The 71,179-nt window shown below is 45.1% G+C and overlaps 1 protein-coding gene across 2 annotated transcripts; it reads left to right on the top strand.

Annotated features, from left to right (window-relative positions):
• The first annotated feature begins 310 nt into the window (after window positions 1–310).
• EDEM1 (ER degradation enhancing alpha-mannosidase like protein 1) lies at window positions 311–30,036 on the top strand. 2 transcript variants are annotated; one of them, XM_042930025.1, is made up of 12 exons: window positions 311–931; window positions 7,424–7,496; window positions 10,437–10,540; window positions 11,779–11,950; window positions 13,169–13,352; window positions 15,914–16,088; window positions 17,691–17,811; window positions 18,308–18,478; window positions 20,325–20,398; window positions 21,242–21,338; window positions 23,473–23,705; window positions 27,885–30,036. In XM_042930025.1, the coding sequence occupies exons 1-12, from the start codon at window positions 435–437 to the stop codon at window positions 27,979–27,981; spliced, it is 1,998 nt and encodes a 665-aa protein (XP_042785959.1). In that variant the 5' UTR covers window positions 311–434; the 3' UTR covers window positions 27,982–30,036. The 2 variants fall into 2 exon arrangements, with proteins under 2 accessions (XP_042785959.1, XP_042785961.1); XM_042930027.1 differs by lacking the exon at window positions 27,885–30,036 and adding an exon at window positions 26,192–26,739 and having other exon boundaries at window positions 312–931; window positions 23,473–23,676.
• Window positions 30,037–71,179: the final 41,143 nt, after the last annotated feature.

Raw genomic sequence — 71,179 nt, forward strand, 5'->3', positions numbered from 1 at the left:
CCCATTGGCTGGAAGTTTCCTCGCCAGTAGCCCGAGCGGCCCCTACTCGCCACGCCAGCCCTTCTGGGCTCCGACCGCCCAGGGGGCGGGGCGGAGGCAGGGGCGGGGCCCAGAGGGCGGGGCAGGAAGATGGGGCGGGGCCTCACGGCGCTGCGGAAGTCTGGGCCGGCCTATGGCGCGGGAGGGAGTCCCCGGCCGCGCCCCACGAGGCCGGGCCGGGCCGGGCCAATCCCGGGCGACTGGGCGGGCGAACGCGGGGCCCGGCCGGCCGGCCCGAGGGACTGGGGGTGGGGGACAATGGGCCGGTTCCTGGTGCGTCACGGGGGAGTTCCTTAAAGGGGAAGTGAGCGGGGCTACGGGCGGGTGCGGGGTGCGGTGGTCCGCGGGGGAGGCCCCCCGCGCTTTAAAATAATGCCCGCGGCGCCCGCGCGACCATGCAATGGCGAGCGCTCGTCCTGGGGCTGGTGCTCCTCCGGCTTGGCCTCCATGGAGTGCTGTGGCTCGTTTTCGGGCTGGGGCCCAGCATGGGCTTCTACCAGCGTTTTCCGCTCAGCTTCGGCTTCCAGCGCCTGAGGGCCCCCGACGGCCCCGTCTCTCCTGCCTTAGGGTCCGCGGGCCCGTCGGGGCCGTCGTGGCTGCAGCCGCCGGTCCCCGGGGCGGCGGCGGGGCGGCGGCGGGCTCCGCGGCGGCCCGGGCCAGGCATGTGCGGCCCGGCCCACTGGGGCTACGTGCTGGGTGGCCGGGGCCGCGGCCCGGACGAGTACGAGAAGCGCTACAGCGGCGCCTTCCCGCCCCAGCTGCGCGCCCAGATGCGCGACCTGGCGCGGGGCATGTTCGTCTTCGGCTACGACAACTACATGGCGCACGCCTTTCCCCAGGACGAGCTCAACCCCATCCACTGCCGCGGCCGAGGGCCGGACCGCGGGGACCCGTGAGTAGCCGGCGCTGGCCCGACGCCCGGGGCCGCGCGCACCACGCGCTTCCTTGCGTCCTCCGGGTTCCCCAAGGGATGCCATAGCGTTTAGGGTCCAGCGGGCCACACCCGCCCACCTGGGGCCTTGGCCCGACCCCCCTGGAGGTCCCCCTGGGCTTGGTGGGGGTGTGGATGGGTCCGTGGCTGTCTTCTTCCTCGATTCTCCCGGAATGTCAGTTACAGCACAGCTGTCCAGCTCAGTCTCTTTTACAGATGGGGAAATTGAGGCTCAGAGACCGGAAGGGACAGTGGCAGTACCAAGGGGTAGCTTCGGGGGCTTTTGACTCTCATCTCCAACTCCTTCTCCAGATGAATATATAATCAAAATGAAATCCCTTGTAAAAACGCAGTTTCGAAACAAGCCCTTATTTCCCCGCACCTGCTCGCATCCCTGGCTTTTCTGTATAAAAATTCGAGAGTTGATTCTGGGAAAGGACTTGTCTAAAGCCAGGTAATGAGTGCGAGGCAGAGCGGGGTTACAACCTTTCTCCTTCATGTACAGGGGCTGCTTCTTAGGCTGAGGATACTTACATGAAAGGGAGAGGGAGGGAGGCAGAGAGGCTATCTAGCTGAGATTTGGGGTCCTGATACGCAGGCTGTGATTCCCTGGCCGCAGAATTGACTGCCACCTTTATCTGTCCCATAAATTCCTCCCCTCTGGTGGCAAGGTTGTCACGGAAGTTCAGCCAGTGTTCCTTTCCACCAGCCTTGTCTGTGGAGGCCAAGCTTCCAGGGTCACTGCTGTTGACATCAGAGTCCAAGAGGACAGCACACTCAGCTGAGGACCTTCCACCTGGAGGGAATGGGTGTGCTTTGTCACTGACCCTGTTAGACCACATTGGTGACTACCTTCCTCTGTGTGGTGAGGGTGGACCAGAGGAGCTGCTCAGTGTCCTGGCCCCACATCCTGGGGGTGGCTTTGTACTTCTGGGGGATGTACTTTCCTTCACCTGGGGAAAACGAGTCCGATCCTTAAGTTCTGAAAAGGAAGCCCGTATACTAAAGGGATTTGAAGGGTTTTAAAAAATGGTTTGTTGTCTCCAAAGTCATATTTTAAATGACAGTTTGAGGAGCATGAGTTTCAGTGATGTAAGGGCACATTCCAGGCTACTTTCAAGGGACTGTGCCTTTCTAAAATTGCAGGAAACTGATGAGTTATTTTTCTTGCTTCACTAGATCAGGCTTTATGCATATAAATATCTTCTATCTTAATTTTTTTTTGGGGAAAAATTTTTCTTAAGTTTTGAAAAAAAATTGCTGAGCCTTTCCAGATGTTTGGAAAGTAATGAGTCGTTTGTTGGTATTTAACTGTACCAGGCTTTATGCCTGTGTATTTTCTGTTAATTTCATTTTTTATTGTTGGAGGAAAAAAAACATTAAAATTTGAAAAAATGAAAAAGCCTAAAACCCCACCAGACATTTAATTTATTTTTCCTTGCCAGCTCCTGCTCATATGCCTACACATTTTTTACATAGTTGAAATCAAAGTGTGTGTACATATTTTGGATCTTGATTGTATTTTCTCGCTAATGCTCATGGTATTACAGGAAGGGAGAGAATGCTTTCAGTAAGTGCCCTTATTCTCTCTCGAAGACTTTTTCCTCAGATTTTCTTTTATGGCAAGGACCTAAGGAAACGGTTTAATGAGTGCTTGTGATCACACTTTCAGTTGGGAATATGGTGGTCTGGAGAGTTAGCTGATGACATTTGGATGCTTTTCTTAACCTTAGGAACCCTTTGGGGAGTTGGAGCCCCTCTCCAACAACGTGACGTGTCGGTTGATTACCCTACTGGGCCCTGTGGTAGTTCCGGGTGGCGTAGGCCTTTGTTTCAGACTAAGTCTGCTGATGAGTGTCTTGGTTTGATTGTGTAGTGGCAGTGTGGGTAAACTGAGGTCAGATTGCTTTGAGACAGATATACTGCTGTTGGAAAGATGGAGTTTGAAATGTCGAGGGGGTGGCATTTGGGAAGGGTCATGCCCAGAGGTTAGTAAACCTTTTGGTTGATAAACCTTTGATGTCTTTGAGGAGATGAAAGAATTCTGGTGTTATGGTGATCTTGAGTAGAACCTCACATTGGCTGCTTCCAAGGAGTGGAAAGGTTAATTTTTTTACTCCCCTTTCTTTAACTTAACTCCTTTCAGACTAGTATTTTCTTTTCTTCTTTTTTAAATCATATATTTTTTTAAAAAAGATTTTATTCTATGCTTTTTATAGCTTATTTATTTATTTTTGAGAGAGAGGGAGAGCGTGAGCAGGGGAGGGGCAAGGAGGGAGGGAGTGAGGGAATCCCAAGTAGGCTCCATGCTGTCAGTGCAGAGCCCAATATGGGGCTCAAACCCATGAACCCTGATATCATGAACTGAGCCGAAATCAAGAGTTGGACGCTCAACCAACTGAGCCACCCAGGCACTCCGAGATTTTTTTTTTTTTTTTTTTTTTTTAAGTAACCTCTGCACCCATCATGGGTTGCAGACTCACAACCTTGAGATCAAGGGTCACATGCTGTACCTACTGAGCCAGCCAGGCACCCCCAGACTAGTATTTTCGAAGAAAGTTTAGAACCAGAGTTTTGGCATTCTGGCTCTGAAACAATAGGATAGTTTATATCCCCCAAGTAAATAACCTGCAATAAAAATTTTTCAGATTTAAAAAAATCAAATGTATTCTAATAATTGTTTTCAAGCGTATTCTAATGATACATTTAAAATATGGAGTGACAAAGCCATTAGAATGTTATGCAAAAAGTACGGAAACAAAATATGGGTGCTCAATGTGTGTATCTTTTCTTTCTAGTCACATTTACCTGAGGCATATCTTGCCCGTCATGTTTAACTATAAATAGGGTGAGGGTTTAACATGAAGTAAATGAAACCCGAACGCTTTAAAATAGAAAATCTTTCTGTTCAGCTACAGATGACTATGCAAAGTCAGTCACTCTCATATCCCCAATTTGGGTTGGAGGATCCAAATTCAGAAGTTTCCTCAAGTGAATTTGAATGTTCTATTTTTTGTAACCTTGTGAATAATAACGATAGTTCTGGCCTTGGGCACGTGACCCTTCTTTGTGTCCTCCCCAGCCAAGTTGCCGTTCAAGTAAAAAAGCAAATCGCCTTTGAATCACCCCAACCAGTATTGGCCCCCAAACCAACCCATTCCTCAGCAGCCAAGCTTAAGATGGCCTCCTCTGCATTCTTCTTTTCTTTCTAGAATCCTGTCCCACTACACAACTCGGACCTAAGACTTTTTCTAGTGACGCCATTGAACTTTGAAGACAATTTTCTTTGATTTACTCGGTTCTCCTTTCAGTTCCTTTTCTTTAAGCTGCTGTTCCACATTTTAACATCACTTGAGAATTATGTATTCACCTTCCTTTCCCTTTGTCTTGTCTTCCCAGATTATCAATCCCTTGACACAGAGACTGTTTCTTGTATTACCTCTGTGTCTACCCAGCACCAGGTATATTTCTGAACAGCTGGTACAGGTTAAGTGTATGTGGGAATTTTTTTTTTTTTTAAACATGTTTGATTTTGTTAGTTACGTCATGAGAAATTTTCTGTCAGAGGTGTAGTTTTCTCCTCTATCTCTGTTTTGGGGTGATAAGAACCTTAAGAATTCACAGTAGGGTGGGATCGCCTGGGTGGCTCAGTCAGTTAAGCGTCTGACTTTGGCTCAGGTCATGCTCTCATGGTTCATGGATTCAAGCCCTGTATCGGGCTCTGTGCTGACAGCTCAGAGCCTGGAGCCTGCATCAGATTCTGTCTCAGTCTCCTTGCTACTCTCCCACTCACACTCTGTCTCTCTCTGTCTCTCTAAAATAAATAAATATTAAAAAAAGTTCACAGTGGGGCAAACGTCATGAACAGTCACACATGGTAAATTAAGTGGAGAGTTTAATTCTGGGTCATCATGGTTCAGCCAGCTGGTTATGTGGAAAGATGTGTACATGTGAGCCTAGTCTTGTACTAGAAGATTGAGTTCTTGGCTTGAGACACTTAGCAGATATGAAGTCAGGCTGGCCATTGGTCAAGAATACCTACAAAGAGCAAGATCACAGTCTTACATACTGGGCTGGCATAAGTGGAATCACAGTAATATGGTGCTGCTAGGCCAAGAGCGTTCTATGGAGTCTACATTTCCCTTCTCACTCCTCTTCCTTTTCTATTTTGGCATATTTTAAAGACTGTATAGCGATTACTCGGTAGAAAATAATTAAAAGTGTTTTAATGAACACCTTAGATTTTTCAGTCAAATCCTTTAGGGGGATTTGTCTGAGTGGAGAGAAGGAACCAACTCCGTTATTCCAAATATTTATTTTCTTTTACTGTGGCATTTCTTATAACTGTTAATTGTTAGTGATTGCTTGGGCACTGTATTGAGAAGTAGGTTGAAATTGGGTCCATTTTAGTTATTAGCCTAAAAGGAAAAGTGCTACAAAACACATGAAGGAGTGCAGTGATCGAAGTTAGTAACACCTTCCACTGACCTGTGTAGGTGGAAAGAGTGGTGTTGGCCCCAGATGAGGGTATAGCTCAGGAGAGGGTGTGTTTCACACACGTAGTTTGGATGCTAAGTGGTGAAGGAACTATTTTCTAATGAGGTGGGTGTTGGAACCCACTCTTTGTTTCTGAGCAGTAGAGCAATGCAGTTAAATATTTAAACCCAACAGGATGTTCTTGAATTGGCAGAATTAAGCACAAGGATCTTCCTGTCTACTTTGACCTTCTCCTCCAACTTTCGACATTTCCTGTATGTTTTCTTGCTGGCACTGCCCTTGAAGTGCTTATTTTTACCCCACGGCTCTCGTCTTTAGAGGACCTTTTGGAATTATATGAACATATTTAGAAAGAATCTACAAATAGAAGAAGCAGGTGCAGTTTTTCAGCCATGTGGTGTGCTGGCCTCGTGGCTTGTAAGGGGCAAGATAACCCTGGTTCCTAGATAGCCCGTTCTGTATGGCTTGTTTTCAAAAGTGTATCTAAAAGTTAGCTCTAAATTCTTTGTCCTAGATTTAGTGGGGTAACAGCATATAACAAAGCAAGTGGAAGGCTCACGTGAGATCAGATGTGAAGTGTGGAAGCTGTGTGTGCCTGCTTCATGTAAGGCCACTGACCCCGACCAGGGCACACTGGAGGGTACATTTTCAGAGAGCGTAGCAAGCTATCCAGGACAGGGGAAGTGAGACCAGGTCCCGTAGGTGTGACTGAGGGAGTAGCTACGGTGGCCTGGGACGTGCTGTAAGATGTCTGAGTTTCGGTGAATCTATTGTCGAAGATGAAACTCGGGCTTTTCACTTTGGTCTTTAATAAATGTAACCTTTTTAAAATTTTTATTAAAAAAATTTTTTAATGTTCATTTTTTGAGAGAGTGCTAGAGTGAGTGAATGCGGGCGAGAGGCAGAGAGCAAGGGAGACACAGAATCTGAAGTAGGCTTCAGGTTTCGAGCTGTCAGCATAGAGCCTGATGTGGGGCTTGAACCCACAAACCATGAGATGACGACCTGAGCTGAAGTGGGATGCTTAACTGACTGAGCCACACAGGTGCCCCAATAAAAGTAACCTTTAAACAGCTGTCCCATTTCTCCTTACTCCAGCCTTTTCAGGCTTCTGCAGTTACTCTCGGGGCTGGTGGGAAGGAGAGAGAAGAATGACTGAAGTCCCTGGAATTTGTCAAGCTGCACTATTTCTCCGTCCTTGCCCTTCCCAGATGTTTTCGTTGTCCTTGTCATCGTTTTCAGTGTTACAAGGAGCAGTCTGAGTGACTGGGGAGCTTTACTTTCCTTGCAGGCCTGAAGGCAGTGTCTTAAGATTGCTCCAGGAAGGGAAATCAGTGTTGACTATGGGGTCAGGAGGAGTGTGGCATACAAGTCCCACCGAGGCTCATCTCCTCAGAATGGGTGGAGGTGATGGGGATTCATTGGTTGAATGAATGATAATGAGAAAATGAGATCAAGAGGTTAATTTATTCCCCCAACCAAAGCACCGTGGTGATAATGGGAATATAACTGAAGGTATTTACTTCTCTTTGTGTGTAACCTGCTGGAGTGTCTGATTTCTATATTTAAGGTCACATGACAGGGTCTTCCTAGTTTCGTTAACAATGATTTTGAAATCAGAGCTTTTTGAAGCTGGTCAGAGAGATGATTTGTGGTGATAAAACTGTGTCTCAGGGCACACGATTCTGGTTCACCGTCTCCTGACTTCCTGTTGCATGTTTCCTCAGTAGCATTAAGGGTGCATCTATTCTGTGAGTTGAGTCTACTTACAGACACCATAGAAAGGGTCACTTGTGAGATGGAAAGACTGTTGCCATACTGATCCACCTGTAATTGGCCCTGAATAAATGAGAGTTTCTAGCAGTTTTAGTTTCTAATGGATGTTTAGTTTTATTGCCCCTTTTCTCTTTTAAAATAAAGTACCTTTGTTTAATTTTAATTTTGTTTCTTTTTCAGTTCAAATCTGAACATCAATGATGTCCTAGGGAATTATTCATTGACTCTTGTTGATGCATTGGATACGCTTGCAGTAAGTGTGTAGGCTTGTTATTATTTTTGTAATTAATTAAGGCATTTTGGAGTTGCATACTCCTAGTTTCCACCATCGAGGGAATTCCAGGAAACCTGATATTCAAAATGTATTCATAGCTTTGATAGCCATTGTTGATTTTAATGACCTTAATGCTGAGAGCAAGAAAAGCATTCAGGGTTAAAGGGACGGAAATGTGATTCCCCTAAAAAAAATGGAGAAGAAAGTATGATTATTTTGAGGGAACATGTTTTTCTCCCAGTTTCCCACTGTTTTATTCCATAAAGGAGCAATGGAGCGTTCCATTAAAGTTGACAGTTACTGTAGTTAAGATTTCAGAAGTAAAAGATAAGCTCAGGGTGGGTAGGGCCCCTGAGATAGCATTCAGCTACTTGGTCCCCTTGTGTGTGTCCTGGGCCCTGGTCCCAGCCCCTGTGTGAGACCCCTAGAAATGCTCTTCTCCTATGTGGGACTCCGTAGTTTGTAGACACTCCCTACTCCACATTTGGGCTGCCAACTTGGGTGCCGCCTTCACCCCCTCATCCCCTGTTTCCTTCGCGGAGTCTAGGGAACTGGAGCTTTTTGAGTGGATCTGCAGAAGCACACTGAAAGCAGGATGGCACTGTGGCATGGTACTTAACCATTGGGCTGTGTCGTGTGCCTGGTCTGCTTCTTGGTTCTTTGCTTCCAAGAGGCTGTCTTCCAGAACAGTATGTTAAAACCTCCTTGATCAAGGTGATTTCACAACCTCTTTGCTCCTCGTCATTGTCCTGCACGGCTTTACCACTAGAGAATTATTACCATAGTCGAGCCCAAATACTGCATTTAACAACGTACTCTTGTCTGTTTGGACGTCCCTGAGAAGAATTTAAAGCCGTCAGGGGTTAGAAGTGGGTCATGCTAGCTAAGTTTGCGTTACAGCTGCCCAGTGTCTTGCTGGCAGAAGAATCACCAGAACATGGGAAGAGCTTGAGTGATTGCTCTGCATCCTCACAGGCCCGGGGTCTGCGGGGACTGTGGGCTTTCATTCTGCCAGGCTGTGATTGCATAGCACTTTTGGTTTCCCAGTCTCTCTGGGGTTCTTGCTGCTGCGCTTCAGTCATCCGTCATCCATGATCACAATGTGCCCAGACAAGTATGCTCAGCCTAATTGGAATTAACTTGCCGCATATACCAGAGGCTGACTCAGACCATAGGCGTTGGTTAAAACAGAGTCCCAAAACTCAGGTATGTTATGAAAGGCATAACATCTCTTCTCCCTGACCCCTCTTTTTTGGCCTGTTGTGTCTTTTTATCCTCCTGCTGTGCTCATTAAGTACAGAGACCTCATCTCTATTACTCATTGTCCTCTCCACACCTCATGTGTCTGATACATAGTAGGAGTGCAAATATGTGTTCAAAGAATGAATTCCTACAAATCCAGCATTTCCCAACACCATTTTCAAGGGTGTTTTCCCTGAAGGAAGAGTTGCTTTCTCAAACGAACTTGAGAAATTCTTCATGCCTGTCCTACTATTGGAGAACCACAACATACACCAGCCTTTCAGAGGCTCTGAGAAGTTCTTCAGTGAAGAAACTGATTTAACTCTTTCTTTCCAACCCACATTTTCTTAAGCCCGAGTGAATGATTTCATAGCCTGCTTACTCTGTTCTGTAGCTGCCTAAAAGGGTAAATTAGAGTATGTAATTGAAAGTCACTGGCTTTCTTCACCATGCTCCACTTGATCTGAGATCGTATCAGCCTCTGCAGGTGCTAACAGATATTGTTGCTGGCGAACATCTGTAAGGAAACAAAGCCACTTCTGTGGTTTTCATTGTAGAATATCCGGTGTTGAGCGTGCTAGCACTTTAGGCTTATTTTTCAGGTGTTACTTCAGTTGAGGGTTTCTTGATCTCTTGCTAACATTTTAAATAGGCTCTAACAGATGTGCTGTGGAAACATTCAGATGATAGCAATCCCCTGACCACTGACTGCAACTTGTGGCATTATTGCATAATCTTTTAAAAAGAAAGAACTAAAAGTCAGGAAAGAAACGCCTCTACTCGATCTGCCTGTTTACAGTGAAATAACAATGAAGAAGGGGCAAAAAGATGAGCTGGACCAATAAATACTGTGAAGTAAGGAACATTTGGAAGAAGTAGTGTCTGGATGAAATTTTTTGTTTTCCCTTTGTGTGTGTGTGTCCTGATGATGTCCTTGTAGTACCAGGATTGTCCTGAATTTTTGAACAGGATGAAACCATTTTGGTTTAGTTAATCTGTAACATTTTATGCCCAATTTGCACTTCCTATAGGAGAGAGCAGCTTAGCATGAGATCATATTCATGCACCCAAAATAGAAATCGTAATTTTAGATCACTCTTTAAAAAGGACATGGAGCTGATTATTTGTTTGTTTGTGTGTTTTGGATGCCACTGGTTTTATGCTGTGCTCCAAAAGATAATGCTTCATGTTCTCAAAGCGTTTAGACATCTGGACAGCAGGCAACAAGTCCATTTTCCCAATGTTTTGGTCTCCCGGGAGCCAAGCCCCAAGCTGCCGATTCATTTGAGGAGCACCGGGAGAGTTATATTTTTGTTTCATCAGTTTTGGAATTTATTTTTACTCATGTTAAGAGTTTTAGGAACTCTGGTGCCTTGCTTGCTAAATCGGATCAGACCGAAGTTTGAGGGAGAGTGGAGTGGGAAAGCGAGGGCTACTCATGGTTCATGAGGAATTACTTCACAGTTTTACCATTCGGAGATAGGATTCTTGAGTTGCCATCTGTCATGGAATATGTTCTAGGAGACAACTGTGCTTTTTCTGCCTTTTGTGTTTCCGCTCCTCCCATGGGTGGTGAAACCCCGTGCAGGCTTTTAGGTGAAGTGGTCCAGCTCCTGCCCTCTCGGAGCCTCGTTCCATTACAAGCTATGGTAATGGTTTGTGTTCCTCTTTTTAAAGATAATGGGAAATTCATCCGAGTTCCAGAAAGCAGTCAAGTTGGTGATCAACACAGTTTCATTTGACAAAGATTCCACCGTGCAAGTCTTTGAGGCCACAATAAGGTAAAATAGTATATAAGATGGATTGAAGACTTCTTTTGTAAGTGCGGAAGGAGAGAAATTCCTGCGAGGATTTCCCTGTGAGATCCAGGTAGAGAGTCGTTGGAGACCTTATGAGCCCTGTGTCCATCTTTCCTCTTCCTTTTGGGCTTTATCAACAGTGGGACCCTTGACATTTCAAAGTAATTACGTTTGGGGCTGAAAAGAAAGACTCACCTAAGCTTTAATGAAGGTGGGAGTTAGGTGTGCTTTTAATGTAGATTTTCACTGTTGCACTTCGTGTCTGTTTTCGTTTCCTTCCTTCGCCGTGTCCTAGGAAAACCCCTACATATTTCTGACGGAAATGAAAGTTTCCCATTTTACCTACCACCCACAGAGGACCGCTGGTTACCATTCGAGTGTATTTCCCCCTTTTCCCTCTTAATGCAACTCCCTCTTCTCTCTCCCTCCCCCGCTCCGTGTTCCACACTCCGATTTGTTTCTTGTCTCTTTTAGGTTGATATGTTGTGACTATTTTACTATTTCATTTAAACTTTTGGAAAATTATATTACTGCACACCATTCTAGATGTATCATTTATTTCAAGTTAAAGTTATAAAAACGTTTGTGCCGAAACACGTCACGATGTACTTGAGATCATCGGAGTGGTATATGAATTCCTGGCTCTTAGGGACGTAGATCTCAGCTGGTGGCTGTCTCCCTCTGAGCAGGTCATTTTCTCCTCCTCACCTTCTTCTCTTCCTCACCTCACATCCTCACCAGAAGTTGGGTGATTTCTGAGCTGTTTGGCAGCCCAAACAGGGAAAGTGACTTAGTATTTGTTGTTTTGCCCTTTTCTGTTTCTTAGATGGTTAATTGTGTTCCCCATGTGAGAGAAATCAAGAGTAATTTATTCATATTGAAAGGTAATGTTTATTCTGAGGACAGCTAATATACTCTCTTCTGATGAGATGGTTGAGACTGCCAGCCATTAGTTTTTACTTTATGTGAGATTATTCTTGGAAGCCCCAGATGAACGGTTCTCTTTCTCCCGGGCAGTAATGTGGTTAACTAAGAATCGGTTATTTATTATTAGGGCTGAAAAGAACTTCAAGAAACCATTAAATTCAGTCTCTCTGATTCTTGGCCGCTCTGAATTCACGAGGGATTTGAGGCTGCTTCTGTCCCTTGGAACTGGATTGTGTGCATTGACGAGCAACATGATTTTATTATTTTTGTGTTCCTGTCATCTTGTCTTCTAGGGTCCTAGGAAGCCTCCTTTCTGCCCACAGAATAATAACTGACTCCAAGCAGCCCTTTGGTGACATGACGATTAAGGATTATGATAATGAATTGTTGCACATGGCTCATGACCTGGCTGTGCGGCTCCTCCCTGCTTTTGAAAACACCAAGACAGGAATCCCCTATCCTCGGGTAGGTAGACTAGTTTGATGTTTCAGCATCTTCCTGAATTGAAACTCTTTTTTAAAAAAAAAAAAAATTTTACGTTTATTTATTTTTGAGAGAAAGGGAGAGACAGAGCATGAGCAGGGGAGGGGCCGAGGGAGAGGAAGACACAGAATCTGAAACAGGCTTCCGGCTCCGAGCTGTCAGCACAGAGGCCGATGCGGCACTCGAACTCATAGGCCGCGAGATCATGACCTGAGCCGAAGTCGGACGCTCAGCCGACTGAGCCACCCAGGCGCCCCTAAAACTCTCTTTTGATTATTTTATTTGGAGAAAGGAGGGAGGTGATGCGGAAGAGGAAAGCTGTGTCCTAGAGAGAATTTGGCCCTAAATGCGATGTAAATGTTTTCTAGTTTGTTCAGCATTTACTGAGCACCTACCGTGTGCCAGGCACACAGTGACATACCTGATCTTTCTCTTAAAGAACTTAATGTTCCTGTGCTCAGTGTTCTTAAATTCTTCTGCATGTGAGGTTTATATCCCCTGCTACAGAATAGCATGGGGAATTTGTCTTTCTTTCTGACTTGAGTACATGTCCCCAAAGACTCTGATGTGTATATTGTAAGGATCCTGGTGAATGTTCTTTGGAGTGCTTCACATGGATCTTTCAAATAAAAGCCTGCACAGCCCAACAAGTTAGCTGCTGATTTACATGCAAGATCTGGAATGAGATTATATGCTTGTGGCACCCGATTTGCTGAGCCCAGAACTCCCTTGGGAATTGAGTCAGCCTTTGACGTAACCAGCAGAGAATTGCCAGACCACAGAGCCTCAGGGATGAAACAGGCTGTCACATTCTCCCTGTGTCTCCTTTCTCTTCCAGTCTGCAATTTGTTTATGTTTGCTGAGCAGGGGTGAGTTCCTAGTAGGTCACTTAAACTTGGTAAGGGGTTCCACAGCAGAGCTTTGTTTCTAATGCCAAAGCCTGGTGCCCTGTAACCATGAAGAGAACCCACTGGAAAGAGACGGGTTAGTGAATAGCATTGTGACGATGCCCCTAAGACTTACTAAAACAAGGTAGTGGTGTTCTTATGGTCTTGTAGGTGTGACATGGAAAGTGGTGAGCTGAGTCACACTGCAACAAGTTTGGGTCATTGGTGGAGTCTGGTGGCTGGGACCTGGCCTTCTGGCCCTTGAGGGTTCCTCAAGTTTTGCCACAAATCCTTTGTCTCTTCCTGTCCCCAGGTGAACCTGAAGACTGGCGTTCCTCCTGACAGCAATAATGAGACCTGCACCGCAGGAGCCGGTTCCCTCCTGGTGGAATTTGGGATTCTGAGCCGACTCCTGGGGGATTCTACATTTGAGTGGGTGGCCAGACGTGCTGTGAAAGCCCTTTGGAACCTGCGGAGCAATGATACAGGATTATTAGGTGTGGTGGCACCTTCTCAGGCCATTGGGACTGTGTACCTACGACCCCCTTTCCTTCCCTCTTCTCTGGGGCTCTCTCCCCTCTCCACTCCTTCTGTCTTGCACCACGAATCTGACAAATGACTCCTCAGAAAGACCGGCCCTCTGTGTCTGCTGTATCGGTTTCTCTGTGGCACTTTCTGCTTAGAGGGAGGCTGTAACATTCAATGGGAAAGAATCATGCTTTTGCTGTTTGAGGGTTCCCTTCTGATTTGAATCCTTTGGCAATTCCACTTGAAGATAATTGTTAATGGAAATGCTGTAAGAACTGCCTCTAAGGCAGATTATATTGTTTCAATCTAAATAGAGGGATTTAGAGTTACTGGTAGAGTGGCTTTCTCCTTTAAAAAAAAATCTAGGCACATGGTAGGAGGTTGAAAGGCCAGATTAAACCTATATTAGGTGTTTTGGTTTTTTTTTTTTCCTCCTTTGTGAATGTTTGGTCAAGATGTTATTTGAAAAATTATGGGGCCGCCTGGCTGGCTCAGTTTGTTGAGCATCTGACCCTTGATTTTGGCTCAGGTCATGATCTTACAGGCTGGGGAGTTTGAGTTCCACTTTGGGTTCCTTGCTGACAGTGTGGAGCCTGCTCGGGGTTCGTTTTCTCTTTCTCTCTCTCCCCTTCTCCTTCCCCCTTCCCTTCCCCCACTCATGCTCGCATTTGTGCATGCACACACTCTCAAAATAAGTAAATAAACTTAAAAAAAAATTATTATAGTGGTGCCTTAGTAGAGTGTGTGACTTGATCTCAAGGTTGTAGGTTTGAGCCCCACGTTTGGTGTAGAGATTATTTAACAATAAAATCTTTAAAAAAATTATTATGGAACATTTCAAACATGCTGTCATAGGGAGAAAGTGTAATGAATTATAATTACCTATGGACTCATCATTCATTCTCAGTAAGTAATAGTTCTTGCTAATTCAATATTTTATTTTAAACTGTCTTATACTGAGAATATTTGTTTGTGTCATTGAGAAGTAACTTGATTGCTTCTCCTAGAGCCATGCAATGTCATTCCAAGAGCACTACTTTTTATTTTTATTTATTCCCTCAACCTTTTTTAAATTTCAATTTTAGTTAACATGCAGTGCAATATTGCTTTTAGGAGTAGAATTCAGTGACTCATCACTTACATAGAACACCCTGTGCTCATCATAAGTGCCCTCCTTAGTGTCCATCACCCAATTAGCCCATCCCTTACCTACTTCCGTGCAGCAATCCTCAGTTGGTTCTCTGTATTTAAGAGTCTCTTGTGGTTTGTCTCCCTCTCTTCTCTCCCTGCCCTTGCCATATGTTCATCTGTTTTGTTTCTTGAATTCCACTATGAGTGAAATCATATGGTATTTGTCTTTCTCTGACTGACTTATTTCACTTAGCATAATACAGTCTCCCTCTCTCTCTCTCTCTCTCCGTATATATGTATATGTGTACGTGTATATATACACACACGCACATACCACATCTTCTTTATCCATTTATCAGTCAGTAGACATTTGGGCTCTCTCCATAATTTGGCTATTGCTGATAGTGCTCCTATAAACATCGGGGTGCATGTATCCCTTTGAAGGAGCACTTTTGTATCCTTTGGGTAAATACCTAATAAGAGCACTCCTTTTTAAAAATGATTTTTTAAAAGTAATCTCTATGCCTAGCTTGGGGATTGAACTCATGACCCCGAGGTCAAGAGTTGCACGCTTCACTGACTGAGCCAGCGAGGTGCCCTAAAAGTGATTTTTGATTATTCCTTAAGTTCTGAAATGTATTTACGAATTTGTTGTATTTAAAAACAATGGTAGAAATAAAGTTGCCCAAATTGTCACCCCACCACCAGATGAGTGGCCGGTGTCAGCACAAATTGTCACCTTTTAAATTTCCCATAGGTCCTTTCAGCCTGGCATTTGTAAGGTTTATATACCTTCAACTTAAAATATAAATAAACATTTTATTCTGCCTCACATTTGGCAGTTCAGGTGTTTTCAAATTGTTGCCTTGTGTTTATAGCTACTGTCTTTAAAATCTACATCTAGTTCATTAACTCTTCCTGTGTTGGACACTTGGATTCTTTCTGTTTTTTCTTTTTTTTCCCCCATTTTACAGATAATGTAAATCATACAATTCATAATTCTTGAAAACAGCATAATACTTTTATTTAAAAACACTTTTTTTTCATTAAGGATAAATTCCCAGGAATGGCAGTACTGAGTCAAAGGCTTTGAACACTCATTTGGTATTTGAAATGCACTGTTAATCTGGAAAGGCAAAATGACAAACTTATTTTTCTTTTGCCTTCAATGTTTTCCCCATTTTTGTGCCAGTGTTTAAACACTGTATTTTCAGAAAGATCTCCTGGCTGCCTGTGCCGCTGCTGGGACCAATAAAACTGTGAGGGCCACACGTTCATCCCTTCCCTTTTCTGCCAAGGACGAGGGTGTTGAAGCACATGGGGCTGGAGGAGAAGGGCACCCTGGAGAGGGAGCCGCCCCAGGATAATTGGGCCCCGTGGGCTTCGTTTGTTTTTGCAGGCAACGTGGTGAACATTCAGACAGGCCACTGGGTCGGAAAGCAGAGCGGCTTGGGTGCTGGACTGGACTCCTTCTATGAATACCTCTTGAAGTCTTACATTCTCTTTGGAGAAAAAGAAGACCTAGAAATGTTTAATGCTGCATATCGGAGTATTCAGAACTACTTAAGAAGAGGGTGTGTGTCCCTGACATCTGTTCTCTTGCTCTATGAATCAAATAGAATGCATTCAGAAACTCCCCTACTTTTCTCAGCATGAATTTACGGGGTCTTTTGGTCTCTGCCTCAGTCGTGCACTTCCCGGCTGTTGGTCAGACATTCGAGGGCGAAGACCTGTGTTGGCTTTCTACTGTGCAATAATAATTACCCCGGAACTTAGTGGCTTAGAACAATAAACATTAGCCCACACAGTTTCTGAGGGTCTGGGAGCCAAGAGCCACGGGGCGGATCCGGGCTCTCACAAGATTGTCATCTGGCTATTGGCAGGGACTGTAGCTGTGTCAAGGCTCGGTCGGGGCTGGAGGACCCACTTCTGGGCTCACTCTGGTGGTTGGCAGGCTTCCATTCCTCACTGGCTGTTGGCTCACAACTCCTTGCCACATGGACCTCCTTGTAGACAGGTCTATGGCAGCTGGCTTCCCCCAGAGTGAGTGATCTGAGAGAGAAAGAGAGACCCAAAGTGTGCTTTCATGACCTAATTTTGGAATGACAAACCAACACTTCCATCCAGCTCTGTAGGTCCTACAGACCAACTCTCATACAGTGTGGGAGGGAACCTTTGTGACTGCCACGGGTTGGGGATCTTTGGGGCCATCGTGGAAACTGGCTGCCACAGGGAGTGACATTATGCCTGTGTTTCACTGTGGCTCTAATTGCAGATAGAGCTGTAATACAGGACAATTACTGAGTTACTTTGGTTCTTTTACTTTCCAAAGAAATTTTAGGATTGGTCTTTATCCCTAACGAGAGAAAGGACAATTATGAGCCCCCCTTCCCCCACCCCTGTTTGTTTCAAACACCATTATTTGCTACTATCCAGTTGTACAATCAGGAGGGCGGAAGAGAAGTGCTGTTTGAAGCTTCTACCCCGGGCTTTTACCCCGATGTCACCTCACTCCCTTAGGTCTTTCTTTGTATGGTTTTGTATATTAAATGTCCAGTGCAAGTGATAGCTACTGAGTTTGTGCATGCTAGGATTTTCTTAGACCCATAAGAAAGCTGTTGTAGGAATGCATAAGCTGTTGTAGGAATGCATTACGTGAGTGCTGTGTTTTAGTAAGAGGCCACTTTGCCAGGGTTCAGTCCTTTTTGCTTTTTGAAGTCCCAAACTAAATTGAGAAATAATCCGTGAGTATCTTGCTCTGATGTGATCTTCCAGGCTGCTGGTGTAGGACCTCATTAGAGAAGAGACTCTTCCTGTGTGTGTGTAGAAGTAACTAGGCCTCCCCACTCAGGTCAAATCCAACAAAGACCCATGCCGTAGGCCACATTACGTGGTGGTATTCTTAAGCCTGAATATCAAGTGCTTTCTGCAAAATAGAGTGAAATCCCCAGTAAGTTACACTGGCTGACTTTGGAACTTCTTTTCTATGACACCTGTTACTTTCTGCTAGATCCTGGTATGGACAGGTAGAGGCAGTTGATTCCCAAAGGTTTAAAGAATGAGGTAGGGGAACATGTTAACGTTGATTCCATTTGAGGTAAAGGCTGCTGGAGTAGGGCTGGAGCTCTGTCAGCAATCTCTCTTTTCACCTTTGACTGCTCTGCTTGGGTCACCAGTCGGGAAGCCTGTAACGAAGGAGAAGGAGACCCCCCGCTCTACGTCAATGTGAACATGTTCAGTGGGCAGCTGATGAACACTTGGATCGACTCGCTACAGGCTTTCTTCCCCGGCTTGCAGGTGTGTTGCGAGGAAAAAGCAATCATTTTTTCTTTCTTTGTTTTATTCTTTTCTTTTTATTCCGTTCTTTTTATGATACCAGAGCATTCTCTGGCTCCTCCGGATTTGGGAGCTTATTAGCACAATATGTCTTGATTATTCTGTTTGTGAGATTAGTCCCCAGAATGTTGAACAGAGCCACAGGAAGCAAGCACAAACCATGGTAAAAAAGTAACTGTATGTGATTTTTGGATCATCTGTCTCTTAATTGTTTATTCTTTGTTCATTGGTACAGTTAACCTGCTGTCCTGTGCAGTTCACATCAGTTTGGTGTTGATGGTCACATAGGGAGGGCATCCTTTTCTCTGGGCTGCTACTTTCGGGTTGGTTTAGTCTCCACCTGTGTTTGTAGGACAGATGAGAACTGGTGGGCAGAGGGAGAGCCCAGGGCCTCTGTGTTCTGCCTTGCCACGCTGAGAAAAGTGTCTTAGCCTAGTGACCTGTGTCTGCTCCTCAGGTTCTGATAGGAGACGTGGAAGATGCCATCTGCCTCCATGCCTTTTACTACGCCATATGGAAACGCTACGGGGCCCTCCCTGAGAGGTATAACTGGCAGCTACAGGCCCCTGACGTGCTCTTCTACCCGCTGAGACCGGAGTTAGTGGAATCTACATATCTACTGTACCAGGTACTAGGCTTTGTTGACCAGTAGTTTGTGTTTAAATGCTAGCAGGACTCGTAGCAGTTGGGTTTTAGCACACATTTACTTATTGGTGGAGAATTGTGCTCTTCATAGTGACTCTGATACAGCTGCTGCCTGACCGTGGGCTTGTCAGTGTCCCACGTGGTCATGGTCCCACAGGACAGAGAAGGCATCTGCGGCCACACACGTCGTTGAGTCTAACCTTCTGCAAAGCTGAGCATGCCCGTACCGTAGGACTTTTCTCTCACGCCCTCAAACATTAGAGAGGATTTAGTACTCGGTGTTTACCGGATCTGTTTGGCCAGATAACTAACTCTTTTTTGGGCTACAGTTCTGTACTCATGCACGGTGGAACCCTGGTCTGTGTAATAATTATTCAGACAAAAGGAATTCTTTTTCTTCGTAAAGGGAATCCTCTGGGATTCATCTGAATGCCTATTTTTGTTTAACGCTTAAAAAAAAGTATAGCATTCATTTTTCCATGCAATTCAGTGCCAGAGGGAATGTCGCTTTAACTGTGAGGTCTGCCCTGCAGGCTGAGGCAGATATTTGTCTGTCTGTGCATACAGAGCTTCTGCACGTGTTCACAGGTCCTGCAGCTTTCTATAGAGACGGCCTTCAGTGCACTTCAGTAGACCTGTAACAGATGCCCACGGTGGGCAAGCCCTCACAAGAAGATACTTAGTTTCATGAGTTCTGAGAGTAGGATTAAGACTCTGGTTTAGATTTATTAAAATAATAATAATAATAATAACGCTAAAGACTTGCCCTTTGCTTCTAGATGAAAAAAGGGAGAAATGCTATGAACCTGGTCATAGTCCTTGAGTGTAAAGAGAGGCCTCGTGAGTTTTAGATGACCTCTCAGACAAGGAAGAGATAGCCTCTGAGCTGGCTTCTCTGAGCTGGGTGGGCGGTCAGGCTGCACGTGCTGTGAGGAAGTCATGCCTCGAACCGCTCGAGTCCTCCTCCTAAGCTTCCTGAGTCCTCCCCCTAAGCTTAGGTCTGTTGCCTCTGGGTTTACACCTCTTGATTTCTGTCCTTGCGTCTTTCCTGTTTTCAGCTTCTTCCTCGTGTTGCCTGTTCTCTCAGAATCCACAGAAATGTCCGGCTCCATGTCCCTGCCTTCTGAGCCATCTCCCTGTCCTCCCCTTACGCGCAGCCTGCTACCTTCCTAGTGGTTTGCATTCGCTGCTGCAGGTTGGCACTGGGCATGACTTAAAGGCGATCTCTAACTTTTAAACCGTTTGTGGGGTACAGGTCTCATCTTCTCAGAGAATTGTTTTCCTAAAGAAACCATCTGCAAGCATGTGACAGCAGAGTAAGGAGCCCCAGGGACTAGGTTCTCAGGGCAGCTGGAGAGCAAAGTGTGGGGGCCTCCTGTGTGAAAGCCTTCTTGTTCCTGTTAGCTTTTCCCGGCAAGGCCCTAAGTGGATTGGGGGCAAGATCCTGCTTCCCTGGGCCTGCATCTTAAGTTGCTAGAGAGTTCCGAGGCAAGATAGAATTAGATTGGTTCTCCCATGTGGTACTGTCCGTGAGGCATTATTATCGCGACGGGGATCAGGGGCACCCAAGCAGGGTATTGGTCTGCCCTCAGACAGATTGTCTTAGCCCTGGTTAAGGTGAAACACATTGTAGATGCACTTTGATGTGAGCAATGGAACACCTTAGTCCTGTTACATTTGCGACCCTTCCAGATAAAGTGAGCTGGGCGCTGCACCTGCTTTCGGCCAGTGACTCACCTGCTCGGGAGATTCCTGCAGTCGCTGTGATGTTTGTTGATGGCATGTTTTCCAGGCCCTTGCTGGATCACATTCTCTCGTGTTCTCTCTAGGCAACCAAGAATCCCTTCTACCTCCATGTAGGAATGGATATCCTGCAGAGTCTGGAAAAGTACACAAAAGTCAAGTTAGTTTTCTAAGTTCCTTCCTTTTTTCTGGCCCTTTTGATTTATTTTCAGTTGTTTTGGGGAAATATTCCACTTTGCACTTTAATTTATAAAACAGGTCAGTACTGTTAATTCTGTAGGGAAATTGCCTACTGTTTGTGTGGCAGGACTGGTCCATTATAATGGGAATTACTTTTTATTACCTTTTTTTTCCCCCGTAAGGTTCCAGCAGACTATGTATGTTCTTTTTAGTAATTTATTTTCCCTAGTTATACAAATACATGTGCTAAAAAGTTTAGGGAGTACAGAAAACATGGAGGGAGAATATTATCACTGTATTCTCCACGTGCAGATAACCACAGTCCACATTTAAGTGTATATACTTTTTTATATATTTATATGCATAATGTGTTTGTGTGTATATAAAAAATCTCTATATTTCAGTTTTGTGACCTGCCTTTTCACCTAGCAGTATAAGTATTTTCTTACAAAATAGTATTTTAGACTGTCCAATGATAAGTCAGTTCTACTACTGGGACAAAAAAATTTCATTCAGTCCTAAATTTGCTGCCTGTCATTTTCTTGGTGTCACATTAAGCACTTGGCATGTCCCATCCACCACCCCCACTCTCTCTTCCCCCTACACCTAACCTGATGATTTAGCAGCCAAGCCACATTTTAATGAATTTGAAAATAATTTCTGGGCTACAAAAAGGATACCTCTTCAACCTAACCTAATTTGCTTTTCGTATGGCATTTGATAATTTGGTTGATTACTCTGTTAATAGACTATTTTTGCTTTTCAAATCAATAAGCAAGTAGGAAGGAGCAGAGGCAGGACTAACTGGAAAATTGTTTTGTAGGTGTGGGTATGCTACGTTGCATCACGTCATAGATAAATCCAAAGAGGACCGGATGGAGAGCTTCTTTCTCAGCGAGACCTGTAAATACTTGTACCTGGTATGTGTGTTACAGGGTTATAACCAAGAAATTTTTTTTTTTTTTAATGTTTATTTATTTATTTTGAAAGAGAGAGAGAGCAGGGGAGGGGCAGAGAGAGCAGGAGAGAGAGAATCCCAAACAAGCCCCCTGCTGCCAGTGCAGAGCCCGAAATCAGGAGTCTGGGGCTTAACCCCAGGTGCCCCAAGCCAGGAAATGTCGATCACTGCTTGGAGCAAGCATTCATTCAGAGTTCTGTCCAAGCACATACTCCCTGGGCACTGCTCTGGGCTGCACATGTGCTGGCCCGGGGACACAGTACTGTGCACACAAGAGCATATTGCCGTCCTCCACCCTGGTTTCTAACGCTGTGGTGCTTGGGACAGGTTCCCACGAGGACGAGAGCAGTGTCTGTAGCTCTTACGTCTCTCGATGTGTGTGAGTTTGGCTGAGACCCCCAGCCCGGCTGGCTCTCTGTCCACACACACATACTCTCGTGTGTGCGGAGAACGACAGAATCACGGGCCCTGGAAGAAACCTTGAAGGAGTCATCTTGTCAGTGTTCATTCTTTCCCTCACGGGAGCTGCTGTCTTCGTGGAGAGGCAGGTGTGACTTGCCTGGATTTTCGGGGTGACTGCATGGCAGAGCAGAGGCTTCAGGCCCGGTCCTGACTCCTTCTTCAGTGCTCTTCCCCCTTCCCTCCTCTCCTCCTGCTCACACGCATGGTGGTGGTGTGTGTGGGTACCTACCTACTGTCCTGCCTTGCCTGCCACTCTACTCACTGTGGCTGCATACCAAAGGCTGCTTCCTCAGGGCACAGAGTGTCAGGGTCCCCCGTGGGGAATCAGTGAGGGGGCTGAGATTCAAAGGTAATCGAGCAGTGGTGATAGGCTGTGTTATTGAGGCCGCTGGTTCCCAGGCCCTGGGGCCAGCTGGATCAGAATCACCCTGGGGACCTTGTTAAAATTACAGCCCTGTTGAATCAGAATCTTTACATTTTAGATTCAGAAGTGGGCTCAAGAATCTGTAATTTTGACAAGAGGCTTGTGATTCTGCACAAAGCCAGGGTTTGGAACTTCCAGTCTAATCTGGTGTGACTTCACAGAAGACTGTAGAGGGGGCGTGTCCACCAACAGGCCACATGGCCCATGGCATGATGGCTGTCCTGCTGTCAGACCCCCGTGGGGGCCTAGGTCTCCCTGTCAGAGCACACCTTGGACTTGGAGCCAGGCCGGCCGCTGCAGGCTGATGGGAGCCCTGCAGGCTGATGGGAGCCCTGCACGCATCCCTGTCCAGCAGCCATTGGTGCATGGGGTGTGCACCAGAGTGAGTGAGGGAGATCCCCTAGGCCATTCTAGAGGAAAGAGCTCAGGGTCTGGGGCCAGAAAACCTAGGCCTACCGCATTCTTCCTTAGCTGTGGAAACAGACCAGCCATGCTGAGTCTTTCCTTATCTGTAGAATACTTCAGGTGACTGTAAGGTTTCTTACGTCACCGAGATTCCTATTCTGAGCGTTGGCTCATTTAGCATTTAGTGGATACCTGCCTTCTCCACCCACCGACCTGTCCCCTCTTCGGTTAGGTGTTCTTTCTGGACACTCCTGCTGCACGCCTCCTGTTGAAGGAGGGCACTGCCCTGTGTGCCTCTGTCCTCAGGGTCTGGCCCGTGTTCGGACAGGAAGCAATGGGATGGTGGTACAGGGTCAGGCTCTGTGCCACACCCTGGGATAGGGTGAAGGCGTGTGCGTCTTCCCTTCCAGCATTTTCCAGTTAGGCCTAGGTGTGTGTGAGGTGGGTGGTGGTTCTAGAATTCCAGTGTCAGAACTCTCAGGGGAGCCTTGGAGGGGAGATCATCCTGAGAGCTTTTACAGACTATGCAAGTTTGGGTCTCAGCCCTCAGATTTCTTAGTCTTTAGGTCTGAGCAGGGTGGGATGGGATGGGAGACATTCAGGCATTTGGGTTTAAACAAAACTGGTGATTCTGTTTGCAGCCAGAATTGGGAACCACCTTTTCACCCATTTGTTGCTGAAAAGCCTGAGGACCCAGCAAATTCTGCTCCCTGAGTAGTCTGGGACACTGTCTCTGGAGTTAGTTCCCAAAGTGCTACAGTTACGTTTTTTTTCTTCTCTTTTCTTTTTTTTCCTTTCCCACCAGCTATTTGATGAGGAGAATCCAGTCCACAAATCTGGAACCAAATACATGTTTACAACTGAGGGACACATTGTATCTGTGGACAAACATCTTCGAGAATCACCCTGGAAGGAATTCTTTTCTGAAGATGGAGGGCAGGACCAAGAGGGAAAGTCTGTGCCCAGGCCTAAATCTCCTGAGTTAAAAGTCATCAATTCCAGCTCCAATGTAAGTGGCTTTCTCCAGCGGTGGTTTCTGTGCGGAAGAGGAGAAAATAATACAAATTGGTCATTTAGAGTCCCTGACAGAAGATTGGTGGCACACTTAGACTGGGTCGTCTGAGAAGAGTTTCACGAAAGACCCTTAACGTAGATAGTGTAGATAGCATCAGGGCGCAGGGAACCATGGGAGCAGTGCCTCGTTGTCCTAGCTGCAGGGGCTCGTGGCCCCAGGAACTGGGGTGGGGAGAGGCGTGCTGGAGGGGGCGTCTCCTGGCAGAAGCCATATTCTGAGCTGGCCTCAGTGACCTTGCAGGAAGGGAGCCAGTGGAGTAAACACTGACCATTGTGCTTCCTTCTAATCTGCTGGAGCCCCTCCTTGGCTGTGCACACCAGAAGGCAGAGGCCACTGCGACCTTTCGACCTCTGGGTATAATTTGCCAGCTTGGCCTCTGGCACCAGAGCAGGATGGGGAAGGAGAGTGATTTGGAAGGACAAAAGGAAGAGATCCAGCCAAATCACTGAGCAGCAGGGGAGGGAAAAAACGCAGTCATCAGTCATCCTGATTTTTAATGAAATGCTCTTTGAGGTGCAGAAGAATCCAGTTTCGTTTAAAGCAGGGTTTCACTAAGCATGCCTCCCTCCATCATCCTGGTAAGTACTGGGAAAGATTTGGAAACGAGTCCTGGAGTTTCTGGTAGGAGTCCTAGGTTAGTTGTGTTGGTTTGAAGCAAATAGGATGGTTTGTAAGTGAGGATGCGGAAAGAGGCATCAGTCGAAATACCAAACCACATTACCCCACGGTGCAGTGGATGCCACCTGTCTTCCCAGAAAAAGCCTCTATTGTCAAGATTCCTACCACCCAGCCCCACACTGCCTTGGTGAGGGACACCCCTTCATCCCAGGCTCCTTAATCGTCCTGCTGAAGGTCTTTACCATCAGTCTGTGAACTGTGTGGACAGCCCAGCACAGAAGTGAGTCCCCCAAATCTCCGTAAGGCCGTGGAGTGTAGATTAGGTGAATACGGGCCTAATTGAGAAGGAAAGGGGAGCAGGAGAGTTAGGAGGACAGAGATATTAATAAGTCACCTTTTGCATGTAATGCGTACTGTTGCCCAGGCCTCTTTTCCAGGTGGTTGTGTGGGTGAATTTCTCACAGCAGCCTCGTGAGGTTAGGTGCTTGGTATCCCCACTCGACAAGTGGAGAAAGGGAGGCACAGAGAGATTCAGGTTGCAAGGTGGAGGCAGGAGATGGACTGGAAGGAGACTCATCTGTTGGCGCATCACAGGGGCCCCAGTGGGCTCCCCGCCCCGGGTGTTTGTCACTAAGGCACCACGTGCGTGGAGTGCTGGTGAAACAGAGAGGAGCTAATCTCCCTGGGAAGATAAAAATAGGCTTCATCATGGAGGCTGCTTTTCAGAAGTTCCTAGAAGGGTGAGGAGAAGCTTCCCAGGAAGGGGTGTTCAGGCAGCAGGAATAGCACCTACAGATGCCTGGCTGGGGAGCTTTGGGACCCACTGAAGGGCCTGCTGGCCTTGATCTCTCGAGGATGGGGAGTAGGGCATAGGGGAGTCAAGTTCAGAGCAGTGAGTGGGAGTGTGTGTCTTTGGGGACAAGTGTGTAATGAACGGATGTTTGCAGACAAATGTGTTTGGTTTACAGACTCGCACCTCATTTGAGGGGGTAAAAAGCTCTGTCAAGCATTTAGGTTTTAGCTGTGGATCTGAGAACCATAAACTCAGAAAAACCACCCACAGCTGACTCTTGAACAACGCAGGTCTGAACTGCATGCGGGTGTTTTTTGATAAATACGGTGCAGTCCTGCAAGTGTATTTTCTCTTCCTTATGGTTTTCCTAGTAACATTTTCTATCCTGTAGCTTATTTTAATGTAAGAATGGAGTATGTAATACACACAACATACAAAATTCGTGTTCATTGACTGTTGTTACCAGTAAGGCTTCCAGTCAACTGTGGGCTGTCGGTTAGTAGGGAAGCAGAAGTTACATGTGGGTTTTTGACCGCTCTGGGGGGCCGTGCCCCAAGCCCTGCAGTGTTCAAGGGCCAATTGTGTTTTCAAATAGCCGAGGTGTTTTCTGAAATTCTGGGTGGATTAAATGAAGGCCCCAAGGGGATGAACTTTTCGTCCCAGTCACTCTGCCCTTGGGCACATGTCCTTTAGCTGCCCTGAGTCTCCATTTCTTCACTTGGGAAGACATTAAATTATATCAGTGGTCCTCACCTGGCGTGGTTTTCTCCTCACAGAGGAGGTTTTCTCCTCTGTTCAATGGAACAGAGTCTGGAGACAATCTTGGTTGTCACACTAGGGGAGCAGGGGCTCGGGGGCGTCTAGCGGGAGACAGCAGGGACACTGGTAACCATCCCGCGGCGCACAAGATGGCCCCCATGACAACGGTGTGCAGATTGACAAGCCCTGGTTTAGGTCATCCACCTGCGTTTCCTGGGCAATTAATACCTGGATTTTTAATTGCAAGTTGACAGTTTTCCTCTTCTGTTTTCTTCCTAGTGCAATCGTGTTCCTGACGAGAGGAGATACTCCCTGCCCTTAAAGAGCATCTACATGAGACAGATTGACCAGATGGTTGGCCTGATTTGAGGTGCTCTCCTCCGTGTGGCCGCATCAGAAACCGGACGTGAACAGCTGAACCCAGGCCATGCCGAGATACGTTCTGAAGTGGAAGTGGGTGGCAGTCTGGCCATCCGCGACGGTGTTGGCATTTCCGGCTGGCTCCTCACACACGTCTAGCAGAATCGTGCATACGCTAGTGTTTCTCTTCTGTTCAATAAAACGCCCTGTTTTTCTTAAGGATATAATTGGAAGTAAGAAGGTACACAGAAGTTGGCTTCCTATGACATGCTGATTTCCTAAGCACAGTGTGGATGGGGCATCTTTGGATGGATCTTCCTAGCCTCACACTTTGGAATCCAACGAGTGGTTCCCGTCTCCGGCACTTGTGACTGCAGTATTGCTACCTCTCTGTTAGAGGACTGTGAACGAAATTTCCGTGCAAAGGGCCTGAGGTTCATCCCTATTTATTTCATTTTGTTATCCTTTCTCTCTCTCACTAGATAATTGGGCTCTCCCTCCACCTATGATTTGGGATCACATGGGGGAAAACCCCCGAGTTATTCATTTGCATCTCCAGTAATCTTCACAGTGTTACAAGTTAATTGCTTATGAATAACTTTGACCTGAATTTCAAAAGGCAGTCTCTTAAGTTGTCACAAGGCTAGATCTTTTGGACGGTGTATTACATTTATTTTGAACTTACCTGAGGAGCTCCTGTAGTTCCATAACCAGGTGCCTTTTAGGGGAGAGAAATACCTAAGAATGTCTGAGCTTCCCTCTGTGTTGTATATACTAACCAAGGATTCTCAGTTCTGACCGTGTTTGGGTTAGAATTGTGTTTTGTTTTTGTTTTCTGTGTCTAGTGCCAATTAGCTAAGTCAGGGAGGAAGAAATGATCAGATGACTCTCTGGCCCCTTTGAGCCGTTTCTCTGTGTAACACAGGCGTTAGATTAGTGCCTTATTCGATTTTGGTGGGGGCTGCTGGTCGTCACAGCTGCTGGCACGCTTGTAACAGGCTTGTTTTGTATTGCCACATGGTGGGACCACAGTGAAAGGGGGATGGGATGAGTATAACGAAGACTGGAAAATTCTTGGCCGGTCCTTGACTTTCAGCCTGATATTTTTAAGCAAACCTACATTAGGAGGAAGTTGTGCTCACACGCCTTCTTTGTTGTTGTTTTCTTAGCCAGAACAGAAGTATCTGTCTTTGAACTTACACTGAATACTCATACGAAGCAGAGGTAGATTTGAACCCTCAGCCTGGCTTTGTGTAACATCTGAGGTTGAAATGAACCCCAGTAGAAAGGCTGGGAAGTCTCTTGAACACCTCCACCCTCACCTGTCATGTTGTGCACCTGTCCCTGCTTGCACACTTCCAACGATTTCCCATTCATCTTTTTAAAACTAGAAGTGTGGTCTAAGCCATTGCATATCAATCAAAGGGAAAGATTTTATTCCTTTTTGAAAATTTAAGTGTTACTGTTTTGTTTTGCTTTTTTAAGACAGAATTCAGTTCTTGGAGATTTTTAAAAAAAGGACTTTCAGTAATAAATGTGTCACCTCTACCTTTTAAATATTTACTATGCAAATTGTTTTAAGGTAAACACAATCAAATGCTTCTGTCTTACCTTTTTTCTTCTTTTCAGAGGCATTCTCTTTATCGACCTTGTCTTATCTACTGAATAGAAAATTTTCTTTGAGAATATATTTTAATTGTTTTCTTTGACTCAGTCAAATCAAAATGCCGCATTTACAGATACATGTGCACACAGGCCCGAGCGTCCCTGTAGCTCTTCTCCAGGCACATTGACGTGGGACTATAAATGGCCCATTTGGGAGGATGGGGCACATCAGGGAGGAAAGTGGGTCCTCCATGCATCTGCCCTCTCTCGTGGCCTTGCTGGGTTCCCTCTCCAGCTTCTGTGACAACATTGATGTGTGGCATTCTGACATCACCCTCTCCTCCAGGCCCTTAACCTGTCACCTACTCTGGTGTTGCAGTCCCCTCGTGCTCAGGAGTGGGGATGTGTGCCTGAGTGCCGCTGATGTACTCCAGGGGCTGGAGGCAGCCCAGGAGGTGTCTTGCACGGAGTCAAGACCCTCTTGCCTTTTGGGCACTGCCTTGTACCAGTTGGCGAGCCTGAGGGTGAGCGACATACTGTGGACTCATCCTGGTGGTTGAGCTTGCAGACTGCCCTGTCCAGAGTGATGATGCTGCCTAGTCCATGCTCTGTGGGGTACATGCAAATTAACGCCTAGTGCCAGCCACGAAACGAAGGTTCTTTGAGCCAACTTCAAAACTTGCTCGTGTTCTGGTTGCAGATCAGAATGTCCACAGCTGTATTACATCTTGCAGGGCTTTTGCTGTGTCTTTTATTCTGTGTCGCAGGATATGGGGTAGGGAAAGGCGGAGGGGGGAGTGCTTTGCCCCAGGACTGCCCTGATTCTGAATGGATGCCATCCTTTGGAACAGCTGTGGGCCTGCATCAACCTCAAGTTCCCCTGTGTAGCCAGGGTCTAGAGTCTGCTCTGGTCGACGTGAGGAAGATTGTCTTAACAGAACTGCTGTAGAAAGCTGCCTGGTAGTTAGGCTGGGTGGAGTCTGAATCGCCTCCCACAAAGTTCTAAATCGGTACAGGGCAGGCTCAGTGTGACAGGGAACTCTCATTTCCTGAGGAGTAGGTGACGAAGGAAGTCTGGCTTACAGTTGCGCTGGCTTTTGTGAAGAACCAGCTTCCATTTGCACATCCATCCTGCCGTTAGTTCCACCGGAACTTGGTCTGTGCGATTGAATCCCAGGTTCTCAGGCCGTCCCAGATCGGGGCGGGGGCACACACACGTCACTGAAGTCGTCGTTGTTCATGCACCAAGGTGGTGTCTGTGCAGGTGAATTTTAGAGGAGGGTCTTATACAATCTGAGGGCCTGAACCTGTTTCCCCCACCTTCTGTCTCCTCCCCGACCAAAGAAAGATAGCCTCTTAGCTATTTTCTTAGCTCAGTTTATTGAATGATTGCAGACATCATCCTTTGCTTTGGATCTTGTGGACTTACCATCAAACATCCTTTTCTTCTTTCTGGAGGGCTCCGGGGGGTCTTTCTCTTTTGACACTTTCAAACTGAATGGTGAAAAGGTAGGGTGCATGATTGCTCTAACCAGAGTGCCTGAGCAGGGACTTCTGAAGAAAATCTTGGTCTTTCCTTTTCCGTTCCCAGACATCCAGCTCCTTCTCTAGTGCCTGTTCCCTGCAGGGCAGGGACCCTTGTGAAAGAGAGAGGGTGGGCTGGCTGGGTTGTGTGTCTCCAGGTTTTGCAGGGCTCAGGGTTCTGTTCCTGCTTGAGTTTGGACGTGACTCCGGGAAAATGTACCTGTGGACCTTCCTGATTCCTTACCCCTTTTCCTTCTTTCTGAGAGGCAGAGAAATACTATTTTTTAAAAGGTATTTTGTTTTAGTTTTAAATAGCAAAACACAAGCTGCATTTTTATTTATTATGCACAAGAAAGGTAAATCTGTTTTTACAAAAAAAATCTGGAGTTGGAAACTCTGGGAAAACCAATTAAAACATACACATGCTTCTCTCTCTGTAATGTGCAATATGCTTTGCAACTATAGATGATATTTTATGTTTAATCTGTAAATAAGAAATGTATTTAAATTAAGAGGGAGCTTTTTGTAAAAGGACCAAATGTTCTTTTATAAATGTACTAAGAAATATCTTGTTCTTAGAAATTTATTAGGATTTTTATGAATAATTTTTATTAAAAGATTCTTTTTTTTTTGAATTGTCTTTTTGTTTCTCCTTTATATACTCACACGTACACATTACATGCAGGACAAACCAGGGGGAAAACCCTTTAAAAGGAAACCATAAAGCCAGGTGATAAAAACTTTATTTTGTGTGTTTTTTGTTTTTCACAGCTGAGCCCTGACTAATACCACTCTGTTTTTGTCTGTCACACGTTCCATTTACCTGTCCTTCCCATGTGGGTGAGAGCCACACGTAATGATTTTTGTCCTGTCTCTGCCCTCCTCTCTGCATTAGCCTCCTTTGTCCCAGCCACTGACCTGTTCTCAGTTCTCGTTGCCATTTATCTGAGTCTTTCTACGTTCTGGAACCAAGTCTCTGTTATCTTAAGGCAATTCATTCCTGCTAGCCTCCTACAGGTTCAGGTGGGGTAATGGCACATGCGGTCAATGTGGGGGCAGCGGTCTGCGGGAGGCATGAGCCAGGAGGGTTTCAGCAGGACGGCCCCCATCCCTGCAGCTACCTGAGTTGCGATGGGGTCTGGAAGAAGATCGCTGGTTCTGCCCTGTGCTACCTTGGTGTCCTACCTTTGTGGCTGGGCAATTCTGATGGTGCTTTTAAAAACCTCTGCGTTGTAACAAGGAGAGGAAGCACCTTGCTGATATTAAAGCACACTGCCTTCCTAAGCGTTGGTGGTGGTTGTGTCTTTGAAGTCTCTTGGGCTTGTCACCCTCTTGACAAGGCCAGGTGGGGCCCCTATGCCAAAGGTGCAGCTGAATGGCCTTGATGGTGGAAGCACCCGTGCCCTTGGTCAGCGGTGGCACGTGGGAGCATCCTGTCTAGACACTGCCGGGGAGCACCAGGGCCGAGAGTGGACTCTGGACCCACGCTGCGGGAGGTGCGGACCTGACTCCACCGATGAGCCTTGTGCCCGGTTGTACAAGGTCCACAATCTCGCTGGGCCTCAGTGTGCCCATCCGTTATATGGAATGACAACAACAGTCCACATGTACAGGGTGGATTGAATGGATTCATATGTGTAGCATGCTTAAGATGGCCACCTGGCACCCAGGACGCCCTGCCTGTGCATTTCCTAAGGTTATGGTCGGGTTGGATTTGATACCCAGGAGAAGCTGTAGGATTTTTACCCCAACCCTAAGGAGGGATAAGGACTTGGACCGGCATGAAGAGGCCTGGGCCGGAGGCTTGGCCTGTCCTTCTGGATTAGCAGCTTGAGTCAGGGTCTCACACTGTTTACTCGTTTGTAAAACCAGGGGCGCCTGGGTGGCTCAGTCGGTTGAGTGTCCAACTTCAGCTCAGGTCGTGATCTCAAGGTTCATGAGTTGGAGTCCTGCGTCGGGCTCTGTGCTCACAGCTTGAAGCCTGGAGCCTGCTTTGGATTCTGTCGCTCTCTGCCCCTCCCCCACTCATGCTCTGTCGCTCTCTGTCTCTCCCTCTCTCTGTCTCTCTCTCAAATACAAATAAACATTTAAAAAAAAACAACAAAAAACCCCCAGATTCTAGCACCTTAACTCCCGGTGTTGTTGTGAGAGCAGAATGAGCTACGTTTTAGCAAAGCCTGTTAGGTGCCAGCTGCTAACATACTTATATATGTGACTTCTCTCCAAGTTAAATTTTTTTTAAAATTTCATTTTAGAGAGTGTGAGCGGGAGAGAGAGGCAGAGGGAGAGAGAGAATCTTAAGCAGATTCCACACTCAGCGCAGAGGCCGATGTGGGGCTGGATCCCATGACCCTGGGATAGTGACCCGAGCCGAAATCAACAATCAGACGCTCAACCAACTGAGCCACCCAGGGGCCCCAAATTCTCTCAAAGTGTAATCAGGGAAATGTGCTGCTGTTCTGTCCATCGTAGGATCCCAGAATGCGAGCTGCAGGGTGGTTAAGAGAGATGCCTGTGCCCCACACTCCCTGGGGCATTGTGGGCAAGTACCTGGCACATTCTGGCACATCATGTAGTCCTTCGCGTGTGTGTTTGTGCATGTGTGTCTGTGCACATGCGGCTTAAAACCTACCATATTCAAGCATCACCCGAATCCTGGGAGAGAAGTTCTATTATTCTATTTCTACAGTTGAGGACACTAGGCGGTAAGAACCCTACCCTAGGTCACAGTTGAAACACTCTGAACCCGTGACTTCAAGCTCTCTTAAGTAGCAGAATGAATAGTTTGGCTGTAGCCCCAGGATGGAGAGAGGGGGGTCTTTGCTGCAGGGAATAGCCTGGGCCATTTCCAGAGAGATGTTGCTCAATCCTTGGTCTGAGAACCCAGTGGCCCCTTCCACAGGGTGGGAGGGAGGAGGTTGGGACAGGGCAGTAAACCTGCTTCTGGATTCCGAGGACCCCAGCCTGAGGCACCCTGGCCCTCCCAGCTTCTGGTAATCAAGAGGAGGCTGCTCTGCATTGCACAGATCAGAATGTTCTCTGTACCGGTGGGCATGTGTGAAGGAGGCAATGAACCTGCCTGCCCTCCAACCAATAGCCCCTCTGCAAAAAAGATTTATTACTCAGTTATTACTGTCATTCTCTTAGATAAAATATACCCCATGAAAGCCTTCCACGATTTATCAAATTCACTGTACCTGTTATTTAAAAAAAATTTTTTTTTAACTTTATTTATTTTGAGAGATAGAGTGGAGGAGGGGCAGAGAGAGGGAGAGAGAGAATCTCAGGTAGGCTCTGTGCTGTCAACGCAGAGCCTGATGTGGGGCTTGAACTCATGAACGGTGAGATCATGAAGCCAAGAGTTCTGAGCTCCTGAAGCCAAATGAGCCACCCAGGTGTCCCTCATTGTACCTGTTATTTTTAAATTTAGAGACACCTTACAGAACTGAAATACTCACAAAGTGCGAGGAAATTAAAAAATATTAACTTCAACACATCTCTGATCATACATTAAAAGAATGTGTCTTTGTCTTGTTGCCTCCTTTAAATATATTTACGTCAAAACTCCAGAGCTGTAGACTCACCCCCTCAATTTGGAGGAAATATCCACCCTGTAACTTAATTGGCTAAGCAGGTCCTGGTTTTCACACTCTTCTGCCCTTAACAGGCTTATTTACTGATGGGAAAATCTAACTTTATTTTTCTGTCCTAATGAACATGTTAATTAACACGAGAGCCCTCTCGTGTCTGCATTCTAGCACAGAGCAAGGCAGCCTGAAGTTTTGCTGTGTTTGCTGCAGGAACAGAATGAGGCACTTGGGGCTCTGAGCAAGGTATTCCTGCCAACAAGCCAGGAAGGGAAGAGGCAGAGTGTTTCCTGACAGATATTTCCCATGGTGCCTTTGGTGCTCCAGAGATTTCTACACGCCAGGGCTGTGCACACAGAGCAGTGAGATTCCAGGTCTTTGAGAGGTGTGCCCTCCGATCAAGTCTGACAGGGATCATGGGGACTGAGAACTGGTAGGTCACAGGTCAAGCTGTAGCCGAGCCATTTTCTGGTGCAACTACAAATGTGTACTTTTATGTTGTGTATGGTGAGGATTTGGAAATGTCCCTTAAAGGCGGTGGTTGTTAGACGTTAGAGTTCCTTGGAGTGTTTATAGAAACACAGATTGCTGGGCTACCCCCCAGAGTTTCTGACTCAGTAGGTGTGGGGCGGGCTGAGAATTTTCATGTGCCAACCAGTTCCTGGGTGAGCCTGATCGCTGCCAGTGTGGGGACCACAGTTTGAGAATCTCGCTTACCGTTTTTCCTTAAGACACGTGTACCCCTTGGAGAGTCTTCCAGTGCAAAAGACACTCTTAACTTTCCCATGTTTTGTAGGGGGCGATCCAGGTTTTGGAGGGATGTCTTTGAGAAAAATAAGATAAAATTACGAACGCAAAACTAGACATGCAGAAATAAATATGTATGCAGGATAAAAAAAAATCACAACAAATTTTGAAAAGCTGACAAATACCATAATAGCACACATTTCATAAAAATGACAATGGTTTCATTAAAATGACCTGATTTACTTCTTTTCCTAATGTTTTTGGGTTATGTACTCTTTGATTATTCTCTATACTTATACTAATCTGTATAGATTTTGTGCCTCACATTTGATGCCCTTTCCCCAACATATACCCTCAACCATCTGGTTCTAGAACCTCAGCTTCCTTCCATTCCTTCCAGCAAAGAAGGAATGTAATTGGGTTGTTGGCCTTTCATTGTCTAGCCATGCCAAACCTACGTCTTCAGTAGAAGACAAGTGGTTCTGAGCCAGAAGAGTTTATGTAGAGTTGTAGAAGGGCCATTTCACTATTTTCCTGATTATGTTCTTAAAAAACTAAGATGGCAACAGCTAAGCATTCATGTCTTTGTGACAAACATTTTTTTTAACACTTATTTTGAGAGACAGAGACAGAGCACGAGTGGAAGAGGGGCAGAAAGTGAGGGAGACACACAATCCAAAGCAGCCTCCACGCGGTCAGCCCAGAGCCTGATGCGGGGCTCGAACCCACCCACCGCTAGATCATGACCTGGGCTGAAGTCGGACACTTAACTGACCGAGTCACCCTGGCGCCCCGCTAGCATTCATTTCTTAAATTTCATGTTTGTAACATGGCAAACTTTTCCCATGCATTATCTCATTTAACACTTGACTAAGTCAATGAGGGAGCTTCAGTCAAACATTCCGAGAAGTGTAGCATCAGCCCAAGTTCTCTCAGCCAGTGAATGATAGGGTCAGAATCTGAGCCCAGGATTTGAACATCTGACTGTAGCACCTAAATCTTAACCACTAGCAGCATTATATATGCTCCACCTGGGGTAGTTTGTGTCGGGTCTCTGTAAGGTGATTAACATTGAACAGTGGTTTATAGTCTTTTTAAAGAGCTTATAAAAGTCTTCAAATCAAATATGTAGTGACTGAACTTATAAAACAGATGAAAACAACACCACTGCCGCGAACTTGTACCTTTTGTTAAGTATGGGTGGGAGTGGGGACCCTGAACCTCCCATCTCCTCCAACCAGGTCTGTTTTACAAGAACTAGGGTTTCTGTACAAACAGAAACACAGAGACAGCCACTCACACTGCTTTCGTCACTAGTAGGGTTTTTGTTTTTCAGGTTTTAATACTGTCTGTGGTCTTTCACCCATTTGCGGGTTCGAGTCCTGAATCAGCCTCGACCACCAGTCTTGGTTGACTGTCTTTTATTAGTAGGAGGATCTTTCTAAGTTTAAGGGTATGATCTGAATTACCCAACAGTCCCCTCAGCAGTGTATAAGTATGGATTTGTGGGAAGGGGCAAGAGCGAGTTCAAAAACACGGGCTTCTTGCCATTTAAGTGCCCAAGGAGAAATGCATGATCTTCACTTTACAGGAAAGTAGTATTTTCTTTCTTTTTTTTTCAATATATGAAATTTATTGTCAAATTGGTTTCCATACAACACCCAGTGCTCATCCCAAAAGGTGCCCTCCTCAATACCCATCACCCACCCTCCCCTCCCTCCCACCCCCCATCAACCCTCAGTTTGTTCTCAGTTTTTAAGAGTCTCTTATGCTTTGGCTCTCTCCCACTCTAACCTCTTTTTTTTTTTTCCTTCCCCTCCCCCCATGGGTTTCTGTTAAGTTTCTCAGGATCCACATAAGAGTGAAAACATATGGTATCTGTCTTTCTCTGTATGGCTCATTTCACTTAGCATCACACTCTCCAGTTCCATCCACGTTGCTACAAAGGGCCATATTTTATTCTTTCTCATTGCCACGTAGTACTCCATTGTGTATATAAACCACAATTTCTTTATTCATTCATCAGTTGATGGACATTTAGGCTCTTTCCATAATTTGGGTAGGGAAAGTAGTACTTTCATCAGAAATACATGAACTCAAGACTTGTCTACTCTTCAGCGAATTGCATAACAAAACTATTGCATACCCATGCATTTGGCAAAATTAATGAGACCAGCCCCTGGTAAGGATGTGAGAGATGGGGACATTTCCACACTGCTGGTGGGAATGCAAACTCATGCCTCCACTCGGGGGGAAGAGCTTGGTATTCCCCAGCACCATTGAATGGGAACATGCCCTGTATGGCCAGGCTGTGCACTGCACCAACTGGGGCTGCCATGGAGTCATGCTATGGGCTGGCCCTGGCAATGTCACTCCTAAGAGTCATCTTTAGCAGGAGTCAGCAGACTATTGAACCATGGTCCAAATCTGAGCTGCCTCCTGTTTTTGTTTGGTTTTGTATTTTTGAATAAAGTTTTATTGGAACACATTCAGGCTCATTTGTTTACATAGGGTCAGCATTTGCTTTTCCTATACAACGGCAGAGTTGAATAGTTGCTAGAGGCCGTCTTGTTCACAAAAACCCCCGAATTCACTGTCTGGCCTTTTACAGAAAACGTTTGCTGGCATCTAGTCTAGATGATCTCTTATATGTGAGAAACTGGTGACACTTGTGAGACCATTCATAGCAGCATGGTTTACCAAAGGCAAAAATGGGAGACACTATCCAAATGTTCGTCAAAAGTAGTGACTTGTTCAATGGAAATATTATAGAGCAGAGACGCACTTCACAATGGTCCATTTATACACACTTGAAAAGCAACCCAAACTGAATTTATTGCTTGGATGTGTAAACACATGTGGAAAATTATAAAGAAAAACAAGGAATTGATTATCATAGAAGTTAGCCTAGGGGTCATCCTGGTGTGGATGTGATGGTGGAGAGGCACAGAGAGGGGTACTGGCAATGCTCATTCTCACCCTGAGTCCATTTTTAGTGGTATGACTGCTTACTTTATTTTTCTTTTTTTATAATTAATTATTTTGTTATTAAAAAATTTTTTTAAATTTATTTTTGAGACAGAGAGAGAGAGATAGAGTGTGAGTGGGCGAGGGACAGAAAGAGAGGGAGACACAGAATCTGAGGCCAGCACAGAGCCTGTTTCAGGGCTCCAACTCACAAACTGTGAGATTATGACCTAAGCTGAAGTTGGGCACTCAACCAACTGAGCCACCCAGGCGCCCCCAATTTTCTTCTTTATATGGTTCACATGTTTTAGATGCTCTTCTTTGTGCATGTCAAATTTCATGATAAATGAATTTTAACATTGCATATGAAACTGGTTTTTCAAATTGTGAAAAAGAAGTCATAATTCAGTTTGTTCTGATATAGTGTGAAAAATGGCAAAGTGTTCTTCAAAATAGGAAAAAATAAAATCATGTGCTTCATCCAGTGGAGAAATCTATCTAGGATTTTGTGCCCCCTCAGACCTTTTAGGTACACCTATCCTAGCCTTAGTCTTTTTTTTACCTTTCATGGACACAAATGTAGACAGGGCTTGTCAGTGAGTTAGCAGCTGAGTTTTGAACAGCAGTCCAGGGGGGAAGGTCTTTCTTCGGAAGTGGTATTTGGGGGTGCCTAGGTGGCTTGGTTGGTTGGGCATCCGACTCTTGGTTTTGGCTCAGGTCATGATATCACGGTTTGTGAGTTCAAGCCCTGCTTTAGGCTCTGTGCTGACTGTATGGAGCCTGTTGGGGATTGTCTCCCTGTTTCTTTGTCTTTCTGCCTCTCCCTGCCTCTCTCTCTCGCTCTCTTTCCCTCTCTCTCTGAAAATAAACTTAAAAAAAAATAAAGCACTATTTGAAGAAAACACAGTAGAATACACCACACGTGTCCAGTAAGACTACCGGAATGCCCAATTTCAGAGAGTATTTCTAGAATACCTGCTGTTGACCCACCTGGGTGATTGAGGAGCACAGACTAGGAAGGCTGGCAGTGGACGGGAGAGACACAAGTATTCATGGCCTTGAGGAAAGGCTGGCAAGCATGGCCTCGGGTTTTAGGCATGCAGTTTCAAAACCCATCCACACTGAAAACAGGCCATGTCCCTCCTCTGGGCTCCCAAAGTTCCTGTGTCATTCAAGCTCTATTAACTGTTGTAGACACCATGACTTCCACAAGAGGCCACTCTTGCTTCACTTTTTCAAAGGGGGCCTTTGAAAAATAGTTTTAGCAACCAGTGGTACAGAAAAAAAACCACCGTTGGCATGTTTTAAACTCAGCGTGCAAAAATGTAATTTCATGGTCTTTTGGAATCTTGCATCGAACTCTTGGTGTGTGCTTGCTAATTGAAACACGAGTAATAGTGACGATGGCAGTGATGGCATCAGATGTCTCTATGGGGTCTTCCTCCAGAGAACAAACTCTTTTGTATGTATTATTCAGGGAAGACTCACAATGCCATATGTCTTGGGGTTCTCGTTTTCTGAGAGCGAGACCAGGTAAATACCACAAGCTGCTTAGTTAGATGGTGATATTTCAGAACCAGGGGTAGGTAAGTAAGAAAAGGGGAAATGTAGAGTTTTTCTTTGGGACGTGCCCCAGGCCTGCCTCGGTGGCCAGGTGGATGGTTTAATTTTCATCTTGTGAGGTTGTTTTTGGCTCGCTGTGAATTTGGGTAGATACAGTTTCTAGAAAAAACTTGGGAGGTTGTGTCTTGGCACCCACAACTGGGAGATTCCCAGATGACAGCTTCCGTAGGCTCTCCTTCATGGTTTTTCACCTTGAGCTTGTACTCTGGATGTGAGGCACTTCTGGGTCCTGTTGAGCCTTCCCTTCTACTAGTTACTGTCCTGCCTTAGGTTTTGGTTGTCCAATCTGGCAGACAGAAAGTGGCAAAGAAAGTCAACTTTGTAGGTTTGAATCTGGACTCTGCTCCTTATTAGCCGGGTGAGTTATTAAGCCTCCCTGAATCTCAGTTTACTTATCTGTAAAATGGAGCAAATTATACCCATCTCACAGGGTTTCATGGGGAATATCCTTCCCTTTCTTCCTCCCGCTGCCCTCAGATCACCTGCCTCTGTGGTTGTGAGCCCTGGTTCAGAGAAGATTCACAGAATGTTAGCTACTAACCTAATTATGTTCTGTAGTTCTTGAAGGCAGTGGTTCTAACGTTTAAATGAGAATCTCCTGTTCAATTCTAATACGGCTGGCCAGGCTGGGTCTCTATGGTGATCTCCCTCCTGGAAACATGGCCAGGCCTGGGCTCTCTGCCACCTCCACCTGTGGTGAGTGGCTGAGCAAACAAGATCATCCTACCCATGCCGGCAGGCATCCAATCTGTTGAAGGCCTGGATGGAACAAAAAGGCAGGGAGAGGGCAAATTTGCTGTCTGCTGAGCTGGGACGTCCATGCCCTCCTGCCCTCAGACTTTAGGACTCTTGGCTCTCAGGCATCTGCCTGGGAGCTCCCTCCATGGCTCCGCTAGTTCTCAGGCTTTGGGGAGGGGACTGAAACTGTACCATCAGCTTTCCCTCGCCTCCAGCTTGCAGCCGGCTGACTGGGGGGAAGTTAGCCTCCATACTCAGGTGAGGCCAATCCTTCATAATAAATCTTTCTACAGATCTAAAAAAACACATCCCCAGTGTAATGGCTCAACAATTCCTGATGGCCCTGAGCCAGAGTCTGCCTTGTAACAGACTCTCCGGAGGAGTCTGAGGCTTGTGGTCAGAGGATCACAGTTTGAAAACTGCCTTGGGAGTTTGCTGGGGGGAACCTGCACCACATCCTGCATTTCCAGGCTTACCTTTGGGACTGATTTCATGAAATTTGCAAATGCAGCTCATTTAGGCCGCTTCCTGTCCTACCCTTCTATGGCCTCCTGCCATCCATTAGCTGCCCGCCAACCCTGGAATACAGTTAGAAAACGCAGTCTTTGTGGGAAAGCTCCTTCTCAAAATGTGGTTCCTAAAGCAGCAGCGGCAGCACCTGGGAGCTTTTTTGAAATGCAAATTCCTGGGTCCTATCCAAGATGTACAGAATGGGAAAGTCTGGGGGTGGGAATTTGGCAATTTGCTTCAAACAAGGATTCTGCACTTAAAAAAAAATTTTTTTTAAGTTTATTTATTTATTTAGAGAGAGACAGAGACAGCATAGGCCGGGAAGGGACAGAGAAGGAGAGGGAGAAGCGAGAGGATCCCAAGCAGGCCCCACACTGTCAGCACAGAGCCCAACATGGGGTTCGATCCCTCGAACCATGAGACCATGATCTGAGCCAAAATCAAGATTAACCAGTGTGCCACCCAGGTGCCCCTAGGATTCTGCATTTGAAAGGTGGGTGACCTTGCACAAGGGAGGGTTGGTCTTCCTCCCAATCGGGTGTAGCAGATTCCAGAACCTATCCACTTCCTGCCATTCTTGGGCTGGTAGAGGTGGGAGGTGGGGTTGTTCTCTACTATTCCCAGTGTGCAAGCGCTGAGCATTTAGGAAGCACCTCCTAAGAGTGCTGATCTTTTATCCTCCCCTCTGCTATGCCTCGTCACCTTAAACCATGTTATTTCTAGTAGAGAGGCAGGTTTGGTGTTTCTGATTCATTCACTCTTTTTATTGAACAAATACTCCACAGCCACTATGTGCCAGTACTCTTCTGGGTACCAGGGTATGGTGATAGGATTGTGCCAGCACAGAAATAAATCAATTTAAGCTATAATGTCAGAGCACGGCAACAGCTTGAAGGCAAAGCAGGGTGAAGGGCTGGCATGCTGGGTGGAGGAGGGGACATGGGGCTCTTCTGTTTCTCGGGGATGATACGGAGGCCTGTATTTTGCCCTTTAATCCTTGCTCTGGGGAGACCGTCTCCATCTTCACTCCACTCCCCTCAGTCCAAAAGGTTTCAAGAACTTAACTTACCCTTTTGGTGGAGTCACGTGATGCAGCCCCAGCCAATCAGCATTCATCTCCCTGCCTCCAAAACAGAGAGGATATCTGAGGTAGAACTGAGGGCAGGAGAGAGAGCTGATCACCTTGTTTGAACCACTAAATCCAGCCATGCCTAAAGCCTTTACTCCTGGACTTTTTATCGTGGTGAACCAATCCTTGAGTTTTTCATGTGGAACCTTCTTCAGTCTTTTTTTATTTTATTTTATTTTATTTTTTAAGTTTATCTATTGAGAGAGAGAGACTGCAGGGGAGGGGCAGAGAGAGAGGGAGACACAGAATCCAAAGCAGGCTCCAGGCTCTGAGCTGTCAGCACAGAGCCCAGCTCGGGTCTCAAACTCATGAACCATGAGATCATGACCTGAGCAGAAATCAAGAGTCAGCTGACCAAACCGACTGAACCACCCAGGTGCCTCACCTCCTTCAGTCTGTTGAAACGCAAAGGGTTATAATATGAAACTCAGGGAAGGTGGCTTCAACTCCAGACTGCCACTTTCAGGCTGGGAGGTGTTCAGTAAGGGGTGGCTGGACTGTAGAGAAAAACCAGCCTCAGGCCAATTTCTTTTTACCTTAGCTTAGTGGTATTCACATTTTGTGTTTCAGAGACATGTGACTGAATTCCCAACGACGGGGTGACTGGCTGTTCTATTTTTCATCTTATTCCGACAGCCCAGATGGTAAGGGCTCTTGCTCCTTGTCTTTCCCTTTCTCCCCACTCAAAGACACACGTGTGCCAGTAGAGACACTTTTTTCCTTTTCTCAATGAAATGCAATTACATTGAATTCATAGCATTGATGATATTCATTGTCTCAGATTACACTGTTTCCTGGTGCTGGGCTGAGAGCTGTATAATAAGGTACTGATAAGGATTTTCTCTTTCTAACCCAAATTGTATGCAGATAGATGACACCTCCTTAGGACACTTTCTTGTGTGTGTGTGTTTTCAAAATTACTGAAAAACCAGTCATTCTGAAGCTCATTTACATTGCATGTGTTTTTCACACATCCATCAATTTCAAAATAGACTTCAAAGAGGAAAAAAGTAAAGTTCTCTCAGCTCAGACTTCCGAATGACTTGGTTTTAATAATATGCAAAACAGGGATGGGGGTGAGGGAGGGCTGGCCAGGCTTAAGCGCACTGGCAGCTGAAGGAGGCCAGAAGCGTTTCCACGGTTCCATGGCTGAGAATAGCTCTCACAAGATCCCAGTACTGACAGCCTGGGAAGGGGGTGGAGGTTCTGGAAAAACCATCTGGACTGACCAGTCCCTAGACTGGGAAACTACCCAAGTCACAGAAAGAACCCGTTTCTGTGTTTGAGCCTCTTGGAATGCTGGGGCTCGGTCACCACCATCACTGCAGGTGGTATCCATCTAGGGCAGTGTTCCTCAGCTTTTTTTTTTTTTTTTTGCATTGTTGCCCCCTCCTAAGGAGATGTGTAGAGTTTTCCTAATCCTTCTCAACCCCTCTTCCCATTATGAAATTTTAATACCAAAGATACACTATTTACCTGTTTATGCACTGGATATAAATCTATGCTTATACATAAAAATAGTAAGTCTCTATTTTTTTTTCTTGCTTCTAAGAACCGTTTTTGCCCTCTTGGTGATATTGTCCCCATTAAGGACACATGACCCAGTGTTTGTATGCATCAGGCTCTCTTCTGAGTGCTTACTTACATCAACTAATTCAGTCCTCACAGTGACCCTAGCAGGTATTGCCATTTTGAAGTTGGGGCGCTGAGGCACAGAGAAATGCCTAAAGTCACAGAACTAATAGGTGTTTGTTTTGCGTTAAGCAAACTACAAAGGCTAAGGGACCAGTTTCCACACAAGACTTCCCTCACCTCTGATACCAAAGGGAAGGAATTCTGGGCCCCTACGAAGTTAAAGGGAGCAGTGCCCTTCCCAAACCATCCTTGGGTTTGCTAATTTGCTTGAAGTGCTCACAGACCTCACAGCTAGTATACATACTCCTGGTTAGAATTTATTACAGTAAATGGATACAGGTGAATCAGCCAAAGGAAGAAAGGCATAAGGCACAGTCTAGAAGGGCTTCAGATGGGAAGTATCTATTGTCCTCAGGATGCGTTACCCCCTCGGCATCAATGTGTGACAATATTCATGGAGTATTGCCAACCAGGGAATGCTTACCCAGGCTTTGGTGTTCAGTTTTTATTGGGCCTTCGTTACACAGGCATGATTGATTGACTGATTGATTGCTTCTGTGGTTCAGCTCAGTCTCCAGGTCAATTGATAGAGCTAGACCAAAGCCCCCACTCTAAATCAGGGTTGGTCTCTCTGGGCATGGCCATCCCTCACCCCATGACTATCAAGAATGGACAGCCCCACTCCAAGATCCAATATGGCCAGTCCCTGCCCTAAACAAAGACACTCCTACGACATGGATTACCTCCCAGAAGCTGAGGATGAAGTCCAGAGCTGTCTCAGGGGAAGGCCAAATTCTTCATTGCACAGGGCTGGGGCTGGGATTTAAAGACAATTTGGATCCTTGTGGAAGAGAAACGGGCCTTATATTTGAGTTTTATAATCACTGGAACAATACCGTGAGGAGACAGGCATATTCGCACTGCACAGGAACTGAGTAAACTGAGTATGGTAGGCTGAATAATGGCTCCTCCAAATCTAGGTCCTAATATCTGGAACCTGTGAATGTTACCTTATATGGCAAAGTGGACTTTGCAGATGTGATTAAGTTAGACCCTTGAAGGGGGAGAATATCCTGGATTGACCAGGTCATTCCTGAATGTAATCACAAGTGTCTGTATAAGAGGGAGGCAGAGGGTGAGTTGGCTCAGAAGAGGAGAAGGTGATGTGAGCAGAGGTAAGAGTGATGAGCTTTGAAGATGGAGGAAGGGGCCAGGGGGTTCCTCCAGAGGAACCAGTCCTGCCTACACCTTGTTGTTAGCTCTGTGTAACTGATTCTGGACTGGTGGCCTCCACAACAGTAAGAGAGTATGTGTGTTGTGTTAAGCTGCCAAGTTGGTAGTGATTGGTTACAGCAGCCATCGGAATGTGTTGAGACTGAGGAGTTGAATGTTGCTAAAGGCTCTGGGGCTAAGATGCAGCTGTTTGAGAGTTTTAACACGGGCCTCCCTGACTCCAAAGCCTGTTCTCACTTCTGCAATCCAGAGATGGCTTGTTCAAGGCATTCTGTGTTGCTGCTTCACTCCTGTGTTGAGACTGGCTATTGCTAATTGATTATAATTCTCTTCTCTTGATCCGGGGGCGAAGAGCAGAACCTTTATCAACATGATGCTTTTGGTGGCCATGGTCTAAAGATGGCCTGGGATCAATACCTTGACCTACCTCCTTGAGAGTCTTAAGGAGACTATCAGCTACATTCTCTTCCTTTTTTTTTTTTTTTCTTTCTTTTTTTAAAAATACCTGAGTTTGTAATGCCAACTCCAACACAGCAAATACTCCGTATAGGACCATTGTTTTTACTTCCTCCACACCAACTCCTGTTGCTTGGATATTTGGTCTTTACCATTTACAATAGTGTGCCAGCACTTGGCATATGCCCTGGGGGACCAGCCCTGCATCTTGTACCTTTTATCACTCTTTTAGGTCAGTTCCCTAAAGCAGAACTTGAGACAGGAATTTGGATTCCCTGAGTGGGGGATAAAAACGTATGGAAGGGAGTGGGGGAAGGAGGATAGTTAAGAGGAAAGAACAGGGCAAGGTTGGAGATACAGGGAATCTGGTCCTGGCACCACAGTGCTGTCTCCTTGCCAGGCAGTCGGCCACCTGTGGGTGGCAAATGCCTGCAGCTTTCTGGGAGATGGGACTTCTAGAGAAGGGGGAACTGTACCATGAGTGGCCAACCTTCCCACTGGGTGCTATGGGGGATGGAGGGATGAGTGATCCTTGCAGGAAGGGGGATCTGGGTGGGGTGCCAAGGACATGAAGGTCAAAATCAGGACCTAGTTGACAAGAGGGCTCAGAAGAACCTGAGTAAAGTTTGGTCAAGGAGGGAGTCCTTGTTACACAGGAGTCCTAAGTCCACTCTGCACTGAGGAGGGACAGTGACACTGCCTGCAAGAACTTTTGCAGGATGAACTCCTGCCGGCAGAGATCTCTGACGATGGTCACCAGTGCTGTCAGCCCTCTTGTCTGCATCAGGCTTGCTCAGGAAGTACCTGTGTAGAGAGAAGAGGTTCACAGAAGGTTTGTGAGATGACCCTCTGCTTACTTGCAGTGGGGGAAGGAGACTGCTCAAGTTCCCTTCATAGTGGAAACACCTTTGGTTCCACAACAAGAAACAAAGCTCCTGCTGAAGAAGCTTCTGGGAGAAAGGCTGCATGACTTTAACTGCAGTAATGGATGGTATGAGATTGATCTAAGGGTTTGGTAGAGGAATGGTGAAGTGGAAAGGCAGTGTCGAAGGGGCCTAGATACCTTGGCAGAAGCAGCAGGAAATAGAGATAGGCAGCTATACAGGTCATGGTTTCATGGTTTGTGAGCCCTGTGTTGAGCTCCGGGCTGACAGCACGGAACCTGCTTGTGATTCTCTCTCTCCCTTTCTCTCTGCCCCTCTCCCATGCGTGCACGTACTCTGTCTCTCAAAATAAATAAATACACTTTAGAGAAAAAAGTTAAAAAGAAAAAAAAGGAATAGACAGCTATAGATACTGAAGACAGAAGGCGGAACAATTTTGAGTCTTGAGAGCACGTCTGCAGGGAAACACATGTTTGTTGATCAAGTGGCATGGTCTCCATTCTGTGCTGTTATCCTTCCCTCTGAATAACTCCCTCTTGCTCCTCCTGGGACTCTTCTCCTAACTCCCTCACCCTGTACAGAATCTCACTGGTCCACTTCTTCCTTATGTTTGTTTGTTCATTTGTTAAACAAATATTTATTGCCAGAAATCATACAACATCAAGTGTTAGGGTCCAGTGGTGATTCAAGAAGCAGATACAGTTCCTGCTCTCATGGGGTTGACAGCCGAGAGGAAGAGAGAGACATCAACCAAATAACCACTGAGATCCATACTTAACAAATTCCCACACAAGCTGAGCCACAGACCCTTGCCACTACTCCGGTCACCATCTTCATTAAGAAAACTTTACTGTTGACTGTGTGTAACAGCACACACGATGCCAGAAGCCAAAATCACAAATAGCTGTGTTGTTTGTTTGGGAAAATCTATTTATACAACTTGGGTCTTCCCAACTAGCTGTCATTAGGGTAAGTGTCCCTTTCTCAGGGCAGTAGGTTGTTTAACAAGGCTCATCAAATGACTCTTCAGGACTGTTTCAAAATCCTTGCCCTGCTATGCTCACCAGTCCTAAGTGATTCTGTTCTGAAACTTGCAAACGCCCAGTCAGTCCCTGCATTGAAAAAGCTGCCTTAAACCAGTCCCCCCAAATCTCCTAGATATTCCAGTTGTTCCCTCCCCCTCTAAGATGTGACTATATTTCTGGTAAGACTGTGTTCTCCCTTATAATGAAAGCAATGAACTTGAAGTTGACAGGTAATGGTATTCTGAAAGGGTGGACTGTAATCTTTTACCACAAAGAACTGGGAACCAATCTAGAGGCTTCCCCAGAAGTGTAATGCTTGAGCTGGTGTTCTAAAGGATGTATAAGAGTAAATAATGCAGAGGGAGAGAGGGGAATGAGGGAGGGCAAGGAATGAGAAAGGAAGAATGTGCAAAGGCCCTGGAGCAGAAAAGAGTGTGGACCTTGAAGAGACAGGGAAAGGCCAAAGTGGCTGGAGCCCAGGGTCAAGGATATTGTAGTGAGGGTTCATTCTGGGGAAGTAGGTGGGAGCAGGCCACACAGGGTATTATAAATTGGCCACATTAGTGATTGTGGGTGTGTTTTGAGAAAGAGAGAGAGAGAGGGTACAAGTGAGGTGAGTGAAGGGCAGAGAGAGAGAGAGAGAGAGAGAGAAGCAGGGCTCACCCAGAGTGGCACTCAAATCACAAACTGTGAAATCATGACCTGAGCCGAAGTCAGATGCTTAAGCGACTGAGCCACCCAGCTGCCCTCAGTGATTGTGTTTTTTTTTACCTGAAGAGCACTGGGAAACTATTATAGATTTTTTTTAGTCTGATTTTTATAAGTGCTCATCACCCACAATTAGCAGGGATGATAACTAAGTGGCCGTGGTGGCTATCCTGGGGAGAGACAGATTAGAGTGCTAGCAGACAGAAGGAAAGCAATGGTGGATTTGACAGTCTGTAGGAAGCAAAACTGAGGGCTGGATATGTTAAATCGCTTGACCAAAGTCACCAGAGGCTACTTAAATAATTTATATCAATTAAAATGACCTACAATCAAGCATTCCACCTTTCTCAGGCACATCAGCCATAGTACAGGTGCTCAGCAGACACATGTGGCTACCTTATTGGGCTGGCAGCTTACAGAACATTGCCACCATTATGGAACAGGCTGATGGACAGCGCGCGTGCGGAATTCAGGACTACTGGTCTACTGCAGCTCCTTGCCTAAGGCACAGCCTGATTTCCTCCCTAGTCAGTTTGGAGTCTCTAAATGTTTGGGGGCTGAGGTTGGCAACTGTAGGCCGTGCTTGACCTGGAGGTGTTCCCCAGCCCTTAAAGCGGAGGGGAGTCCCAAGCCGTTCAATTACTTCTGCCCCTTCACACCCAGTGGGTGTCTGAGAAGAAGGAAGCGGCTGTTACTAACTTGCTCCTGTGAGCTTGATCACAGGGCCGCAGGGGCTGCTTGGAGGCGTGGGGATGCCAAGTCCAAATCCTTCTTTATGTGCAATCAGCATGCCGGCTTTTGCCCAGCTTCTGGAAATATTGGCATGCAGCACACACATTTCATGGCTGGAATTGCCCATTTCTGAATTAGATAAGAGATGTCAGAAGAATAATAAAGTTACTTTTGGTGAGTACATATTACCTGTAACGAAATAAAATGGGGATTGTGGCAACTACAACTCAATCTTCCATCTCAAGTTTATTAACGCTAATCCCCCTAGAATCAGGAGCAGGATCTGAGAGTGTAATAAAATGGACTCATTTTTCACAGTTTTTTCTTCCCCTGTCAAGTGCTAGTGGTGTAAAAAGAGCAATATTAAAAAAACAAAAAACAAACAAAAAAAAACCCCCAAAAACCCCACCACACACAAGCATTTGTTTACATTTTCTGCTGCTAACTTATGACTGATTTTTGGAACAGTCCTGTTGTTTTTGGGGATAGTGGCTTTCCCCTCACCTTAGGTCAGAGCCAGAATGACAAATCCATAGCCTATGTCTTTGCTCCCTGATCCCTTGCAGACATCATTAATCAATCATGAAATTCTTACCCATAACTCCAGACATGGCCTTAGAATCCTTCTCTCCCTACAGTCCTCACCGAGGAGAAAATAGGTCAGAAACCTAGTTGCTATCCATGGAATAGGAACAGGCATTTTATCTGAGCTGGAGTAGGATAGATACTCATTTCTCAGAACAGCAATGGGAAATGGTTCAGAGCTTGCTACTCCTGGGAAAAAGGGGAATACTTTTGCTGTTTTGGGGGGTAGGTAATTAAGGAGAAATGGCTTACCCCACTCAACCCTACTCAATGGTAGTAATGGCATCATAAAGAATTATAGGGACCCTTGGCATGATGATGAAAACATTTCCCAGTATTTCCATTGGGCTGTTTCTGTTCCTAGAGAACTCATTCATTAATATTTTTATAGCGGAAGTCTTACTGATGAGACCTGGGCTGTCTTTTGCCAGTGCTTGGACCACTGCATCATGTCACTTCTGGGTGAGTTGGAAGTACCTCGCATGACATCCTTTTAGAAGGGATCCTGGATTAATTACATCTATACTAAAGACTATTATTAGTATATAATATAAACAGAGCTGGCTGAAGCAAAGTGTCAGAAACATGCTACCAGTTCTATCCCCCCACCCCCCAGTTTATTACTAGCAAAGGCTCCAAGTGTGAGGTCTTTGTTTTCCATGCTGAAAGATGAGTACCATTATTTTTGTTTCTAAATAGTTGTACACAACCTCTTCAACTGATCTAAGACTTTTTCACGAATCCTGGCTATTCAACTCCTTGGACACAATGAGTATCCTAAATTGTGAATACGATGAAGGTACAGAAAGGATTTGGGGCCTCCTCTTGGACCTTATTAAATAATCCAAGGTGTTTATTTAAACTATATGCAAATGTCCCAGGAGCCCCTCAGGAAAGTCCCTTACCCTTGAGACTCCTAACACCATCATGTAGTGACTTTTTTATTTAATGGGTGATCAATGGAATTAACAAACTGGAGCTAGTTTCTAACAGTCTTTTTGTGGGGTTTCCTAAGCTTTCTGTGTCTTTTCCTGGATATGGGCTGCAAATCTGCCCACACAAAGTAAGAAAATTCTTAATGTTCGCAAACCGTCTGCTGAGCTCCCCTTCATTTAAAAATCATGCTTGCTTGTTATATCTGTTCTCAGGTATGTTCTTTTTTTTTTTTTTTTTTTTTTTTTTTTTTTTTAATTTTTTTTCAACGTTTTTTATTTATTTTTTGGGACAGAGAGAGACAGAGCATGAACGGGGGAGGGGCAGAGAGAGAGGGAGACACAGAATCAGAAACAGGCTCCAGGCTCCGAGCCATCAGCCCAGAGCCTGACGCGGGGCTCGAACTCATGGACCGCGAGATCGTGACCTGGCTGAAGTCGGACGCTTAACCGACTGCGCCACCCAGGCGCCCCAGGTATGTTCTTATACATATTACAGAGAAGCTTTTACTTTCTATGCCAAAAAAGGCCCAAGAGAGTTTTGTGATGGACTAGAACTACAGCTTTTAAAATTTCTTTCCAGGAAAGAGCACTAAAAGGCATTAAACTCTCCCTCTCCTTCAGGAACAGTTGCCCTAAAGTGGTACCTGCAAAGTTTTCTGTCCTGCCACTTTGCTGAGGAGGTCCAGGGCTGTTGACAGTATTGAAGGAACCAAACTTTCCCAGAGGTTAGGAGCAGGGTGGGAAAGTCTTGATGTAGATTAGCATGGCTTCTGGCAGGCAATAATGAGAGAGGAAAGCCACTTTTGCTGAGTCTTTATGTCCAGCACTTTCTGTCTTGGTGTGATTGCATGGGCTTGAAATACTGTTTAGGCTGGGGAGGGAATCAGCCCATCTGATTGATTTCAGGACATTGCAGGTGGCCTTGATTATACCACTTTGTCTCTAGGCTTTGACAGAATTTATTGGCCCTCCCTGGGTGCGTAGGTGAGGTGGCATTTCGTTCTGTTGTTCTAGGTGCTAAAGTTATGTAACAAGTTACTGCAGCACATAGAGTGACTCATACCCATGGATTCTGTGGGTCAGGAGATCACACAAGGCACAGTGGAAGTGGCGTGTCAATATTCTGGGATGTTGGGATCCCAGTTGGGAAGACTCAAAGGTTGTGGTGATGCCAGTGAAAGGGGCAGGAGTCTCCTGAAGGTTCATTCTTGCACATCTAGTGCCCAGAGTAGGATGGCTCAGAGATGGAGCTGTCTCACCTGTTGACCTAGCCTCCAAAGCCATCTGTGTCAACTCTGAGCTACTGTATTGGTTGAAGCTCATGCAACCCTACCAGGATTTCAGGTTGGAGAGTCACATTGTAGAAGAGCATAGTACGGCCACCTTTGACAAACACAATCCTCCCCCTCCCTCAGGAGCTCAGTGTGAGGAAGCCAGGCTAGGGAGGGGGTGACAGCTTCCATTGTATGCACTAGGCAAGTGCCCATGTTTCCTGCCAGTGCTCCGAATTTCCTGTAGTGCTGTTCCTTCTGTAACAGGGAGACCTCCGTGGGGAATGGTGATTCAAGCCAGTTAGCACCCTGGCTAGCGTGTAACAATTTCTCCTAATGCTAACTTGCCGAGACGGTTGTTAACCTCCATGGGGCATTTATATAAATTAGAAAAAGATAGCATTTGGATGTGGGGGAAGGGCAAGCAAAGCACAGCCCCTTTGGCCTTGGGCTGCCCACGATTACAGTGCATGTACCACACAGCCAAATGTAGCCATCCTGGTTTGTAGTAGGTTTTGCCATTTAAAAACACAACCAATGCATTTAGCAGTCTCCATGCCAAGGGCCCTCCTGGTTGCTTTCACCAGTGCCCATTCCTAGCTGCCCTCTTTACTAGACCTATGCTCTTCCATTTCTGAAGCTCCCACAGTTTCCCAGAAACAAGACATTGTCTGTAGTGAACCATGAACTTGGTGAACAGGGGCATATTCCTAGGAATGTTGATGGCTTAATGGGACTACATATGCATTTAGCAGTTTCTAAACAATGTTTTTATTTTTCATTTCAAATGCAATAGATGTGTTATGAAAATTCAAGCAAAAAATATAGAGAGGTAAAAAAGATAGTGACTCCAAAGTCTCTTGTGGGGATTTTCAGCAGTATAGAAGATCTGCGTGAAAGTAGAGTAGAGGGGTGTGTGTGTGTGCGTTTGTGTGTGCGTGTCTCAAAGAAAGAGCGGGAGAGAGACAGAGACAGAGAGAGAAAGAGGTGTGAGGAGTTGCCAAGTAAAAGACAGGTCCCTCGGTTAAATCAGAATTTCAGATAAATAATGAATTTCTTTTTAGTGGAAATATGTCCCAAATATGTTTATCTGAAAGTCTACTTTAATTGGCATCCTATATTTAGTCTGCTAAATCTGGCAGCCCTTTGTGTGTGATGTGTGAGTGGGGAGTATATGGGGGGGGGGTGTGTGCATGTGTAAACGTGGTGTGTGTGTGTGTGTGTGTGTGTGTGTGTGTGTGTGTATGATGTGTGTGGGACTTCTGTTTGGGTGGGGAATGGGAGGTCAGAAGAAAGAAAGAGGAGATACAGGAAACCTGAAGGTGGTTTTTAAAAGTTTTCCCCATTGGCTTTGTAACATACAGATTTTTAGTTTTGTACTTTTAATACTTTATTGTAATTTATTGGTTTACATGTCCAGATTCCTATGAGTCACGGGGTCAAGTCTTGTTTATATTTAGTCCCTGAATGTGGCATAGAGAAGACATAGAACAGATACCTGTCGATTTCGCTGCTGTCCGACTTCAGAAGAGTTAGTATATTAGTGTGTCGGGGCCACTGTAACAAATACCACAGACTGGGTGGCATAGGAACAACAGAAACTTGCTTCTCCAAGCTCGAGGTAGGAGCATGGTCAGGTTTTGGTGAGAGCCCACTTCCTGGTCCAAGATGGTGCCTTCCCGCTGTGTCCTTACATGCTAGGAAAGGTGAGGGATGTCTGGAGAAGGGCAGAGGTGGAGCCTCTTTTTTTTTTTTTTTTTAATGTTTATTTATTTATTTTTAGAGAGAGAGAGAGAGAGAGATAGTAAGCTTGGGAGGGACAGAGAGAGAGGGAGAGGGAATCCTAACCAGTCTCTGCAGCTGTCCAATGCTCAGAGCCCAGTGTGAGGCTTGAACTTATGAACTATGATAGGGTGACCTGAGTTGAAATCAAGAGTCAATGCTTAACTGCTTAACCAAATGAGGCACCTAAGGGCTCCAAGGTGGGCCTCTTTTATAAAGTCTCTAATCCCATTTATGAGGGCTCCACTCTCATGTCCTAATCAACATCCAAAAGCCTCACCTTGTAATATGATCACCTTGGGAATCAGAATTTCGACATATGAATTTTGGGAAGACACAAACATTCAGATTCTAGCAGCTGAGGATTTAATTCTGGTGCATCAGTCTCCCTTAATATCAGCCATAAAACCATCCACTGCTTGCATTGAATATCTAGTTTTTGGTATGTGACAGAGTAGTCTTGGTTCCCAATGTTGGGCCATCAGAATCACCTGGAGAATTTGTTTATTTTTTTTAATTTTAATGTTTATTTTTAAGAGATAGAGACAGAGTGAGCAGGGGAGGGGCAGAAAGAGATAGACACACAGAATTGGAACCAGGCTCCAGGCTCTGAGCTGTCAACAGAGCCCGACGTGGGTCTCAAACTCATGGACTGCGAGATCATGACCTGAGCTGAAGTCGGCTGCCCAACCAACTGAGACACCTGGGCACCCTGAAAATTTGCTTAAAGTACAGTTTCCCAGGACTTACTCCTCCAAGAATTTCAGGAAGCCTGGAGTGAGAAGGAACAGTGTACAGGAATCGCCTGGACAATGAGTGTTGACATTTAATTATCTCCTCTTATAAAAGGAAAAAAGCAACAGATTCAGACCCATGAGCCATGCTGTGAACAACTGAATGTGTGTGTGTGTGTGTGTGTGTGTGTGTGTATGTGCATGCACATCACATGCACCCAGGCAGCACAAAGTATAAAAAGTAAAACTTGGTTCATTGATATTTTATAAAGATTTTTCCTCTATGAATTTATATTGGTGCTACTAATAATAAATCACTTGCCTTGAGCAAGTAATGAAGTCATAAAGATCAGTCTGCAATGAGCTGTGCCCAAAAATGTCTGTAAGGAAAACCAAAGGAAGCAGAGGTTTTATTTTCTAGCAGCAAAATCCCAACTATGCTTCCCAGAGCAAACGTGCATCTTTCAGCTAAATAAAGTACCTCTGTACTAACGCTAGGTATGGAGGACTTGGTGGTGGAAAGGGCCCAATAACTGTGTCCAAAAATAAAATTAAACATGTACAAAGAAAGGAGCCACAGGGTGGAAGAAAAGTAGCAGTTGATTCTTTGAGTTCAAAATTCTTGAGTTTAGACGGTCTTTCAGATTTTCTCTATGGCTTTTCCTCCATAAAGACCATTTTAAAACAACAGAATTGTGGTTACTCAAAAGGAAGTCAACTCTGTGAATGTAGTAAAAACCACTGAATTGTGTACTTCAAATGGGTGAATTGTATGGGTATGTGGATTTTATCTCAATAAAGCTTTTACAAATAAATTCTAAACATCAGGAGGACCAAATTCCTTAAGCGCTAAGGATCAGGTCATTTCACAGTCTGGTGATGAATCATAGGGCAATTTATCTTCCAAGGATGACCTTGTTGCAGACTTTCCTAGGAAGGTTTTGTAATTGAAGTACATAATACAAATTTAAAAAATACAGCAAGATGAATGGCACTGTTTCAAATACTAAAAAGGTAGATTTTTAGAAAACACTAATGGTCAAGAGCATCAAATTGTTTCTTCTGTTATCTGCAGTTAGTTTATTACCTGGTGCCCATTTAGGCTTGGGAGGGAGGAAGGGGTGGCTGGGGATGTAAAATACTGGTGAGTCGGCAGCTGTTAGTTTCTCCTAAGCCTCATTTCCTGAAATCTGTAATTTGAACAAGGCCGTTCTTTGAAATGCTCCGGTCTCTCAAAGTTCAATCAATTTCTTAATCATGGAACAACAGCACGAGTCACTGAAAAAGACAAGAGCTAAAGGAAACTACACATGCTCCTTTTCCCAGTGTAGAGAATATGGAACCCAATACCTCCTTCACAAAAGCTCTTGTGATCACACTGCACATCCGAGTGGTCAGGGGGAGGGAAATGGAAAGTATTTTTAAATGAGAAAAAAAAGAATTCAGAAAATATCACTGTTAGATGAACAACACCAACAAAAATCAAGAGCTCCTGGTGAAAGGCAAATTATACTATTCGCATTGATCGCTTTTTCTCCCCATTTTCAAATGATTTATTATCCTTTGATATTACAATCAGTTAGCTAGCTAGCTGAAGCATAAATATTTGATCTTGGCTTAATGTTTTTTTCAACTGCTTTTTGCTACAGTCAGACATCCTTGCTTTTTCCCTCCATCTTTCCTTGATGCAACCAAGGAGGCAAATATTAGGTGTGCAAAGAGACTAGAAATCACCGACTTGTTAATTATCCAAGGGAGGGAAAGCCCCAAGGGTTAAATAAAATACCGGCAGGGAGAAACTCCCAAATGGTATTTTTTGAGTGCTCCATTACCTGTGTCTGCTTGCTGGGGAGAATCAGGATACCGTGGAATTCATTTTGTTTCCAGATCAGTGTTTTGCACTGTAGTTATTATTAAAAGCGAGCTGTACGAAGAGGGGCGCTGGATTTTCAGACAGTCATTATATGTGTCAAAATTCGGTTGGGAAGCAGTAGCTGAGTCAGAGCAAACATTCCGTTGCTTTGGGGTACATCCCCGTGCTAATTCTTCAGAAAAGGGTGCCCCTGTGAGAATGTGTCACTAGCATTCCCAGCAACTTGGCTTTGAGAGGACTGGCCTGGGAAGGGGTATCTGAGTGGGGTGCTGGCAGCCTGCACTGCAACCACTGATCTGAGTTCTGTTTTCTGAGGTCAACAGATCTAACCCAGCCTCCCTAAGCAATAACCCTCCAAATACTTGCACTGTCCTATGCCTGCCTCTGTTGCACTCTTTCCTCCAGGTCAACCGTGTTCTGGTCAGTGCTCCTCTGACATGGTTTTAAGTCTCCCTCATTACTCGCCTGGGCAGCCAGCATCCCAGATTGAAATCGGGGTTCCACTTGGGTCTGTGTGGGGGAGGGGGTGTTCCATCCCCTTATTCATCCACAAAGCAGGGGTGCAGCGCCGATTGCCTTAAGGGGAGATGGGAAGGGCGCCTGGGTGGCTCAGTCGGTTAGGCGGCCGACTTCGGCTCAGGTCATGATCTTGCGGTCCGTGAGTTCTAGCCCCGCGTCGGGCTCTGTGTTGACAGCTCAGAGCCTGGAGCCTGCTTCATATTCTGTGTCTCCCTCTCTCTGACCCTCCCCTGTTCATGCTCTGTCTCTCCCTGTCTCAAAAATAAATAAACGTTAAAAAAAAAAAAAAAAAAAAAAAAAAAAAATTTAAAAAAAAAAAAAAAAAGGGGAGATGGGAAGAGGACACGAGAGCTGCTCCTGGAAGGCTTAGCAGTGCTTGGCACTCATCGCTGAGAGTACAGTGAGGATTATTACAATTCTCTTTTATAGAGCCCTTTGAAATCAGTCCTAGTGGCTGCTGGCCTTTCCCCCTGGCCCAGAAGTCTTGTCTTTTTTGTTCTTCTGGTTCTGGTCCATCACCTCGCTCTGACCTTGGGTTTCCAAAACAAAGCTGTGCACCACAGCTAGACGCTGATGCGACTCGGTATTAGTCAGCATTGTCACTTGCCTCGGGCGATTTATTTGAGCTCTTTGAGCCTCGGTTATTGCCTGGAAAAATTGTACCTTCCTCTCAGAGTTGTGGGGTCAGATGGGATGACTTGGAAAGGGGCTGGTGTATAGCAGCCAATGATTACTGTCATTCTGCCTACCACAGGCCTCCCTTCTGCTTTACTCCTTTTCCTTCCTTCCTTTGTTTATTCTCATTTGCCTCAAAACTAAGTTCAAATGTCACCTTTTCAAAGAGGGCTTTTTTGTTTTCTTTTTTTAATGTTTCTTTATTTTGTTTTTTGTATTGTTTTGTTTTTAATTTTTTAAATGTTTTATTTTTGACAGAGAGAGAGAGAGAGAGAGAGAGAGAGAGAGAACGAATGGGGGAGGGGCAGAGAGAGAGGAAGACAAAGAATCTGAAGCAGGATCCAGGCTCTGAGCTGTCAGCACAGAGCCGGATACAGGGCTTGAACTTGTGAATGGTGGGATCATGACCTGAGCTGAAGTTGGATGCTTACCCAACTGAGCCATCCAGGTGCCCCTATTTATTTATTTTTAAAGAGAGAGAGTGTGAGCAGGGGTGGGGCAGAGAGAGAGAGGGAAAGAGAGAATCTCAAGCAGGCTCTGCACTGACAGCCATGGGGCTCGATCCCACACACTGTGAGATCATGACCTGAGCTGAAATCAAGAGTCAGATGCTTAACTGACTGGGTGACCCAGTGCCCTGATGATACATAATTACTGAAGGAAGATACCGTGATCATCATCACTGTGATGGAGAAAGGTAAAGAAGGACTAAAGTGGTTTTCCATCATTAGTATTTCCAAATACAGCATGCTCAAACTTGTATGGCTTTAAGCAAACTCAAAGGCTATGTCTGTGTTTCTCTGAACATAGGGCTGAATTGATCCTCATGAAATGGGGGTCCACTGCGTATAAACAGGATTCTGAAATTCTATTCTTTTTTTTTTTTTTTTTTTCTTTTTTTTTTTTTCTTTTTTTATTTTTTAATATATGAAATTTACTGTCAAATTGGTTTCCATACAACACCCAGTGCTCATCCCAAAAGGTGCCCTCCTCAATACCCATCACCCACCCTGCCCTCCCTCCCACCCCCCATCAACCCTCAGTTTGTTCTCAGTTTTTAACAGTCTCTAATGCTTTGGCTCTCTCCCACTCTAACCTCTTCTTTTTTTTTTTTTTTTTTCCTTCCCCTCCCCCATGGGTTTCTGTTATGTTTCTCAGGATCCACATAAGAGTGAAACCATATGGTATCTGTCTTTCTCTGTATGGCTTATTTCACTTAGCATCACACTCTCCAGTTCCATCCATGTTGCTACAAAAGGCCATATTTCATTTTTTCTCATTGCCACGTAGTATTCCATTGTGTATATAAACCACAATTTCTTTATCCATTCATCAGTTGATGGACATTTAGGCTCTTTCCATAATTTGGCTATTGTTGAGAGTGCCGCTATAAACATTGGGGTACAGGTGCCCCTATGCATCAGTACTCCTGTATCCCTTGGATAAATTCCTAGCAGTGCTATTGCTGGGTCATAGGGTAGGTCTATTTTTAATTTTCTGAGGAACCTCCACACTGCTTTCCAGAGCGGCTGCACCAATTTGCATTCCCACCAACAGTGCAAGAGGGTTCCTGTTTCTCCACATCCTCTCCAGCATCTATAGTCTCCTGATTTCTTCATTTTGGCCACTCTGACTGGCGTGAGGTGGTATCTGAGTGTGGTTTTGATTTGTATTTCCCTGATAAGGAGTGACGTTGAACATCTTTTCATGTGCCTGTTGGCCATCCGGATGTCTTCTTTAGAGAAGTGTCTATTCATGTTTTCTGCCCATTTCTTCACTGGGTTATTTGTTTTTCGGGTGTGGAGTTTGATGAGCTCTTTATAGATTTTGGATACTAGCCCTTTGTCCGATGTGTCATTTGCAAATATCTTTTCCCATTCCGTTGGTTGCCTTTTAGTTTTGTTGGTTGTTTCCTTTGCTGTGCAGAAGCTTTTTATCTTCATAAGGTCCCAGTAATTCACTTTTGCTTTTAATTCCCTTGCCTTTGGGGATGTGCCGAGTAAGAGATTGCTACGGCTGAGGTCAGAGAGGTCTTTTCCTGCTTTCTCCTCTAAGGTTTTGATGGTTTCCTGTCTCACATTCAGGTCCTTTATCCATTTTGAGTTTATTTTTGTGAATGGTGTGAGAAAGTGGTCTAGTTTCAACCTTCTGCAAGTTGCTGTCCAGTTCTCCCAGCACCATTTGTTAAAGAGACTGTCTTTTTTCCATTGGATGTTCTTTCCTGCTTTGTCAAAGATGAGTTGGCCATACGTTTGTGGGTCTAGTTCTGGGGTTTCTATTCTATTCCATTGGTCTATGTGTCTGTTTTTATGCCAATACCATGCTGTCTTGATGATGACAGCTTTGTAGTAGAGGCTAAAGTCTGGGATTGTGATGCCTCCTGCTTTGGTCTTCTTCTTCAAAATTACTTTGGCTATTCGGGGCCTTTTGTGGTTCCATATGAATTTTAGGATTGCTTGTTCTAGTTTCGAGAAGAATGCTGGTGCAATTTTGATTGGGATTGCATTGAATGTGTAGATAGCTTTGGGTAGTATTGACATTTTGACAATATTTATTCTTCCAATCCATGAGCAGGGAATGTCTTTCCATTTCTTTATATCTTCTTCAATTACCTGCATAAGCTTTCTATAGTTTTCAGCATACAGATCTTTTACATCTTTGGTTAGATTTATTCCTAGGTATTTTATGCTTCTTGGTGCAATTGTGAATGGGATCAGTTTCTTCATTTGTCTTTCTGTTGCTTCATTGTTAGTGTATAAGAATGCAACTGATTTCTGCACATTGATTTTGTATCCTGCAACTTTGCTGAATTCGTGTATCAGTTCTAGCAGACTTTTGGTGGAGTCTATCGGATTTTCCATGTATAATATCATGTCATCTGCAAAAAGCGAAAGCTTGACTTCATCTTTGCCAATTTTGATGCCTTTGATTTCCTTTTGTTGTCTGATTGCTGATGTTAGAACTTCCAGCACTATATTAAACAGCAGCGGTGACAGTGGGCATCCCTGTCGTGTTCCTGATCTCAGGGAAAAAGCTCTCAGTTTTTCCCCGTTGAGGATGATGTTAGCTGTGGGCTTTTCATAAATGGCCTTTATGATCTTTAAGTATGTTCCTTCTATCCCGACTTTCTCAAGGGTTTTTATTAAGAAAGGGTGCTGGATTTTGTCAAAGGCCTTTTCTGCATCGATTGACAGGATCATATGGTTCTTCTCTTTTTTTTTGTTAATGTGATGTATCACGTTGATCGATTTGCGAATGTTGAACCAGCCCTGCATCCCAGGAATGAATCCCACTTGATCATGGTGAATAATTCTTTTTATATGCTGTTGAATTCGATTTGCTAGTATCTTATTAAGAATTTTTGCATCCATATTCATCAGGGATATTGGCCTGTAGTTCTCTTTTTTTACTGGGTCTCTGTCTGGTTTAGGAATCAAAGTAATACTGGCTTCATAGAATGAGTCTGGAAGTTTTCCTTCCCTTTCTATTTCTTGGAATAGCTTGAGAAGGATAGGTATTATCTCTGCTTTAAATGTCTGGTAGAACTCCCCTGGGAAGCCATCTGGTCCTGGACTCTTATTTGTTGGGAGATTTTTGATAACCGATTCAATTTCTTCGCTGGTTATGGGTCTGTTCAAGCTTTCTATTTCCTCCTGATTGAGTTTTGGAAGAGTGTGGGTGTTTAGAAATTTGTCCATTTCTTCCAGGTTGTCCAATTTGCTGGCATATAATTTTTCATAGTATTCCCTGATAATTGTTTGTATCTCTGAGGGATTGGTTGTAATCATTCCATTTTCATTCATGATTTTATCTATTTGGGTCATCTCCCTTTTCTTTTTGAGAAGCCTGGCTAGAGGTTTGTCAATTTTGTTTATTTTTTCAAAAAACCAACTCTTGGTTTCGTTGATCTGCTCTACAGTTTTTTTAGATTCTATATTGTTTATTTCTGCTCTGATCTTTATTATTTCTCTTCTTCTGCTGGGTTTAGGCTGCCTTTGCTGTTCTGCTTCTATTTCCTTTAGGTGTGCTGTTAGATTTTGTATTTGGGATTTTTCTTGCTTCTTGAGATAGGCCTGGATTGCAATGTATTTTCCTCTCAGGACTGCCTTCGCTGCATCCCAAAGCGTTTGGATTGTTGTATTTTCATTTTCGTTTGTTTCCATATATGTTTTAATTTCTTCTCTAATTGCCTGGTTGACCCACTCATTCGTTAGTAGGGTGTTCTTTAACCTCCATGCTTTTGGAGGTTTTCCAGACTTTTTCCTGTGGTTGATTTCAAGCTTCATAGCATTGTGGTCTGAAAGTATGCATGGTATAATTTCAATTCTTGTAAACTTATGAAGGGCTGTTTTGTGACCCAGTATATGATCTATCTTGGAGAATGTTCCATGTGCACTCGAGAAGAAAGTATATTCTGTTGCTTTGGGATGCAGAGTTCTAAATATATCTGTCAAGTCCATCTGATCCAATGTATCATTCAGGGCCCTTGTTTCTTTATTGACTGTGTGTCTAGATGATCTATCCATTTCTGTAAGTGGGGTGTTAAAGTCCCCTGCAATGACCACATTCTTATCAATAAGGTTGCTTATGTTTATGAGTAATTGTTTTATATATCTGGGGGCTCGGGTATTTGGCGCATAGACATTTATAATAGTTAGCTCTTCCTGGTGGATAGACCCTGTGATTATTATATAATGCCCTTCTTCATCTCTTGTTACAGCCTTTAATTTAAAGTCTAGTTTGTCTGATATAAGTATGGCTACTCCAGCTTTCTTTTGGCTTCCAGGAGCATGATAAATAGTTCTCCATCCCCTCACTCTCAATCTAAAGGTGTCCTCAGATCTAAAATGAGTCTCTTGTAGACAACAAATAGATGGGTCTTGTTTTTTTATCCATTCTGATACCCTATGTCTTTTAGTTGGCGCATTTAATCCATTTACATTCAGTGTTATTATAGAAAGATATGGGTTTAGAGTCATTGTGATGTCTGTATGTTTTATGCTTGTAGTGATGTCTCTGGTACTTTGTCTCACAGGATCCCCCTTAGGATCTCTTGTAGGGCTGGTTTCGTGGTGACAAATTCCTTCAGTTTTTGTTTGTTTGGGAAGACCTTTATCTCTCCTTCTATTCTAAATGACAGACTTGCTGGATAAAGGATTCTCGGCTGCATATTTTTTCTGTTTAGCACACTGTAGATATCGTGCCAAGCCTTTCTGGCCTGCCAAGTTTCAAAGGAGAGATCAGTCACGAGTCTTATAGGTCTCCCTTTATATGTGAGGGCACGTTTATCCCTTGCTGCTTTCAGAATTTTCTCTTTATCCTTGTATTTTGCCAGTTTCACTATGATATGTCGTGCAGAAGATCGATTCAAGTTACGTCTGAAGGGAGTTCTCTGTGCCTCTTGGATTTCAATGCCTTTTTCCTTCCCCAGTTCAGGGAAGTTCTCAGCTATAATTTGTTCAAGTACCCCTTCAGCACCCTTCCCTCTCTGTTCCTCCTCTGGGATACCAATTATGCGTATATTATTTTTTTTTAGTGTATCACTTAGTTCTCTAATTTTCCCCTCATACTCCTGGATTTTTTTATCTCTCTTTCTTTCAGCTTCCTCTTTCTCCATAACTTTATCTTCTAGTTCACCTATTCTCTCCTCTGCCTCTTCAAGCCGAGCCATCGTGGATTCCATTTTGTTTTGCAATTCGTTTAAAGCGTTTTTCAACTCCTCGTGACTGTTCCTTAGTCCCTCGATCTTTGTGGCAAGAGATTCTCTGCTGTCCTGTATACTGTTTTCAAGCCCAGCGATTAATTTTATGACTATTATTCTAAATTCACTTTCTGTTATATTATTTAAATCCTTTTTGATCAGTTCATTAGCTGTTGTTATTTCCTGGAGATTCTTCTGAGGGGAATTCTTCCGTTTGGTCATTTTGGAGAGTCCCTGGCGTGGTGAGGACCTGCAGTGCACTTCCCCTGTGCTGTGGTGTATAACTGGAGTTAGTGGGCGGGGCCGCAGTCCGACCCGATGTCTGCCCCCAGCCCACTGCTGGGGCCACAGTCAGACTGGTGTGTGCCTTCTCTTCCCCTCTCCTAGGGGCGGGATTCACTGTGGGGTGGCGTGTCCCGTCTGGGCTACTTGCACACTGCCAGGCTTGTGTTGCTGGGGATCTGGCGTATTAGCTGGGGTGGGTAGGCAAGGTGCACGGGGGCTGGAGGGGCAGGCTTAGCTCGCTTCTCCTTAGGTGATCCACTTCAGGAGGAGCCCTGTGGCAGCGGGAGGGAGTCAGATCCGCTGCCGGAGGTTTGGCTCCGCAGAAGCACAGAGTTGGGTGTTTGCGCGGAGCGAGCAAGTTCCCTGGCAGGAACTGGTTCCCTTTGGGATTTTGGCTGGGGGATGGGCGGGGGAGATGGCGCTGGTGAGCGCCTTTGTTCCCCGCCAAGCTGAGCTCTGTCGTCTGGGGGCTCAGCAGCTCTCCCTCCCTTTGTCCTCCAGCCTTCCCGCTTTCCGAGCAGAGCTGTTAACTTCTGACCTCCCAGACGCTAAGTCGCGCTTGCTGTCGGAACACAGTCCGTCCGGCCCCTCCGCTTTTGCCAGCCAGACTCGGGGGCTCTGCTTGGCCGGCGAGCCGCCCCTCCGCCCCGGCTCCCTCCCGCCAGTCCGTGGAGCGCGCACCGCCTCGCCGCCCTTCCTACCCTCTTCCGTGGGCCTCTGGTCTGCGCTTGACTCCGGAGACTCCCTTCTGCTAATCCTCTGGCGGTTTTCTGGGTTCTTTAGGCAGGTGTAGGTGGAATCTAAGTGATCGGCAGGACGCGCTGTGAGCCCCGCGTTCTCCTACGCCGCCATCTTCCTGAAAACTCGGCAATCCTGAAATTCTATTCTCACACCTAAGTCTCCTCTCCTATGAACACACTCTTTCTGGGTTTCATCCTTACCCTTTTCCACTCAACCACCAGTTTTCCTGCTAAAAATGGTTAATGTTTGTTCAACATTTATCATGTGCCAACCATACTGCACAGTGCCTTGTAAGTGTTATCGTCCAAATCATAACAAACACATTTTGTGATTGAATCACAAGTATTCCTAGGCTACCAGAGTTACTAGTTAGTTTATTCCTAGCAACATTGGGCTCTGACCATAGATCTTGAAAAGAGAGAACAGGAAGCCAGGAGAAAGCAAATATGGGTAAGAATGGAAATAGAAAATAGTTCTCATAAAGTGGTGGTTGAGATAAAACTGATTAGAAATCAGTCAAGAAAGCATAAGTCACCAATCCCAAATCCAAGAAGTTAACCTGATGTGGGAGTCCACCTTTCCCAGGGACCAGGACCAAAGGCAAGCAGAATGTTGCCAGTCTAGACAGTGGACACTCAAAGGCATCCTGCCCAGGCAGCACATGACATAGAGATCATGGTCCTTTCTTATTGGGGCATTCTCCCACAGCTGCGGCCCCACAGAGGGTCCAACACCAGATTTGCCAGTGAAAATGGGGTGGGGGGAAGGCAGAGAGAGGATGTGAACCAATTCTACTGGAGAAGGGAGGATTCATTGGTAGTCACTCAAGATAGAAAACATTATTTACTTAAGATTCTTTTATTTTGAGAGAGAAATAGAGAGAGAGAAAGCATGTGCATGGGGGGAGGGGCAGAGAGAGAGAATCCCAAGCATGCTTCATGCTGTCAGCACAGAGCCTGATATGGGGCTCGAACTCATGAACCATGAGATGGTGACCTGAGCCAAAATCCAGAGTTGGACTCTTAACCTACTGAGTCACCCAGGCCTCCCTACAAAACATTTTTAAAGGCATCTTCACCAGGGTTGTTCTTTGAAAATGGGACAGAAACCTCCCGAATGTTTAGAGATTTTTTTTTTTTTTTTTTTTTTTTTGCCAAGGCAACAGAATGCTGAGGATTGCAAGTAAAGATTCTTATTTCAAAAAGGTGCTAAATTCTGGATTAGGGTTTAATTATACCTGAGGTATTTCTGACTTGGTGTGCGTGTGGGAGGCTCTGCCTCTGTCTCTATTGCTGTTATTATCTCATGGGTCTACAGTTTAATTTTTCTCACCATGGGACTCCTTAGTCATCTTTCCAATCCCCAGCCCCCTCTGGGAGGCAGTTTCTGGCAAAGCACTCAACTGCCAATAAAAGTTGCCCCCTGAGTCTCTGACTATTAGCGATCAGATTCCTGGCCATGGCTAATCATCAGGTTTAATCACACGTTAATCATCTGCCAGATGGCGTAGGGGCAAGCTTCAGATATTCCCCGAGTCTGGATCTGTACGGTACAGATATGTTTGTTAGAGAAACATATCTGCTGAGAGCCTTTGTCCTACGGCATGCAAGAGTTGAAGACAGTGAGAGGCATGGTTGCATTTCAGACTGCCTGTGTGATCTCTCCGAATAGATTGCTCTCCTCACTGGCTGGCCTATCTTTAATGCTGTATTTGATATGGTCCATCTCTCAACCTCTCTGGCAGTTTTCCATTTGTTTTGCTGGCTTCTTCTGAAGATTTTATAATCAAGTATTTACCAGGGCCTCCAGAGGTCATCGGGAACCCCATCAGCAGATTTGCCTTCCGTGGATGTCCGTTCATCTAGCTGGGCGAGCTCTCAGGAGCAGGTCAAGGCTATGTGCCCTTTACTCAAACCCTCCAGGGCCATCCCATCTCATTTTGTGGAGGTCCAGGGGCCTGGCCAAGGCACATAGAGGTCTGTGTTATCTGGCCTCTGGCTATTTTTCCCATTTCATCTTCTCAGCCCTCTTTGCTACTACACTCCTGCCATGTTGGCCTTTTCACTGTTTCTATTAGTTTTCTGTTGCTGTGTGGGAAATTGCCACAAGAGGAGCAGCTCAAAACATACCCCTATTTATTATGGCTTCACGGTCTCAAGGTCAAAAGTATGGGCAGGCTCAGTTACATTTTCTGCTTAGGCCAAAGTCAGCTCGCCTGCTGGTATGGGCTCTTATCTCACGGCTCTTGGGAAAAGTTTACTCTCAAAGTCATTCAGATTTTTGGCAGAATTCGGTTCCTCGCAATTGTAGGACTGAGGTCCCCGGTTCCTTGCTGGCTGTCTGCTGAGGGCCACTTTCAGCTTCTGGAGGCCACTCACATTCTTTGCCATGTGGTGCCCCCCACATCTAAGCCAGCAAGCGTGCACAGGATCCTATGAGTCAGCGATTGTATTGGATCCTTCTCCTGCTTTGAATCTCTCTGACTTTCCTTTCTGCAGATGACCAGAGAAAGCTCTCTTGTTTTTAAAGTCCTCATATGGGGGCATCTGGGTGTCTGACTCTTGATTTCGGCTAAGGTCATGATCTCACGGTTCATGAGTTCGAGGCCTGCATGGGGCTCAGGGCTGACAGCGTGGCGTCTGCTTGGGATTCTCTCTCTCCCTCTCTCTCTCTCTGCCCCTCCCCCACTCTCTCTCACTGTCTCTCTCTCTCTCAAAATAAATAAATAAATAAATAAATAAATAAATAAATAAACAAAAAAATTTAAAGCACTCATGATTAAGTTAAGCTCACCTGGATAATCTTCCTAACTAAATTAGGAAATCTTAATTACAGCAGCAAAATTCATTAAATGTATATAATCACGGGAGTAACACAGGGGAGGGGATGATCACAGAACATCTTTTTTTATAAAAGGGTTTTTTTTGATGTTTATTTTTGAGAGAGACAGAGACAGAATGTGAGTGGGTTGGGGCAGAGAGAGAGGGAGGCACAGAATCTGAAGGAGGCTCCAGGCTCCAAGCAGTCAGCACAGAGCCTGACGCAGGGCTCGAACTCACGAGCTGTGAGATTGTGACCTGAGCTGAAGTCGGACCCTCAACCGACTGAGCCATCCAGGTGCCCCGATCACAGAACCTCTTAGTCCTGCCTCACATGTTGTTCCTCCAACATGCTGTGATCAGTCTCACTTCAGGACCTTTGCACTGGCTCTTTCCTCTTTCTGGAACTCCTCCTCAGACACTCACATGGCTTGCACAACTGACGTATTATGTATTTACATGTTTATTTGGTTATTCTCTCTCTTCTCTCACTGGCACAGAGGCTGTTGGAAGATGGGGGCTTTGCCTGCTTTAGTCAGGGCTGTATCCTCAACTCCTGGCACTTAACAGATGCCCCACACATGTAAATAAATAAATGCATAAGTGCATCTTTAGCTCTTCCTTCTCTCTCCCTCTAAGACGTGTCTGAATTTTAGAATGCCCATAAAATGATCACTATAAGGGGTTTTTCCCTGACTGAACTCAAGCTTTATCTCCACTTATCAGCCTTTCTTACAGTTGACACATTTGTCTCTTCTTTGCCTGGCATGCACCTTACACATTTCCATCTTTATGTCCGGTTCAGGCTTGGAAATGTTGTGAGAATGTTTGATTGTAGCTTCCCATTCAATGAGAGACTTGTACATACTGGAATAGTCTCCCTTTCCATGCCAACAATATTCCCTACTTTTAAAGGCCCAGGTCAGGCCTCACAGGCTCTGAGGCATTCTTTGATTGGTACAGTTCATAGGGAGATCTTTATCTTTTGAACTAATTTAATATCTGAATCAGGGGCCCTGAAGGCACTACGGCTGGATCAAGTACATTGGTCTCTTTTCTGGCATGTACAGCCATTTTTTAAACAGTTGAGCCTCACGTAAAGGAGATTGCAGTAAAAAATCTGAAATTCTCTCTCACAATATGTAGAAGTCAAACCATTATGTTGTGTGCCTTGAACTTAGGTAGTGACGTATGTTAAGTATTTCTCAATAAACCTGGGGGAAAATAAACACCCTGGGATTCTCATTTCTCTTAAGAGTAAAACTCGGGCAAGACTGTGCTCTCGTTTCTGTAAGAGAGAAGTCTCATTTCCATGTGGTGGCACTTGGGGCTTGAGTGAAACCTTCCTTTCAGCTGGGACGTGTGTGTGCAGTTTTCCACCGTCTCTACTTGTCCCTACTGTTTGACACCAAATGAGGTCTGACTGTTGGTTGCTCCTTATCATCATTCTTGTGGCTGATATTTTAAATTTATTTTAAACTTATTTATTTTTAAATGTTTATTTATTTATTTTTGAGACAGAGAGAGCACAAGCTGGGGAGGGGCAGAGAGAGAGGGAGACAGAGAATCCGAAGCAGGCTCCAGGCTCCGAGCTGTCAGCACAGAGGCCGATGTGGGTCTCAAACCCACCAATTATGAGATCACGACCTGAGCTAAAGTCGGACGCTCAACCCACTGAGCCACCCAGGTGGCCCATGGGTGATATTTTTTAAAGCAAAGAAATAATTCTCTATATCCCTGTTGTATCAAAAGTGAGAAAGTGAATGATAGATATACTCACCCTACCTTATGACTTTCTATCACCTGCATGGCCTCTGTAGGCTTTTGAGTTTGATGGTTTCTACCCAGTTCTGTGAGGCTAGAAATCTGCCTACCTTGTTTGCTGCTGAATTCTGAGAGCCTGGAGCATCAAAGGTGATCAATCAATGTTGACAGAATGAACAAGCACCTGGTATCTAAAGTCTGTGCAACTCACCTAGCACCTAATAACACCTGATTTTACTGTTGTCTTTTTATGTGTGAATATCCTTCTACAAACTCTGCATGTCACTGTCTCCCCAATAATCCCTTTAGAGCCAGAGATCATATCTGTATTTGTTTCCTATCACTGCTGTAACAAATTACCACAAATGTCAAGTCTTAAACAATAGCAGTTTATTCTCACACAGTTTTGTAGGGCAGAAGTCTGAAGCCATGGTGTTGGCAAGGCCATATCCTCTCGAGAAATTCTAGGGGAGAATCTTGCCTTTTCCAGGTTTGTTGCGCTCCAGGCTTTTGGCTATGGCAGGATCTCTCTGATTTCTCCCTCTGACTTCCTGGGGCCTTCGCCTTTTCTGTGTCTCTGTCTTCTCTTCTGTCTCTTGTAAGAGTACATGGGACACCTGGGTAGCTCAGTCAGACTGACTGACTTTTGATTTTGGTTCAGGTCATGGTCTCATGGTTCATGAGTTCATGCCCTGAGTCGGACTCTGTGCTGACAGCATGGAACCTGCTTGGGATTCTCTTTCTCCCTCTCTCTTTACTCCTCCCCTGATCATACATGCTTGTATGTGCGCTCTCTCCCTCTCTCTCTCAAAATAAATAAACATTAAAAAAAAGAATACATGTCATTGGATTAGGACCCACCTTTAATTCAGGGTGCTTTCACCTCAAGAACCTTAACTTAATCACACCTACGAGGACCCTTTTCCCAAATAAGCACATTCATGGGGACTAGGTGGACATGTTTTTTGGGGGAGAGGATGGGACTTTTCAGTCCAGTACATTATCAGATGGTAGTTCCTATTCTTTATTTAAGAAAAAATTAAGAACATGATGTTTATGGGGCTCTGTGCTGGGTACTGTATGCAGAAAGATACTGATCAAGCAAATAAAATCCTTACCTCTGGGAGGGAGAATTAGAAATATATGCAAGGAACTGTTATGTAATCATGTTCATAAAGAATACTCTCAGAACATTCAAAGCACTCTTGGGTCTCAAAGGAGAAAGATTTTGGGGGATTGGGGACAGAAAGGAAGGGATTTAACTGTGTCTTAAAGGAGGAATAGAATCTTGAAAGATTGAGGATGTTTCTGGCAGGGTGAATTGTATGAAAAGCCCAGAGGTGAAAAAAATACCACACAGAGCGATTACTTATTTTGGTGAAACATCCAACAATGCATCCCTAGGGTGCCCTTTGTATATAGTAGATGCTCAACAAACATCTCATTGGCTAGAAGCACTTATTAAACCCCCATGCCATTGGTGCCATGCTTGGGATGATATCAAATTTATATACATTTGATAAATTTACAGTTTTCTGAAAAACTGTAGCTCATGATAGAGAGGTAGGAAATACAAACAAGTAGCAAATTAATGGCGTTGTCATTATGCATTTGGAGGTGATATTTGCTGTCAAAGCCCTCAGGGTGATATGCAGATTGGCACTTTAATCTCATACATACACAACTGAGCCCCAAGGTTTTCCGGTTTTCACATTCTAAACTCTGATACTGTGGGCTGCTAATCATATGCTGATCCACTCGGAGCCCACTGTTTCTTTGTTGTTTCCAAATTTGATTAATGTTCCTGCCTTCATTCACCCTCCTGGTGGTGAGGCATAATGCCACAAATTACACCCACTAGTGGGTTTCAGGCAGCAGAGGAAATTTCTTTCTAACCATGAGGAGCTCAAAGGGAATTTCTTGAGAAAGCTACCTGATCACATCACAAAGGCAATGCCACCCTGGCGTTGTGCAGGAATGAGGAGATTACTGCTCCTTAGGCTGGAGGGAGATAATGAGGGGCAGTGGGCAAGCCATTTTCAACAGACGCCAAGGAGTCACGTACACGAGAAAAATATTTGCAGTAAGTGCTGGCTGCCTGTGTTGAAAGTAATGGTTCTGATCTTTAGAGTATTTGTTAACACAAATTTAACTTCATTTAAATCTTCGATGAATGTGGCTTTGTTATAGATGAGTAGACTCTCACAATATAGACATTTTAATAAGATGTTGGATTCAATAAGTTTATTGTGCCAATGATGGGCTTGTTCAGTGGAATTTGGTGATGCAAGCCCTGCCCCCAGATGTTTGCACATAGGCTCTTCAAGTTTTCAGGTGGTTTGGTACCCAGAAGGTCATCTCATCCAACTAACTTGCTTGAATCCATCACTCCCTCTGTCTATACCATCTGGCCTGGCAATTGACCAGGTGCTATTTGAACACCTGAGTGATGGGTCACTTTTTACCAGAATAGGAGACAATTCTGTAGAGTGACGTTGGTTTTCCTTTTATCTGATCACCAACAAAATATGTTTAAAACACTTACCTGAGTTTTTAAACAGAGAATTAATATACACACATTAACCTGCATCAGTATAAAAGGGCACATCATGAAACATTGCCTTTATTTTGCCATCTATCCTTCTGGCACTCTTCCCAGTGCATTTCATGTATATTTCCAGAATATTCTTGCCTTAACACAAATGTCTGTGTATGTACACAGTCTCCCCCCATGGTTTTTCTTTTTTCGGTCCATATGGAATCATCCGATTCATGTAATTCTGTACCTTGAATAAAATTTTTTTTAAGCAATGTACCTTGGAGGTGTTTCCAAATTAGTACCTGTAGTTCTGCATTCATTTTTTCCATCTGTCTAGTATTCCACTGTACAGCTATATTATTGGCTATAACCAATTCTCTATTAATGGCAATTTAAGGGTTGCTTCAAAGAACAGCAGATGTTTTTCGGTCCCCCTCTTTGCCTTCTTGCATCTCCTCCCAAATCAATCACTACCTATCCCCAGTCCCACTTGACAACATCTATTTATCCATCAACCAATTCAGCCTCCTTGGAGGAGCCTTCCCTCAGAGAGCATTTTACACACACCTCTGTCAGAGCATTTGGTGTTTAACTTTCTCTAGGATGTAAGCATAGGCCTGGCCTTCTACCTCCCCTGGAAACATGGAAAAACCTTGGGTCAGACTCTGCCTTTAAACTTGAGGGGCCTAGTACACTTTGGGTCTGGGTTACCTGAGGGCACGAGGAACCGCCCCAGACCTATTGTTTTATCAGGAGCTATGGGAGGCAGAGAAACATAGTTCGGTCATGAGAAATATTTATGACTGGACTCTACAGCCATTTTTGAGAAGAGATTGCTTAAACCTGTTGTAGATATTGTAGATAAGTTGTTTACATGCTTCACTGTGCCTCAGAAGAACTTAGTGATATAGGTTAGAATACAGACGCTGGGCCCTTCCCAGAGAGGCCACTTCAGGAAGCCAGGGACAGGTGTCGGCCATTTGTATTTTTTACAAATGACACTGATATGCAGAGCCCGCCTGGCCAAACTCTCTCCTTTTTGGACAAAAATAAGAAGTGGAAGTAAGTGTTTTGACCCTCTAGGAGGTCATAGTCTAGGTGGAGAGACAGAGAGAATGGGAAAAAGGAAGTGACATTTCAGTACAAAATAGTGAACGCATGCTGACCAGTTGTCTGTGGGGAGATCGACCCTGGCAGGCTGGGGCGTTAGAAAAGGCTTCATAGAGAAAATGAAACTTGAGCGGGACCTTGGAGGAGGGTACCCAGTCTGTGGGGTTCTGTGGGCTTGAGGTTAGTCATTGTACAATAGTCTTTTGAAGGAGGCAGTGGAGTGTAGACACAAAGAACGAGGGCTTTGCAGCTAACTGCTGTGCGAAATTTCAGTCACGGCTGCACGACGGATTGGCTGTGTGACCGTGGCCAAATAAGTTCCATATCCAGGCTTCAGTTTCCATATCTGTTAAATGGAAACAACAACGGTTCTCACCTCAGAAGGTTGTTGTGAAAGTTAAACAGGATTAGTTTATGCAAAAATCTTGATATCTGTAAGCCCTTGAGAAAGGCGACTTTTTAAATAATAAA

The sequence above is a fragment of the Panthera leo genome, chromosome A2 (assembly GCF_018350215.1).
Source record: "Panthera leo isolate Ple1 chromosome A2, P.leo_Ple1_pat1.1, whole genome shotgun sequence".
Taxonomy (NCBI): Eukaryota; Metazoa; Chordata; class Mammalia; order Carnivora; family Felidae; genus Panthera; species Panthera leo.

What these genes read in the sequence shown, in the direction of transcription:
- EDEM1 (XM_042930025.1), top strand. Translation starts at nt 435, where the DNA reads ATGCAATGGCGAGCGCTCGTCCTGGGGCTGGTGCTCCTCCGGCTTGGC. An exon ending in CAGAACTACTTAAGAAGAGG is followed by an intron (nt 16,089 to 17,690) that starts GTGTGTGTCCCT and finishes TTGGGTCACCAG; the next exon opens with TCGGGAAGCCTGTAACGAAG. An exon ending in CCTGTAAATACTTGTACCTG is followed by an intron (nt 21,339 to 23,472) that starts GTATGTGTGTTA and finishes CTTTCCCACCAG; the next exon opens with CTATTTGATGAGGAGAATCC.